At 39.8% G+C, this 72,089-nt stretch overlaps 1 pseudogene; it reads left to right on the top strand.

Moving 5' to 3' along the window:
- Positions 1–59,446: 59,446 nt before the first annotated feature.
- Positions 59,447–60,441, top strand: LOC142851252 (protein-L-isoaspartate O-methyltransferase domain-containing protein 1 pseudogene; annotated as a pseudogene).
- Positions 60,442–72,089: the final 11,648 nt, after the last annotated feature.

Genomic DNA, 72,089 nt, shown 5'->3' with positions numbered 1-72,089 from the left:
TGACAATGACAGCAATGACCAGGATTTTTATGTTGTTTGACTCCACTGGGAAAGACCTAAGACGTAGACTCTATTCAAATTCTCACTGTTAATAGAAACATAGAGCAAACATGCTGAGCGGAGAAGGACAGGTTTACCAGGATGGATATTAAAGGTGTGTATTACAGTTATCTATGGAACAACAGCTAGGCAAAACATTGTTTTACTCCCCTCTCCTGTTTCTCTTTCTTATTATATAGTTATGCACGATCAATTCATCCTGGTCCCAGAGCAATGAGAAAGTTACGAACAAAAAACAAGTGGTTAACACCTCACAGCAGGGTCACCATTATCCTCTTCTTACCTCAGGTGCAGGGCACTAGGATCTCATAGGCATGTGAGGACAAGGGTCAATGGCCCCTAAGGGATGCCTGGTACCATATTAAGTTTTGTTAGGCATCACATGGGGACTTGTGTATAAATCATCACACAGGTCTGAGCTCTCTGGGGGCAGAGTCCGGAACCGAGCAGTCTGTTTCTCATTATACAATCACACAGTGCCATCAGGTTAGGACTGGCAGCCATGTCCCCACGAGATCTCCATCTGCGTTCCTTCCCTGGATGTCTTTCTGACTAATGGACAAATCACACACCTTGAAAGTCCCAACCATTTGTCCTCTGATTTTTCTTCTTATAGAGACTGAGCAAGAACATAGCAGATTTCCTGTCTACCTCACTTTTGAAGGCATTATGATTAATTAGCCAGAATCAAACCCTTATGAAAATTTTTTTTTGCATACACTGTCTATCAAGGTGATTATCCCCCCTTGTCTCTGCGATTTGGTGCTGCCACATGGACCTTTCCACTGTAGGATCCAGTCTACCCTATTGCAGTGAAGATATGCAATTTCAGTCTGTGCGTCCCTATACACTCTGGTAGATATTTGTATGTATTCATGGTCTTCCCATAAATCAGCTCCTTACAGGGTTCGTGAAGAAAGTCTTCTAGTCACGTCCACTGTAGAGAATTGTGCCTTCTGTGATAAACCACTATAATCTTCCCATTTGATCATTCCCTTCATTCTTTCATGTAGAAAGCAGAGGCACGCCAGACATTTCAAACTCCTTCAGAGTAGACTGTCCTATAACATACGTTCAAGCAAATAATCAAATAGACCATAGGCGCCTTTTAAAATTGAGCCGAAATAAGAAATCTAGATTCTTTATGCACTAGGCTTATGTCAATAACTCAGTATGATCTAGTTCTTTCTATTTTATATCCCATACCAATAAAACCATTTTCACACATATATTGCAGACTTCCAATTATAAGAATTAGAAGACTCATCAAGTTCTTTAGCAATGCATCCTCATGTGTCACACTTTATCCCTGCCCTCCAATTGCCTGCTTACCTTGATACTGGCATCCATCTAAAGTACAGACAGGTGATCACCTAAGGACATTACCCTTGTGTTGATTGTTTTTTTTTAATATTTATTTACTTATTATGTATACAATATTCTGTCTGTGTGTCTGCCTGCAGGCCAGAAGAGGGCACCAGACCCCATTACAGATGGTTGTGAGCCACCATGTGGTTGCTGGGAATTGAACTCAGGACCTTTGGAAGAGCAGGCACTCTTAACCTCTGAGCCATCTCTCCAGCCCCCCCTTGTGTTTATTGTTATTTCTTTCACCAAAGGTCTTTGTCAGCTCCACAGACAAGAGAGAATTAATTCCCCAGGGAAAAAAAAAAACAGGTAAGAACTATTTTAGGATGTAAAGGTGAGGAAATATCCACTACTAAGGGATCTGAGTGTTCTACTGCCTCAGTTATATATGATTATTCCACATCATTCCTTCCTAAGATACAGAATCTCTTTTCCAACCAGGAGCTCACTTTGACTGACAGTTGAGAATGGGACATCACTTTGTGATACATCAATATTATGATGATGACTTGGGCTGTGTTTTCAGTTATTTAAGCCCCATGAGAGCTGTAGAATCATTTGTTTCCTTGGGAACATAGAGAAAACTTTAGGCTGTTTATATGCCTATAGAGCTGGGGAATTTGATGTCCAAGGTCATTCCCTCCATTTTTACCATATCCATAAACACCAAATGCAAACAGCTAGCTTCATTAAATTTCTTAATTTTTTGAATATGCAAAATTTCTCATTATCAGTCCCCAAATTCTTTTTTTATTCATTTTTTAAAATTTATTTATTTATTAAGGATTTCTGCCTCCTCCCCACCACCGCCTCCCATTTCCCTCCCCCTCCCCCGATCAAGTCACCCTTTCTCATCTGCTCGAAGAGCAATCAGGGTTCCCTGACCTGTGGGAAGCCCAAGGACCGCCCACCTCTATCCAGGTCTCATAAGGTGAGCATCCAAACTGCCTAGGCTCCCCCAAAGCCAGTACAGTGCAGTAGGATCAAAAACCCACTGCGATTGTTCTTGAGTTCCCCATTCTTCCTCATTGTCTGCTATGTTCAGCTAGTCCAAATTTATCCCATGCTTTTTCAGACCCAGGCCAGCTGGTCTTGGTGAGTTCCTGATAGAACATCCCCATTGTCTCAGTGTGTGGGTGCACCCCTCGTGGTCCTGAGTTCCTAGCTCGTGCTTCGTCTCCTTCTGCTCCTGATTTGGACCTTGAGATTTCTGTCCGGTGCTCCAATGTGGGTCTCTGTTTCTGTCTCCTTTCATTGCCTGATGAAGGTTAATATTCAGGAGGATGCCTATGTGTTTGTCTTTGGATTCACCTTCTTATTTAGCTTCTCTAGGAATTATAAGCTCAATGTCCTTTATTTATGGCTAGAAACATTTTTTTCATAAGAGTTGAATCAACAGTATCCATACATTTATTTTACATAGTTCTTTAGCTAGTTCGCAGTAAGCTTTTCCAGTGCATTCCTTCCTGTAGGCTGAGTCTTTTGTACCTGTAGCTGTAGTCAAATTGGAGAGACAGTTCTAGACACAAGTACTGGAGTAATTCATCCTTACATTTGTTTCTATAGAACTACTCGATACCCAAATTTATACTAAAGGTTTTTAGAGGGCTTGAATCTAATTCATTATTTAATCCTATGTGTTGGGCATGTGTGCATAATTGTGTTAAGACACTGTGTGAGCACCCTACTCTAAAAACTACTACTCTAAATCTTAAGTTCTACATTGAGAAAAACTTTAATATTAATATAAGTACTTTAATATTAATATAAAAGAACTGGATTCCAGAACATCAACCTTTGTGTCATAAACAAAATAACCAGAAATTTGTCATAAAATTCTTTTAAGGATATTTAGATAAGATATCCATGAAACACAAATTGATTTAACCTTAAAGGAAGTGCCCTAGCCTCAGCAAATACACATAGGTATCTGTGTAAAAATCCACCTATTTATATAGTTCAAATAGTCTCTAGCATTACAGGTAAAGAATATCCAGTGTGGGGAAGGCTGCCCAGAGCAGAAGTAATCTCACAGAAACTATACATTGCAATACTGTTTGGTCAATATCGTACGTGTACTTCTGGCTAACTCTCATATCCTAAACTAAACCATCTCCATTAATCTGTGTATGGCCATGTGACTGTGGCTTACTGAGTAGAGTTCTATACCATGGCTCTGTCTCTGGTGGTGCTCCATGGCATCTCCATGGCCCTATCTACTCTCTTTCTGAACATCTCTTCCAGTTGGGCTATATTCTGTTAAGCCACTGCCGGAAGCAAAGACTTGTATTTTGAGATCTGCATTTTGGTTACAGCCATCTTAAGCTCACAAGTTAAGAAAAATATTTACCTCTATCCCCTCTGCAGGGTCTAGGAAATCAACCTGGCATCTTATCTCCTAGCAGAGACCTGCAGGCGCCAGGCTCCGGAATCAGTTAGCATTTTCCTTTGTTAGTCAACAATCACAGACCCTCAGTATTTACTTATCAGCTAGGGATGTCTCCGGACCTGAATTCCAGCAGACCTGACTTTCCTGACACCCTTCCCTTCCCCGCTTTGTCCGTTTGCTATATTACAGCCTCTGAGAGGGAATAAACAAGACGGCTGGATCAGAAATCCTGCCTTGCTGTCATTTCTCGTGTCTCTTGTCTCCTTTCGTTCCTCTCCCCTAGGTTTATCAGGGACCCCAGTTCGAATCCCACCGGCTGGGATAGATGGCGTCAGACCGTAAGGCCTGAGGACACCATGGAGGTTTGAGGAACATTGCTGCACATGGAAGACAGGCCTGTCCACGCACTTGGACCACCGTGGCCAGTGGGCAAAGCACCCTTTCAGCAAGCATCTCCATGGTAAACCCGACCATGAGACAGATTTGAGGGGATTCAACAGTGATGCAAGGTAAAAATTTTTTTACCATGGGGCAAGCATTTTGTAAACAGGATATGTTTACGCACGGACTCAAAAAAGAGTCCCTCAAGATGCGAGAAGTAAGGGTACAATCCACACAGCTACGCCTGCTTGCCTGAGGCCTAGAGAGCCTGTGTCTTAACCCCCTGCCATGTGGAGCAGAAGCTGCCTGGCAGGTTTTCAAAAAGGAAACTAACCTCAGAAAGCTACAGCTTCAGGACGGTAAAAGGAGGTTAAATATGCTTCTTTTCCATTTTACAATTTTGCATCTTGGTCAAAAATCTTTAGTTTGTAGGCATATAAATTTATATCCAAGGTAGATTAATTTCAATACTATGGTTTTATAAGTTTTAGGTTCCTTAAGTATATAGGATTTTAAAATTGTTTAGACTATCTGAGTTTTTTTCTTATAAAGTTGAGGATTGTTCTTTTGAGTTCTATGAGAAATTTTGTTATGATTTTAGTAAACATTTACATGAAATCTGTAGGTGAGTTCTGTGAGGAATGTTACTATAATTTTTAATGGACATTTACACTGAATATGTAGATTGCTTTCAGTGAGATTGCCATTTTTGCTGTGTTTCTTCTACTTTCCCAAGAAAATAGGAGATCTTTCCATTTTCTAATGTCTTAAATTCATACAAGTTTTTCCATTTGTGTGGCCCGCTCTTGGGTGGGAGTAGAGTTGTCTCAGCTTGAGCTCCTTTCCTGCTGCCAGGTGTTGCTTCAGGGTGGACCTGCTAGGACTGGAGCCTCTTATTAAATTTATCAAGGGCCAGAGTTATACTCTAACAAGTGATAATGGTTAAAAATGGAAAACATTTTTCCCTTCACAAGCAGAGATGACAGGCCCATCCTTCAGTCCTGTTGCGTAGAGTTACTCCAAGATATTTTGTGGATTCATGGCTATCTAAAAGGTGATGTCTTATTTGTCCTAGGTGTAAACGAGGTACATTTGGGTTGTTTTCAGGTTCTGGCTATGATAAAGCAATTCTGCTGTAAACATAGCTGAGCACGTGTCCTTATGGTCGAACAACTTTTGTATTTAGGCCCAAAAGGTAAAAGGTTGCCTAATGTTAAAAAATAGCCATTCTGTTGTTCCTTTTGGAGACTACAGCTCCCAGCATCCCCCTGGACTGGAAACCGCACAGGCACAGGGCATTTCTCCCAGACGCCCCTGCGTTCCCTGTTAAAAAATGGGGTCTCCACAAGCTCTCTCTCTCTCTCCCCCTCTCTCCTTTCGTCTCTTCACACCCGTCCCTCACCTGTTGTTACCCCCCCCCCCCCATTAAAGTGCACCCACGTGGGACCGCCGCGTGTCTGTGTCTCCTTCCTAACCACGCACCGCCGTGTGTCTTGCGTAACGTCTCCACTCTCCAACCCCACAGACAAGACAAGAAAGAATAACATTTTTGGTGCCGCTGTCAACTCGGTAACCTTTTTGTCCCTGTGCCCTCATCTAAGGCCTTGGCTCTGGGCTTTTGGTGCCTCCCGGAGCACTGGGCCTCTCCCGGGACAAGGTCAGGACTGACAATCTGCGACCGCCCCCACGTGTTCAACGTGGCCATCTATCACCAACAGCGGCTGATTCGTGAGTTCACCTGGGTTGGCTCGCCTTCCCATTACGCCCAGAGACCTCTCTTTGGCGCGCCCTGGGTATGGATGCCGACTTCTCCCCCCTTCTCCTGGCCTTCCGCCCTCGGCTAAACCTGTTTCTGTCCACGCCTGGAAGTTTGGTGCTTTCAGTTCTTACCCCTCTTTTTCTGATCTTTTTTCTGTCCTCTTTACGGGCTCGCAAGGGGTAAGCGCCTCTTGGCTGCAACGGGCAGCCCCAAAGGCTTAATCGCCCCCTCCTAGCCGGGTCTATTTCCCATTGGTAGCTAGGTTCGGGTCAATTGGGCTGTAGCACGGCCCCCTGATTGCTCGGACGCCTGTAATTAGGGCTGCTGTGTTCGTGGCACTTCCGTGTGCCTTCTGCGGATAGTTTCATGGTTCTAGCCATGGGTGCTAAGCCTTCTAAAACGATTCCCCCGGCCTCCCCTCTCGGGCAGCTGCTGGAAGCTCTGAAACCTCACGCCCTAATTCCTTCTGTAAAACTATCTACATTAATCCGTCTTTGCTCTAAAACTTGGAAATACAATTTACAGGGTTCCTTCAGGTGGCCTTCTCAGGGTTCATTTGACCCCAATATTTTACGGGAATTGGCTAACTTCTGTCACCGTTCAGCTAAGTGGAAAGAAATGATGTACATTATGGCATTTTTTTACATGGCCATTAAGATTGACCCCTCCGCTGCCTCTCACCGTTCACCTGCACACATGTTCTTATCAATGCCATCCCTCCAGGAACCCTCTGCTCCTACCATGGATCCTGCAGACAAACCTCCCCCCCCCCCCTCGGCCTCGAGGGGCCACTCCCTCTCACTCTGCCCAGTCGAGCGACAGCGACAGCTCACCCATTCCTCTTTCCTCCAAGGTCTCTTCTAGGCACAGGAAGGACTCACCTAATGCCTCTAAATGTTCCCCTTCCAGGTCCCCAAGAAACTCCCATTCCAGATCTGCAAGGACTTCGCCTAGCCCCTCCGACAGAGTCCCTCCCAGGTCACCTAACCGTTTTCTTTCTAGATCCCCAAGAAACTCCCGTTCCAGATCTGCAAGGACTTCGCCTAGCCCCTCCGACAGAGTCCCTCCCAGGTCACCTAACCATTTTCTTTCTAGATCCCCAAGAAAGCCCCATTCCAGATCTGCAAGGACTTCGCCTAGCCCCTCCGATAGGGTCCCTCATAAATATTCGTCCAACAGGTCGCGCAAACAGTTGGAAGTTTCCCCCTGCTACAGGTCACACAGGCAGCCGGAAGCATCTTCGGACTCCTTTCCATCTCCTCCCCGCCCTACTCCGCCCTCTCGATCTTCCAAAGCCCCTCTAGGCTCCCGCCATCACTAATCACCATTCTCCCATTGTTAAAACACCCACACCTAAGGAAAAGCCACAGCAGCCCCCTGTCAGATCTGCCAAAAGATAACGGCCCAGGGTTTACTTCCCAGATTTCTCAAAATCTGTCTAGGGCACTTGTAATCCCCTGGAATTTCCACATACCGTACCACCCTCAGTCTTCAGGTAAGGTAGAAGGAACTAACCGCTCTTTAAGGGAAGCTCTCGTTATGATGTCACAGGAACTCCACCTCGACTGGGTAAGACTTCTGCCCCTTGCTCTTCTCAGGCTTTGGGCTCTCCCAAAGGGCCCCCTTTTCATTTCACCCTTCAAACTCATGTATGGGCAGCCGGTTTTAACCCCTGACCTCTCATCGGGAACCTCTCCCCTTCCTGATCACCTGATTACTCCCCTCCTTTTCCACTTATGTTCGCTACTGTGGGACTTCACAGATCACTCATTACCTCAGCCATGTGCTAATACATGTCCACCGCTGGTTAAAACAGGAGATAAGCTACCAAGCTTGAAGGAATTCCTCATTGGATTCACCTGTCACATCTTAAACCGTTCATCTCCACGGCTCAAGATAATTCTTCATACATGGTAACTCAGATAGGACCTTGTTCTCTTAAGTTCCAAAGGACACCAGGTTCAGCCCCCTCTACTCCAGTCTAAGGGAAACAGCGGTCCCATCCATCGCTGTGTTAACACACCCTCCCTTCTTTAAATTCCTAAATAACCATCTGGCTGTTGTTACAGATATCATCAAATACGGAGTCAAGGGCTCAGGCGGTAAGCAGATTCTTAACAAACTTCCTTGACATAACAGGTCAGTCGCTGACTGCAGCAGTGACCCCTGAAATGTCAAGGAATGTACGGTTAAAATCTATTTCTTTTAAGACACTTTCTTTAAGCTCCAGGACGTCAGCCCGACCCACCTAAACAAATCAAACACAAGCGGATCATTAACGGAATAAGTATCATTTAATTCTTTATCATTCTTAACCCCAGACCTCCTAAGACTCCCCCACCCCAAATCTCCCCTTTAATTTTCCAAACCTCCTCCCAAACCTCCTCTCCCCTTTAATTTTTTTCTCTCTACTAATACGACTTTTGTCTTCCAACATCTTAACTATGACCCAGCTACTCAGGAGGAGCCAGACATGCGATTTCTTCAATCAGCCACCTTAAAACGCCAGCAATCAGGACATAACCAACAGGACATCGCCAGAATAATCGGACACTCCCTGGATCCCTTGATGCCCAAAGCCAGCAGGAAGTAGCCATGACAGACCGGGCTACGCCCCCATTCCCTACCCTTTAAGACCCCCCCCCAATTTTTTTTTAATAAAACCAAAAGGGTGAAATGTTGTTCCTTTTGGAGAATACAGCTCCCAGCATCCCCCTGGACTGGAAGCCGCACAGGCGCAGGGCATTTCTCCCAGACGCCCCTGTGTTCCCCGTTAAAATATGGGGTCTCCACGAGCTCTCTCTCTCTCCCCCCTCTCTCCTTTCGTCTCTTCACACCCGTCCCTCACCTGTTGTTACCCCCCCCCCCATTAAAGTGCACCCACATGGGACCGCCGCGTGTCTGTGTCTCCTTCCTAACCACGCACCGCCGTGTGTCTCGCATAACGTCTCCACTCTCCAACCCCGCAGACAAGACAAGAAATAATAACACATACTATGAATGATTCAAAAGTGGCTGTGCCAGTTTGCACTTTCAACAATGAATTTTTTCTTTACCCACATTTTCTTAAGCATAGGTTGTTAGCAATAATTTTTAATCTTGGTCATTTTTACAAGGATAAGATGAAATCTCAGAGTTTTGATTTGCATTTCTCTAATGGCTAAAGGATGTTATGTTTGAGCATTTTTAAGTGTCTCTCAGCCATTTTTAAGTTCGTCTGTTGAGAGTTTTCAGTTTAGGTCTGTAAAATATTTTTATTGGATTATTTTTGATGACTAATTCTCTGAGTTCTTCATATGTTTTTGGAGTGGGTTTATGATAAGATCTTTTCCCACGCTATAGGCTAATATTATGTCTTGTTATACAGAAGCTTCTCATTTCAGGTGATCTCATTTATTGTTTCTCCCAATGTTTGTGCCGCTGAGGCTCTTTTTGAGATGTGGCAAAGTGTACTTCTAATTTTTTCTCTGTGAGGTTCAATGTAATTTTCATATGTTGAGGCCTTTGACTCATTTAAACTTGAGTACATGGAGATGGAGATGGATCTATTTTCATTCTTCTACATCACAGACCCTCAGTATTTACTTACCAGCTGGGGATGTCTCCAGATCTGAGTTCCAGCAGACCTGAGTTTCCTGACACCCTTTCCTCCCCCCTTTGTCCATTTGCTATATAACAGCCTCTGAGAGGGAATAAACAAGACGGCTGGATCAGAAATCCTGCCTTGCTGTCATTTCTCGTGTCTCTTGCTCCTTCATTCCTCTCCCCTAGGTTTATTGGGACCCCCAGTTTGCATCCCGCTGGCTGGGATAAGCCACTGGCTGAAAGCAGTTTCCTAAGTAAAAACTTCCTTTCAGGTTTTCAACATTAAAGGAGTGTGCTGTCTAGCCTGTGTCAACTTGAGAGAACCTAGGGTTAACTGGAAGGAGAGAACCTCCATTGAGAAAACGCTTTCTAAAATTATTTTTTTAAAAGAAAACAAACTACCTTTTTTCACTTTATAGACCAATCCAAGTTCCCACTCCTTCCACTCCTTCCATTCCCACCATCCACTCCACCACCCCACCTCACAGAGAATAAGGCACATTTCTTTGCGGAAGGTCCAAGAACCTCCCTACTATATCTAGGCTGAGCAAGTGGTATCCATCTAAAGAGAACAGGTTCCCAAAAAGCCACTATATGCAGTAGGGATAAATTCTCTTACCACTGCCAGTGGCTCCGCAGTCTGCCCCACCATACAACTGCCACCCACACTCAGAGGGACTAGTTTGGACCTATGTGTTTCCTTTCTTGTCGGGCTGGAGCTAATGAGCTCCCATTAGCTCAGGTAAAGTGTTTCAGTGGGTGAACCCATCATGGTCTTGACCTCTTTGCTCTTATTCTCACTTTTCCCACAATTCAATTGGACTTTGTGAGCTCAGTTCAGTGATACAATGCAGGTCTCTGTATCTGTTTCCATCAATAGCTAGATGAATGTTCTATGGTGATACTTAGGATATTCATCAGTCTGACTACAGGGCAAGGCCAGTTCAGGCACCCTCTCCTCTATTGCGTAGGGTCTTAGCTGGGGTCATCCTTGTGGATCTTAGGAATTTTTCTAGAGTCAGGTTTCTTGCTAACCCCAAAATGGCTCCCTCAGTCAAGATATCTCTTTCCTTGCTCTCATCTCTGTCCTTCCTCCATCTCAACTATCCCATTCCCTCAAGCTCTCCCCAACACTCCCCTTCTCTCTTCCTCTTTCTTGCATATAAATGTTTTGAGAAGGTGTCTTATTATATGTGCTTTATGTAAGGAATTGGCAATACAAATAGGAATATATAAGTAATGGATAGTATAACATTTCGATATGTCCTATATCTATGAATCTGAAAATGGATTACATATGGGTCACAAATGCACTAGTTTTCCTAGATGCAAACACAAGGTCACATACTTTAATATTTTTATGTCAACTGTGAATAGTTAGGTTGTTTGTTTGCTTGTTAATTTTAAATTTCTATCATGACTGAATATTGTAAGAAGGAGATGGGACAAACATAATTAATAAAAATGTAATTTCTTTCAAAAGATGATGTTAAATGTGTGATTTCTATGATTCCCAGATATATCTGGTAATACATTTGTCTAATCTTTTTAAATGGTGGGTTTAGTTTTCTTGATAAGTGAAACCAAATAATTAATTTCCTTATCATACTCCACCTGTTACCATAGCAAGTTAAGCTTGGGGGCTGTCTGTGCTAGGGTTTTTGCTTTTGTGTCTGTGATAATACATCAGGACCAGAAGCATCTTACAGATGAAAAGTGTATTTGAGCTTCCAATTCCAGAGGCATAAGGGTCTCTCATGGTGGGCAGACTCAGCACAAGTGGCAAGACAAGGACGCATAGAGATTCCATCTCTAGCACAGGCTGGAAGCAGTGGGCAGACACTATGACCATTCACGGCCTGCCTCAGGGGACAGATGTCATCTATTACAGCCCCATCTCCAGATGTTCCACATCCTCCCCAGGGAGCTTCACCAACTGGGACCAACTGTTCAAATATCTGAACCTGTGGGAGACATTCTCATTAAAAGCACCACAGAGATCAATTTAAAGGTCTGACATTATATTCTGGAGATATTCAGGAAACAGGAAACGTTTTTAAATAATAGCAGAAATTTCCTCATATTAAGAGAAATTAGTCAACTCATCTGTAGACCACAACAGTTGTGACTGGATAATAATCTCCCTGCATAGTGTTGTAGTTATGTTAAAATTTTAAAAATATTTCACATTTTTATTCTTGGGACACTATGTACCTCTGCCTCACTGTGAACACCAGATTCATCTCAAACTTTAAGAGATTTATATCTCCCTATGCCCTTCCTAGTGCTGGGCTTAAAGGCATTGATACTACTCTATGCCTCACAAAAGGTAAAACATCAAGACTTTGTACTACACTGAAAATCCAAGAACACAGAGCAAAATCTACCAGATAGAAGCTTCAAGAGAGAAGTAGTTTTCTACAAAGGCAAGCCCATTCACGACCACTTAGTAAGGATCGATAGATGGATAGATGATAGATAGATGGATAGATAGATAGATGATAGATAGATGATAGATGGATAGATAGATGGATGATAGATAGATAGGTGATAGATAGATGGATAGATGAACGGATAGATAGATGGATAAATAGATAGATGGATAGATGAACGGATAGATGGATAAATAGATGGATAGATAGATGGATAGATGGATAGATAGATGATAGATGGATAGATGGATGGATAGATGGATAGATGGATGGATGGATAGATGGATGGATGGATAGATGGATGGATAGATAGGTAGATAGATGGATAGATAGATAGATGGATAGATGGATGGATGGATAGATAGATAGATGGATGGATAGATAGATAGATAGATAGATAGTCAGACAGAGAGACAGACGGGGCAGAGAGAGACAGAATTTTAGAATGAAGTATTGCAGCTGCCAAACAAAACAAGCGTCAAGCAAGATTCCTGTACCGAATAACGGAATCCATCAACCTTCAAGAAGCAATGCTGAGACTTTGCAGGATAAACATAAATTAAAACCAAGGTTACTGCCATGTGACACTGCACATGCACAGTGAGCACACTTTCATGAGTTCTGTGTTGCTTAGCAACAGCTGATTTAACCAGCCTCTTCCGTTTGTACTGGTCAAGCTGAGCAAAGGAGGACTCGTTACTTCCGGTCCCTGCAGACACAGGGTGTACATTTTAGAAGGATTTTTGTCTGTGGTTTAAAGTTCATATTGCTTGTAGAAAGGTATCTAGTGTTGAGCTGAGAGTAACCTGACCACAGCGATCTTCTCCATCCTGAGAAAGTTCTGCTTTAAGAAAGCCGAAAACCTCTAACCCTAACTCTTATGACCCAGAAAATGAATTTCATGAAGCAGCGTGCATGGGAAACATCGAAGTGGCGCTTCGTCTAATCCATAGCAGGAAGTTTCTGTAAATAATGAGGACGAAGAGAAACGGTGAGAAACTTGGAGGCTAAGGGTGCGGGGCCTTGAGGAAATCAGGAGATGGGAGAAGCCGACCTCTCCAAGCTCCATTGAGGGCCACAGGGGTGAGGCGAGCCGAGCTGTGCTTTCTGTATTTCAGTCTCCTTGGCGTCTGTGATCACCCAGTTCCAGTGTCCGGATCTTCTTCTGGAGCAGGAGAACTGTAAGACCAAAGCTCCAGTAGGCTTGCTGTCATCCCGTAATTCCCATATGGAGTGTTTTCTTATTGATAATATTAAATATGCAATAGAATAATACAACAAATATAAAGAAATGAGATCTGTGTACTAAATTTTCTAATACAGTAAATTATAAAAACAAATAAATTTAATTTTAGGATGAAATTAATTGGTTTATATGTCAGAGGATCTACGTGTTACATAATACTTACAAACACGTTAGTGACTGCTTATGGTGAGGTAGTGCCCTGCAGTTTCATTAAAAATGCCCCTCATTCCCACAAAACCACACTCCACTTGGCATATTTTTATATTCATCTCTATCTGATTATTTTAATTAGGAATGCAAGACAAATGCCCTTGATGATCAAAAGTCCATGCAATTATTTTTTTCTTTTCCATTTTGACTGTAGTTTTCTCCGTGTCTTTCCTCCCAGAACCTATCCCCTTCCACTCCTCCTCCTCTGTCTCTTTTCAGTAAAGGGTGAGCCTCCCATGGACATCAGCCAGCATGGTATATTAGGTGAGCCTCCCATGGACATCAGCCAGCATGGTATATTAGGTGAGCCTCCCATGGACATCAGCCAGCATGGTATATTAGGTGAGCCTCCCATGGACATCAGCCAGCATGGTATATTAGGTGAGCCTCCCATGGACATCAGCCAGCATGGTATATTAAGTTGCAGTGAGGGTGGGCAACTCCTCCTTTTCAGGCTGGAAAGGCAATCTGGTAGGAGGAAAGGGCCCCCAAAGTAGGCAACAGAGTCGGAGACATCACAGCTTCCACTGCTAGGAATCCCATAAGAAGGCCAATGACATAACTGTGGCTTATATACAGAGGGCTTAGGTCACTCTTGCCTAGCCTTGACGAATGTGAAAGATGCACACCATGGGAAGAGTTAGAATCCTCACACCAAGCAAAGGAATAACTGATTTCTGGAAGATGAACAGGAAGCAGTTGGGCTAAAAAAACAAGACACAGATTATCAACACCAATGAGAGGAGAATTTGGAATTAAATTTGGGGCTATACAGCCAGAATTTTTGCATACTATGTAAAGATTTTTTTTGACATCACAGTGGATTTAGGGACATTTGATATTTCTAAAAAGAACTATGGTAAAATCTTTGTTGTTTTCTGTTTTTTGTTTTGTTTTTCAGATAGGTTTCCTCTGTGTTGGCCTGTCCTGGAACTCATTTGTTGACGTGGGTGACCTCTGCCTATCAAGTGTTGGAATTTATGATCTGAACTGCCATGCCAGTCTAATTCTTTCATTTTTTTTGAAAGCAGTAAAAACAATTGGCAAATCAGGGAAAACTTCAGAAGATTCATATTGAATTCAGACATGGTTAAATGTAGACAAATGACCAAAAATAAAAGCAGGCAATACTTCTGAGAAACTTGCTAAGCTGAGTCATGCTAAAAGGAAAAATTGTGAGTCTACACTTTTCACAAAAAGCCCACGTTATTGAGTTCTTATTCTCCTTAGCTAGAACTGCTGCATTGTCGTGTAAGATACAAGGTGTAACGGACACAAGGAAAGCCAAGACTACTTGCAGGGAGATCCCTTTATTTAACTAATTTGTCAACTTCCTGAGATGGTGGAAGCATAAATGTTCACTAATGATACTTAAATCTACATGCTGAGTTAGGGAACCCAGAGACAGAAAGACAAACACAGTGTACTTACTCATAAGTGGATACTAGGTATAAAGCAAAGGATAGCCAGGTTACACTCCACAGTTCCAGAGAAGCTAGGTAACAAAGATGCCCCTAAGAGAGATGCATGGATTGCCCTAGGAAGGGGAAATATATGTGATCTCCCGGGTAAACTGAGGCAAGGGGGGACAGTACAGTGCGGGGAGGTGGATGAGAACATGAGGGAACAACACAATAAAGCTGGAGAGGGAGAGCAATGAAAGAAATATTTTTTACTGATGGAGGGAGCCATTGTGGGGTTGGGGAGAAACCTGGTGCTACGGAAATTCCCAGGAATCTACAAGGATGACACCAGCTAAGACTCCTAGCAATAGTGGAGAGAGTGACTGAACTGGCCTTCTCCTGTAATCAGATTGGGGACTGCCCAATTATAGAACCTTCTTCCAGGGGTTGAAGGAAGCAGATGCAGAGATCTTCACCAAACACTGGGCCAACTGGAGCTCAAAGAGAGGGAGGAGGGATTGTATGACAAGTGGGGTCAATATCTTGATTGGGAAAACCACAGAGACAGCTGACAGGAACTCCAGGGAGCACATGGACTCTGAACTGACAGATGAGGGGCCGGAATGGGATTGAACTAGGCTTGGCTTGTTTGTGGAACCGCTGAAGTGTAAGCAGGAGCTATCTCTGGTGCATGAACTGGCCTCTTTGGAGTCCCTTGCCTATGGTGGGGAAGGAGGAACAGCTTGTTCATGCCTCAAGCTGATGTGCCAGGCTTTTTGACTCTCAATAGGAAGCCTTGCCCTTTCTGAGGAGTGCATGGGGGTGGGGGGGAGACTAGGGAGAGGATGAAGGAGGAACTGCGGTTGATATATAAAATTAACAGAAAATTTAAAATAAAATAAACAAAAATCAAAATTGATTTCCATTTTATTGACATTCAGAAATCATAATTATGCAATACTTCTTGAGTCTTCTAGACTTGCATTTTAACATAAATGTTAAAAGGGTTCAGGAAGATCTTGTGTTATCTGGTATTTGAACTTGAATTCAGTCCTATCATTCAAGTTTCTGTGACAACTGAATTTGGCAATACTTCTCTGAATCTTTGTCAGCTGTGATCCCAGAGAGCTGTTTTAAACCACATAAAAAGCAGAAATTATTTGCAATATCTTATGTTCTTTACTGTATCAAAATCCTAATGTGTAAAATACAGCGTGCTTCCAATGCTCACATTATGTCATCCAAACTCAGAATGAAAGTGAAGTGAAGGCGAACATAGGGTTTTAACGTGCTGGAAGGGCATAATGGAGAAATAGGCAAAATGGGAAGAAGAAGCTTATAGGAAAGATACACATTGCACTGCATTTGAAGGTGAAAAAAAACTACATTAAGTATGGGCATAAAACTATTTCCAAATAACCCGAGAAAGAGTTTTGTGCATGTGTGCATTTGGTTGTTTTTCAAATATTTTTTCCAAATATGCATGCATTTTAAAATTTCATGTGTACCTATAGCAAAACACTCAAACCAATTTTGAAGTAAGCCACCTTAGTTTTATTTTATTTTATTTTATTTCCATGAGTGTTTTCCTTGCAAGTATGTCTGTGTCTGGTACCTGCAGAGGGAACCAGAGAAGAGGGTGTTGGATCCCCTGAAACTGGAGTTACAGATGACTATGAATGTCCTTGTGGGTCCTAGGAATCAAACCTAGGTCTTCTGGAAAGACAGACAGTATTAATAGCTGAGCCATCTCCAGTCCTCTGGACTGTTTTAATATAACAACAAGTCTGAATTTCAATTCACCAGTGGTTTAATTTCTTTATCAGTTATCTTTTTAATGTGAATTTGGGCCATAATGCATTAGTGGCATTTCAATACATGACTTGAGAGCTCTGGACAAAAGGACAGAGACAATAAGGTTGAGTCAGATGGAAAATTAGTGTTGGTTTTACATTCGCTTCCTCAAGAGCAGAGTGGGAAGGGTTTGATCTTTTGTCAGCTTTTGTGAAGCTCAGTAGACACCATGGCAATTCACCCACGCTCAGACTTTCCCTCAGCAATTTCAGGCTATGAAAATGGGAACCTGCCATTCAAAGTAGAGTGGAGTTTGTCCCAGTGCTCAAGATCCTGGAGGTATGTACAGAACTCTGGATTCCATCCACAACATGATGGGGATGTAAAAAGAGAAATGATTAGCCAGGATTCAACATTTGGTGTCACGGATATTCCAAGGATGGAGAGAGCTTGAGTAAGAAGGCAGAAGGATATAAGATGAAAAGCTAAGTTTAGACTGTTTATATTAACAGAACAGATGTTAGCCCTAGGAATTACACCAAGATCAATTGGCCAGTGGGTAGTTTAATTGACAAGGGTAGAGCTCATGTGTCAAAATTGATTTATAACTCCCCTGTGTTTATGCGGTCTGTGTGTCACAGACATGAAGAATTCTGCTAAGAAGAGAGAAGAAGATACCATATATGGATTATTCAAGAACAAAATATGAAATGCTGCTTACTGCTGGTTGCATGTGGCTGAATAAATATTCAAGAAATAATAGGAGATATATAAGGGGTCCTGGAGAAAATTAAAGAATGTCCCAGTAGGAAGGACAGTATTCATTGAACCAAATGACATGGAGAACATTGGTTCCACTTCAGGACGGTGACGAGAGTGAGTCTGTGGGGGTCAAAATGGGAAGACACAAAGAGAACTTGGGAGATCTGCTTGTGAATGAAAGAGACCAATGTGGCTGAAGCAGATACAGACATGCTGTGCAGGCTCTTCTGTTTTACTGTGGAGACTGGGACAGTTTCCCCAGCATGAATAGCTTATTTTACATTTAGGGCATCAGTAGAATTGATTTTGTGCCATAGTGAGTTGATATGCTAGCATTATCTGAGATACAAGGGTCAGTTAGAACCAGACTGCCAGGTAAAGGCTACTCAGTGGTTTGTTGCTGCAATCCAAATTGCTGCAATTCTGTCTTGTTTCCAGAGTCTTGGGGGCATAGGTCTCTCATGTATAAAAATCCTTTAGAGATGACTTCTTCATTGTCTCTTCGTGTCTGCAGCTGTGGGTTTCTAATGAGGGTTAACAAGTGTACTTAGGTATGCATAAAATATACTTAAGGAGGCAATTTATTTAGCCTATTATTATTAGTAGTTTCTGCTTGGTTTTGGCCATCATGGGGTGGGTGCCAAGATAACAGTGTCAAGTTTAAGTTGTGTCCTGAAGAGAAAGCCTTTACTACATCCAAAATGTAGTTGATCCCATAACATTTATGCCACTAGAGCACAAGAGAGTTTATCTTGCAACCTTGGTCATTATTGTAGCATACAGAGCTTATGATGGTGAAGGGTTTACCTTTCTTCCATTCAACATAAAATGAATCCTCTACCATCATTAAAACTAACCAGTATGTACAAAGGTTTCACAATGTTACCAATCAGTATCATCTATGTTTGAGTGAGTAGAAGAAGACAAGAAAGCATACGGCATTTAGACCTTTTGAAGATTGAGTAGATGGTCTTTGACCCTACATTTACAACATCAGAATATCACAGTTAGGAGTTACTAGTGAAACTTGTTGAAAGACTGAGGATCTAACACTCTAACTCAGTGTGAGAGTACTTGCCTGATAATTTGTATACAGAAGAAACTTGTGACTTTTGCTTGAATTTTTGCTTTGCGCGGGGTTTGCTGTTATCCTACAAACACATGCCCACTATACTTCCCAGCTGGAAGCATAATGTAGCAACCTTGGGTTCTTGTGTTTGTGCGCAGATGTTTGTTCATTTAGTCTAGTCGGTAATGTAGGAATGACAGACAGCAAAAAAGCCATCAGACTAAACTGAAGGAGGCTGAAATTTGTAAAGAGTATTATAAACAGAACTCATCTGTAGTGTGTAATGTGGGTACCAAGCAAACTTTAAAAGAACTGAAAGATAGTGTGTTTAAAGATGTTGATTAAATTTATTATTAGTTTTTAAGAACAGTTTGTAACATGAGGGCCGCCTTGTTGGGGTTTCAAAACACCAACAAAAGCAGATGGAGCTGTTCCATTCCTAGGTATGCATCTAAAGGATTCTACTGTACCACAGGGTCATTTTTAAAATTTCCAAAATTAATTTGTAATTATATTTTTTCTCTCCAACCTCTACTTCCTCTAACTCTATGTTGCCACTCCCAACTCAACAGCCTCTTTTTCTTCAAGTATTATGGCAGATATATAAATACATGCCTATATAGTACCATGTACTGTAGCGGCGTAAACGAATGCAGACAGTTTGTAAAAATATATATAGTTTTAATGTAGAAATAGACTTACAGAACCACCGTTCCCGCAGAGACCAGGAAAGTAGAACAAGCAGCTCGGAGCATGCTCGCCAAATTTATAGGCAGACATTAGCCCGAGGCGAACACACCCCCTAAGGGGCGGGACTTATCCCTACATCTCCCCTTTTTGTCTAAATAAGACAGAACTAAACCAAATACAACTACATACAATAACAACAAATAATAAATATAACAAACAATATTGAGAACAAAAGCTTTGCTAAACATTCTATCTCAAGGAGTCCAAATAATGTAAAGAGTAACTACAATTATATAATCTTCAACTCAGTCAAAGATCTGAGAAGGGAATAAACACTACTCAACAAACGAGATATATCCAAAATGTGCAACAATTGACAGAGAAAACTGACTACCTGGGCAATCACCCAAAGTCTCGTTTGCAATACTGAGTCAACCAATTTTGGCTAAGGCCTAACATAACTGACATACCATTATTAAAGGCAAGGAACTTTTCAAAACTATCTTACCCTGTCTTGGCAGGATATGACAGTCCTGTTTTATCCATTGATGCACGCTCTGTATCTGTGTCAGTGGTTGAGGTATAGGCATTTCTTTGCCCAAAGGCCAGTTCTGCCAAATAGAAAGGCTCCAGGTGGAGTGTCTTTGGTGCTCAACATTCTCTCGGGAATGGAGTGGTATTGCCAGGAGCAATTGTGTCTCACTACCACAAAACTCTGAGTTAGATTAAAGGCCATTTTCTACAGCTCTTTGAAGAGGTTGAAGATTATCTATCTATACTGAGTATAATCTCTATATATCTAAAGAACCTGATTAGTCTGATTATAAATGACAAACTTAGATGACTATTTATCTATATAATTCTCAATATCTATCTAACTTAAAGACTAAGACAATAAACAACTGTGTAACAAATGAGGATAATGACCTCCAAATATAAACACTGTACAAATATACATTGCAATATGGTAAATATATATCAATGGACAAACATTATATAAGTATCTTAATCAGAGGTAGAAATGTACATTGCAATATGGTAAATGTAAACAATATATATATCAATACAATATATGTCAATACATAAAAATGTTTTAAACAGACATAGAAACATGCATGCATACAATAGTCAATATAATTTAACTTTGTTTCAATATACAAGAATTGATACCAATATATTTGTCTAAAAGCAGTAACTCACAATTATAAATCTATAATCCCATCATTCCCTCTTTTTTTTTTCAAAATGATCCCTGAGCTTATAAAATTCCTCCCCCAACCTCCCAACCCCTAAATGATGTCCCTAAACCCAGGGGTAAACTTTACTGGGAGAGGGGACGTCGTCCTCTAGAATTACTTCCAGCTGTCATGGGGGTGACGTTCTTTCTGGGGGATCCTGTGAAAGTAAAATAATGGTTAAATTTCAAGATCAATGTCTTTTAAAATTGCAAATAGTCTCTGAGAATTTTGTGGAGGTCTGGCCAGAATGTTGTACAAGATGTGCACCATTTCAGCTAACCAAGTTGGGATCGTCTTGTGCAGCTGGTATCCAAAACAGGTCTTGTAGTAGCGCTATCAGTATCATGACGTCATATCAACCAGGTGGAGTTGTTGTTGTGGGGCCCCATCTTCTTCCTGGAAACTTCAAATGTCACTTCGGGAAAAACTCATTGTTCATTGTGAAAAACTTAAACATTAATCATATAGACATATATATACATACATATATATTCAATAAAAGGCATGATATATATTCAATGAAAAGTATGATAGATATGAAGAAAAGCAAGGATGTTTTCTAAACTCATATTTCTTTCTGTCCCATATCATGGCTCTTGACATGAGACAGAAACTCCAGAAACTCTGGGTTTTTCTCTTACTAACAGGCTTGGAATTGGAGAGGGACTGAGCCAGAGTCCAACTTCAAAACCAGCTCTATATATTTATAAAGAAATGTTTAATAAGATATATAAATAAAAATTAATACTTACAAAATGTGTCCATCCATCAGTAATTAAATATTCAGGGTCCCTCAATTTCTTTGAAGATGAGTATTTTCCTGTGGAGATAAGAAAAGAACCCTGCCTCCAACCTATCTGTATTTCTTACCATCAGTATGTTCGCCATCCTTATGAAAGAATTGTTATTTATCTTTTCCAAGTGGCTTCTCTTCTTCAAACCGAACCTTTATTAATTTTGATGGTATCCACAATTTTTCCTTACCTGTGGAGATAAGAGCAAAACCCCTTCCCCAACGTAGCACATATCCTGGCTTCCATTGTGAGGTCAGCACATCCTTGAAATAAACTGGTTGATTTAGTTCAGTAGACTTTTCCATTATCCAATGTCTTTCTGCAGCCGTTGTTCCCTTCTCATTAGCGTTGAGAAAATTCAAGGTTAACAAAGCATTATGTAGCCTATTTCTGGGGGTGTTTTCCACCCCTTTCTGTTTGTTCAACATATCTTTTATAGTTCGATTTGATCTTTCTATGACTGCTTGACCTGTAGGATTGTATGGTATACCTGTAACATGCTTGATATTGTAATAATCAAAAAACCGTTTCATTTTCCTAGAGACATAAGCAGGACCATTATCTGTCTTTATTTGTGTAGGTATACCCATGATAGCCATGACTTCTAATAAATGAGTGATTACTGAATCAGCTTTTTCTGAACTTAAAGCAGTTGCCCACTGAAAGCCTGAATAAGTGTCAATGGTGTGATGAACATATTTTAATTTGCCAAATTCTGCAAAGTGGAACACATCCATCTGCCAGATTTCATTCCTTTGGGTGCCCTTTGGATTAGCCCCTGCAGGCAGTGGCGTTTGGTTATAGAAAGAGCAAGTAGGGCATTTCTTTACAATCTCCTTAGCTTGTTGCCATGTAATTGAAAACTCTTTCTTCAAACCTTTGCTATTAACATGATGTTTTTTTATGAAATTCAGAGGCTTGTAGCACACTACCAATCAGTAATTGATCAATTTCTGCATTACCTTGTGCTAGAGGACCTGGCAGACCCGTATGGGATCGGATGTGTGTTATGTACATAGGGCAAAGCCTGTTCCTGATCAAATCTTGAACCTGGAGAAACAATGAGGTTAGTTCAGTATCATCAGGTATAAATTCAGCAGTTTCAATATGTAAAATAACTCTTTCTGCGTATTGTGAATCTGTAACTGTATTAATAGGTTCTTTAAAATCCCTTAGCACCATAAGAATGGCATATAATTCTGCCTTCTGGACAGAATTATACGGACTTTGTTCCACCTTATCCAAGTCTTCTGATTTGTAACCTGCCTTCCCTGATTTATTGGCATCAGTATAGAATGTACGGGCTCCAGTTATTGGAGCATCACGGACGATTCGAGGAAGAATCCAAGAAGTTCTCTTTACGAAGTTAAGCCGCTTGCTTTTTGGATAGTTGTTATTAATGTCTCCCAAAAAATTAGCACAAGCTCTTTGCCATGGTTCATTATCTTCCCATAATTTCTTTAGTTCATCAGCAGTGAAGGGCACTATAATTTCTGCTGGGTCTATGCCTGCTAGTTGACGAAGTCTCAGCTTGCCTTTTATAATTAACTCAGAGACTTTTTCCACATAAGTTTTCAGTTTCTTACTTGGTTTATGTGGTAAAAAGATCCATTCCAAAATAATATCATCTCTCTGCATTAAAATTCCTGTAGGAGAAATTTTTGATGGTAGTATGACAAGAATACAATCGAGCTCTGGATTCACCCTGTCCACGTGTGCCTGTTGTAATTTTTCCTCAATCATTGTCAGTTCCTTTTCTGCTTCAGCTGTTAATTCTCTGGGACTGTTTAAATCTTTATCACCATCCAAGGTTTTGTTCAAATGAATTATTAGATCAGGTGTTATTCCAATAGCTGGTCGTAGACTGGAAATGTCTCCTAACAGTCTTTGAAAGTCATTAAGAGTCCGTAGGCGATCTCTCCTAATTTGTGCTTTTTGTGTCTTAATTTTTTGCAAACCTATTTTATAACCTAAATAATTAACAGAATCTCCCTTCTGAATCTTTTCAGGAGCGATTTGCAATCCCCATTTAGGTAAAAGTATCTTTATTTCTAACATCTGTTCAAGGTATCCATGTTTGAATCGGATAACAAGATGTCATCCATGTAATGGTATACTATAGATTTGGGAAATTTCTTGCGTATTATTTGCAATGGTTGGTTCACAAAATATTGGCACAGGGAGGGGCTATTTAACATACCCTGGGGGAGAACGGTCCAGTGGTACCTCCTCGAAGATTGAGAATTGTTATAAGTAGGCACTGTGAAGGCAAATTTTTCTCTATCTTCTTTTTGCAAAGGTATAGTGAAAAAACAATCCTTTAAATCAATAACTATGAGAGGCCATCCTTTTGGTAATAAAGAGGGCAAAGGAATTCCAGATTGCAGAGGGCCCATAAGTTGAATAACCTTGTTGATGGCCCTGAGATCTGTCACCATTCTCCATTTACCTGATTTTTTTCTTAACCACAAATACAGGAGAATTCCAAGGGCTGGTAGATTCTTCTATATGTCCAGCATCTAATTGTTCTTGTACCAGCTGTTCTAAAGCCTGTAACTTTTCCTCAGCTAAAGGCCATTGCTTTGTCCATATTGGTTTCTCAGTCAACCATTTTAGAGGCAAGGCTGTTGGTATCTCTGAAGGGACATCAATTGCTTGTTCTTGTACAGCCCGAATGGCCAGTTTTCTCTGTTTGTAATATCTTTGAATATTATTCTCAGAACTATAGGCTCTAGAAGTAGCAGGAATGTTAATTTCGGTATTCCATTGTTGTAATAAGTCACGACCCCATAAATTCATTGCAATATTGGCTACATATGGCTTTAATTTTCCTATTTGTCCCTCTGGCCCTATACATTCAACCCATCTCGTGCTCTGCCTTACTCGAGATAGGGTTCCAATTCCCAGGAGCTGAACATTTACATTCTGAAGAGGCCAATACGGATGCCAAGATTCTGGGGTAATGATACTTACATCAGCACCTGTGTCCAGCAGGCCAGTAATAAAAATGCCATTTACACACACTCTCAGTTTAGGTCTTTGATCATTTATAGAAGTTTGCCAAAACACACGTAACTTATCTTTCTTATCATTATTGCTTGTAACAGTAGGCATGGGGCTTCCTAATTGTCCTGATGAGGCATGTTCTCTGCAGAAACTGGATATGACTGAACCATGTTTGCCATGGGGGCCTGTGAGGCCCCCCCTCTCACGTTTCCCGACTGTATCAGGTTGCCTTGTCTATCTCTTGTAGACCTGCATTCATTCGTCCAATGTCTGCCTTTTCCACATCTTCTACATAAACCTGAAGGCTGAGTCCTCCTATTTCTGTTATTTCTAGAAGATGTATTATTATTATTATTTCTGAAAGATGCATTATTATTATTATTATTATTTCTGAAAATCCGTTGTCTACAATTCCTTTTCATATGACCCATTTTGCCACAATTAAAACATTTGGTATTCTGGTGTCTCCTTTTACCATTGGAAATTGCTTCTTCTACCCATGCTTCAGTGCCATAATCAAATGTATCAACATTGAGTGTATGCAAGACCCATTCTTCCAAAGGCGCTGATCTGAGCTTTAAAGGCCCCCAAATCCTTTTGCATCCCACATTTGCATTTTCATAAGCCAAAGACTCAATCATTATACGTCTTGCTTCTGGGTCTGATATCCCTATTTGTACAGCCTTAGTTAATCTTTGTAAAAAGTCACTAAAGGGTTCTCTCTGACCCTGTTTAACTCTGACAAATGATTCTATTCTCTGTCCTGGGTCTTGTACCCTGTCCCAAGCCCTTAAGGCTGCTGTAGTACACATGGAGAGTGTGTTTTCATCCAAATTAGCTTGTTCCTGAGGGTCGGAAAAGAGCCCTTCACTTAGAATTTTATCTAGGGAAATGTCAATTCCCTTTGCTTTTTCCTGCTGTTCTAAGAGTTTAGCCTCTTGCCTGAATAAGCATTGCCATTTCAATTGTGGTCCACTCTCGAGTACTGCAGAGCTCAGCTGGAGCCAGTCCAAGGGGGTTGCTCTGTTTGTCGTGGCCCAAGATCTTAGCATCTCTTTAACAAAAGAGGCTTGCATCCCAAAAGTCATGACAGCCTGTTTAATTTCCTTGAGGTCATTCATACGGACAGGCTCCCATGTATCCTCCTTGATGACCCTAGGGTTTCTGGAACCAACCACCTTCTCTGTTGTTATTACTGGAAAGGCAGGTAGAGCTGTCGGTAGAGCTTTGTGGAAATTGTCCCGGAGAGATTTACCCACAGATGTAGTTAAAATTTGCCCTTCTACCCTTTGCTCTTCTTCATCAGAATTTAGAAATTCCTCAATCTTTTCAATTCTATTCACTATTGCCTTCTGCAATGTCTGAATCTCCTGTCCAGAATTATGTTCCAAAGCCTTCATTGAGGATTCTAAAGTATGAAGTTTGTCCGTTAGAGATAACATCTCATCTTTGGACATAATTTTTATGGCATAAACCGTGCCTTCTTGTATTGACAATCTTTCCATCAATTTGTCATAAGCTTTAGACAAAATCCGATTGTCACATTCAGCAGTTTTGATTCTCTCAGTTAATGTTTCATTTCCTACAGAAAGGGACTGAATCTTATTGTCCAAATCAGCTGTTCCCTCTTCCATAGTAATGAATTTCTCCTTAATATCAGCCACTAATGTTTCAGTTCCTACAGAGAGGGACTGAACCTTACGATCCAGATCAGCTGTTCCCTCTTCCATAGTAATGAATTTCTCCTTAACATCAGCCTGGAGAACCTCAAACTGATTCTTGAGAAGATTGTTATCAGTCTGGAGAACTCCAAACTGATTCTTGAGAAGATTGTTATCAGTCTGGAGAACTTCAAACTGATTCTTGAGAAGATTGTTATCAGTCTGGAGAACTTCAAACTGATTCTTGAGAAGATTGTTATCATTCTCAATTGTTTTTAAGCGTTCTATCTCTGCCTTAAGAATCCTGGATTCGTCTCGTAAAGACTTTATCATATTTCTATTATCAAACCATTTGGTGCCAATGAAAACTATGAATCCCAGAAGGATCCATAGAGGTGGCGTGATAGACACCTCTTGTAAAATCTCCCACATGGTACAATTAAAAAAACTGTTAAATTCTTGAACAGTAATGTGTTCAGACATTTTATTTATAAAAGAAATTTTTTTTTACCTGCAATGATCGGTTCCTGCCAGTTGTTGGTCTCTGTGTTTTTGGAGCCTGTCCTAGAACTAGCTCTTGTAGACCAGGCTGGCCTCGAACTCACAGAGATCCGCCTGTCTCTGCCTCCCAAGTGCTGGGATTAAAGGCGTGCACTACCACGGCCTGGCAGGCCTCAAACTCACAGAGATCCGTCTGCCTCTGCTTCCCAAGTGCTGGGATTAAAGGCGTGTGCTACCACTGCCTGGCCGGCCTCAAACTCACAGAGATCCGCCTGCCCTTGCCTCCCAAGTGCTGGTATCAAAAGCGTGCGCCACCACTGCCCTGCCAAGTCACTTTGTGTCAGACCAAATCTGCCGCTGTGGCAGCTTTTGTCGCAAAACCGCAGGTACTTGAGCTTCTGCTAATTCAGGCAGTGGGGTTCCGCTGTAAAACTTAGCCAAGGCAGGCAGAATGGGCCTGTGTGGCCGAGTATGTCTTGGACTCGGCACTGGGGCCGGAGTCATGAACTGAAAAACAGCACCCAGGAGGGTGCTGTGTTAGCTAGCGGGCTACCCGCTTGAGTCAGGGGCAAAATAGCCCGACGTTGGAGGCCAAAATGTAGCGGCGTAAACGAATGCAGACAGTTTGTAAAAATATATATAGTTTTAATGTAGAAATAGACTTACAGAACCACCGTTCCCGCGGAGACCAGGAAAGTAGAACAAGCAGCTCGGAGCATGCTCGCCAAATTTATAGGCAGACATTAGCCCGAGGCGAACATGCCCCCTAAGGGGCGGGACTTATCCCTACAATGTACTGCCTATTTGGCCTTGCTTGTATATATGTTCTCTGGGCTTGGTACTGGACAACAAATTAGGTGACTCAACCCTGGGAAAAATTAATTTTCCCTCTCTTGGCAAAATACTTATTCTAGGTGTGGGTCCTGTGAATTTTTAGCATTTCTATTGGTATTGGTATTGTTCAGGTCTCCCTAGGCAACCATATTGTTGAGGCATTGGTGTAGTCTCCCTGTCAATTCTAGAAAACAGTCTCATGGCAGACTTCCTGGTTCTCTGGCTTCTACTATCTTTTCTGCCCCTCTTTATAAGTATTCTCTGAATCTATGTATGTGAATCATATTACAGAGTCAACCCAATTGAGACTGGTGACTCAGGATCAGTTGCTGTGTGCATTTTGACCAGTTGAGACTTTCCGAAATGTCCCCCACCCCTACAGAGAATGAAATTCTTGCCCATCCGTGTTATTTCTGTTCTATTTAGAGTAGCACAGCAATGGAATCACTCACATGTGTTTTAACTGGCGAATGGAGAATAATCGCTACCTGTGCATAGTGGAATTTTATTCTTTCATAGATAAAAACGAAATTTATGAAAAAATGCAGAAATATTAAGCAAAGGACACAGACCCAGAAAGTGAAATATTGCATTTTTAGACATTCCAGTTTTTTTTGTGTGTTTTCTTAGTTTGTTCATTTGTTTTCCTTTGGAGACTATGCTGTAATTATTAGCCTGTCCTGCCTTGTCTCCTGGGTACCCTGTCCCTTTAAGAGATAAGAGCCGCCCACTTTTAATCTCCTCCTTCCCAAGGAGCAAGCTGATCTGGCAGTCTCTGCCCCTTCCTTCCCCCTTTCTCTTTCCTCTTTCTCCTTTTTCCTCTTTCCCTCTCTTTTTCTCCCCCCCATAACCCTTTACATTTATACCCTCACAATACCCACTAAATAAACCTTATACCCAAGCTCCCTCTGCATGGCATAGCTGTCTCCCACCTGCCATGGTGAACGACAGGGCCTCTGATTCTTGTGCCTTGTTTTGAACTCTTTTCCTTTTGCTAGTTAGCCTTGTCCAACTCTGTGTCTTCATTTCTATTGTATGTTATTACATTACATTTTCTTCTGTTTATTATTTTCTAATAAAAGACTGAAAGAGAATAAATCTGGATGGGAGGGGAGGAACTTAATGAGGATAATTGCATGAGACAATAGTTTATGCTCAATAAAATAAAAACACCAAAGTGAAAATGCTAGACTACTGTATTGGTTCAGTGGGTAAAGGCACCTTAAATAGATTTATGATATATTCTTTTATGTTTATCTTTGTTTTCTACACAGTGAGACACACACAGACACACTCACTCCCTCACACACACACCTTGTCTCACTAACTTCAGATGACTTAGAGGTGAGGTCAGTGTTCTCCCTGAAAAGACTCACTTGTTCTTTCCTCACAGGCCTCTGACTGCTTGAAGTTCTGTGCCTAGGATTAAACAATCTTAAAGTGCTAACTTTCCAGGTTTAATAGAATATAAATGTAGTATGAATATTCAACCATAATTTCATTATGGATTTTTAGAAATGGATATTTCAAACACCTAGAGTGGGTGTAAGTTGTAAGTTTCTGTAGCTGCTGAGTGAGAAAAATACTGAGGTTTGGTGAAATTTAACTATCTTGCTATTTTTCTTCATTATTTTGCTTAGTCAGCCTCAAACTGCTGCATATCTGAGGTTGACCTTCCTTTCTTGATCCATGTGCCTTTACCTCTTCAGTTCATGAATTATTAGGGTGAACATCTTCAAAATAGGAAGAAAATTATACTCAATTTGTAGGAACTGATTTGAAGTGTTAAGTTAGAGAATTACTACAAAACATTTTATTTGGAGACAGAAATTATTGTTTTTAATCCTGTGTTGAGTTTTGTCTCAGGTAATTAACTGACATTGGCCAACAAATGAAGATAAGACAGGGTTTTCCTCTTGTGGTAATAACACAGCAGATGCAAGTGGTGGACAGGGAGAAAGGAGGAGTGACACATGGCCATGAGAATAAGAAGGAAAATGTAGTGTGCCTGGGATGCAGAGTCTGGAATTAGACATCACTGACTTGAGCCAGCTCATTGTACCTAGGCTTAGTTTAACAGTTCCCAAGGGGAAAGCTTACTGCTGTGATGTTTCTGTAGTAATCACCTATTTAAGTCACTCTTCTCAGAGAGCAGAGTCTACAATTCAAAGCAAGAGATCTAATTCTGAAAATGTGCTGGGAAGATATTTGTGTGTGTTGTTATATGTCAGCATCTTTCAAAGATGAATTGTTCATGATTTCAAACTAAGGCCTGTTTATAATTTTAAAAATTGGGCCATAGTGTTTTTATGTACCCCCTTAAACACTGCACTGGGGGAACAGGCAGGTGGATCTCTATGAATTGTAGCTCTACCTAGTTGCAAGGCATGATCCAGGACAGACAGGACTACATAGTGACCAGGCTCTCTCATTAAAAACTGAAGAGTTAGAAGGGTAAGTTTTTAATTTTCATAGCAAGAAATATTTTAAGATAAATGCTTTTCTTACTATATATGTGTGCATAGAAAAAAGACATGTTTGCATCAACACCAAAAATGAGATTATTTAATAGTTTAACCCATTTTGTTTGTTGTTTAATTGTATTTCAGGGATCCACTCCTATGTCAATTTATGATTCTCTGTTTATTAAATTATTGTCTGCACCATTCTTCTTTAATATACCATTCATAAGTAGTTGGTTGTCTGAACATTGGGTGGGTTCCTGTCATTTCACACTCTATAATTCATAACTGCCCTTTAATTGAAACTAAATTCCTATGTGTATAGATACTGAATCAATAGGCCTGTGGCTGAAGCTCTGGAGGTATATACTTTGTGTTTTCTTATTTTTAAAGTTTTAATAATGGTTTAAAAAAGAAGTTTAGCGATATTGGATTTTTCCCATTTAATTTTTTTACTTATTTATTTATGTTGTGTTAATAATGAAACCAGTTTCCTATTTAATCATTTGGCATTAACTAAAATCTGTTGAAAGTTTATTGACATTTGGCTAGAATAATGCTCGGAGTGTGTGTGTGTGTGTGTGTGTGTGTGTGTATTACTTTTACAAATAAAATGAGTGGACAGATTCTTACACATAAACATAGTGCAAATGTTTTCACAATCACCTAGAATTATATGGATTAAAATTTTATTTTGTTATTAACTGCCTCTGGATTATATTTTTCTGCATTTAATAGTGTGATTCCTCTAAGTTTAGAGAACCCTCAACTGGGATTTCTCATAGCACTAGAGACATTGGATCAGGCAGCTCCATCCTCCCCAGCTCCTACAATCTGCTGTCTTTCTAACTTAACAGGCATTTGAAGTACCATTTTAAATTTTGACCTGAACATTTTGACCTATAGATGTTTTTCTTTTAGCCAAATAAATCTAAAGTGGAATTTTCTTGGTTAATGACAGTTTTAGGCAATTAAGTGTTACGGCAAAGCATCACATTATTCCTGATGGTTCTTGGTCTTTGAAGGTTTCTGTTACAGTTGTTTCAGATTCCAATAGCTTTATGTTCATACAACATTATAATTTACTGATGTGTCTGCACAGGATTTTGTGAAACACTGCCGTAGTACAGTTATTTATGTTATTGGTGCATTGTGCAACATATTGAATCTAAATATTAGGTAATTGGAGAAATTTTGATGCAAGTGAGGGCTTTTGATGGCAAGCCGCTATTTTGAAGTTACTGTGATCATGTTTAGTGACAACTTTAAAACTGACTTATAGATGAGAGTTTGTTTTTTGTAGCTTCTTGATCTTAAAGGTAGAAGAGCTGTGGATTAGGAAAAAATTCTGTGCTGTACAACCATTGGAAAACTGCCACTCCAACTCATCCTTAAGGTGTTTTGTTTTGTGGATGTTACTTATGAATATTAGAGTTTTTAATTTTTGATTAAAATTAGTCAACACATGTTTTAAAAATCCCTCCTTTTGTTTTAATTTGTTGAAGTACAGCACAAGAATTTGAATTATTGGTAGAATTTGAATAATGACTTGCAATTATTTTCTGAGATAAATGTATGATATAATTACTGGGGACAAGTACATTTTTCTGATAATTCTTATTTATGTTGAACTTCTCTTTTTAGAAAAGCATATGAAACATGATTGTTTTACTCAGGTCAATATTATTTAAAATATTCCTTTGGTTTGTGTATTTTATGCACATTCCATTATAAGTTAAATCATCTTATTTTATTGAAAGTCCTAGAATAAACCACTTCAGAGCCAACAGTAGCTAGCTATTACAAAAATACTCTGAGACTAATGAATCCAAAACTTCTTTGCAATTGAAGCACTGTGGATAATTCTGTTCATTATTTGAATGTCTGATACATGTTCTTTTGGAAACATTGTTCTTTTGAGTAAAATGTTATAACTATTTAAAAAATATTTGTTTTTACAATATAATTGGAGTTCAATGACATTTTAAAAATAGTTGAATCTGAGTACAGACTTATATTTATACTCATTAAAACTCAAATTTAAACTGATTGCACTTAACGTTTTTTATTACCATATTCACAAGTGTCTATTCAACAATTATTTGATGGGCTTCCTAAACCAATCTATCATTTTTAATGAAGATGTTTAGTATTCTTAAAGATATTTTAAAACAAGAAACAGGAGCTGATGTTGATCCACATTTGCCATTTACAGTCCTTTTTATGTCAGCCACAAAGGACATTGCTGCCTAAATCATAGTAAGTCTAGGTAGGGTTCATTCATATTTTGGTCTGAAGACACCAAAAGATAGAATAAAGGAATTTTAGACTAAGTAACTGATTAACACAACATATTAATAAATGACTTTCTTCTTCATTTCTGGAACCAGATTGTTAGCTATGTGACTCAGATTAACTAAGAGAGCTTGCATCAGATCAACAAACAGATCTGTTTCCACAGCTGTTTTGTGTTGGCAAAATAACAAGTCATTCCTTTACGTCATGAAAGGAAAAACTTTCTAGCTTGAGTTCACTGAACTCTTTAACATGTGCTTACTTGACCAGAGTAAAGTAAAGGATTCATGTCTATTGCTTTCGTGTGTGTGTGTGATTTCACAACTCTAGAAAGGGCTCTACAACTAGAAGGGGCATTACAACAGTTAAGAAAGGTCATCAGTATCTACATGATTAAAAAAACACTTTTGTATTTCTGGGGTATTTAGCATTTCTTTTTATTTGTCCGGTAAGATAAGCTAACCAGCAAAAGATGAATGCAATCTAAACAGGCACAGACCAAACAATAGAAAACAAATAAAAAAGAACACTGAGTTAACCCTGTTTCACACCAACACCAGCATTATCTCCTGCAAAAGTGACAGGGTTCATATTTCCCAAACTCCTTTCCCTCCAGCAAACAGAAAATCCTTTTCTCAAATGACAATGGAATATTAGAAGAAGAAGAAGAAGCTATTGTGAGATCCTTTAATTAGATTCATAATCCTACACTTTTCTTTTATGACAATTACACTTTAAAACACTAGCCATTATTTTAGGTGTCCCTCTCCCACCTTGTGCAGAAAACCATCTTACTGTTGGTCCAGGTCCAGGGACAGAGTATCACAGAGGAACAGAAAACCAAAGATCAACAAAGACGCATCATTTAATAGAGCATAAAATCCACAGACCAACACTTGAGTCCAATAGGAATCAGGAATTACAAGTACAGAAGTAATCAGGGGTGTTTGCAGATGCCCATCTGCTTCTGAGATGAAAACTGTATTCTGAGCTGCAAACTTTAATTATACATGCCTCATTCAAGGCCACTTTTCATGCTGTGTCTGTTGTCTACAGCGAGCAGCTGTTGATACAACTTTAACATTTTGAGCATTCTAGGGTTATCAAAATAAGCTTTCTGAAGGCAATTTGGGCTGCAATGTTTCTTTCTAGATTCCAGATCTGAGATCTAAAAGTGAGGTCTGATTCATGTTATTTCCTGGTTCATGCCTTCTTCCTGTTTTCTACTATAAAAGCTGAGGCCAGTAACTGCCAGCTGTAGAAAGTCACATTTGAAAATGTGTGTAAGAAAGAATGGCAATTATCTGCCTCTAGCTATCAAGATAATATCCATGAAACCTGAAAAATATTTATATGTAAACAGGAATACACTGTGCCATCTGAAAGACCTGTTATTAAAACCACTGCAAAAACAAAATTGAGTCCTGAGAATAAATTAAAAGAAAAACTAATTTTAGAGACAAGTCTACCTAATAGCACTCTAAAAGACTGAAGAGTAATTTACAATTAAGAGTCTTATTTAAGCCAAGAGAAAGAATACTTTACAAACTACAGCTCAATATGCAGCATCTGGTAGTGATCTCATACCTTGACTCTCTGTCTTCTGTGCAGGAATAGAAGCTGTGCTGCATGCAGAGTTCATAGAATAAATATTCCATTAGCATCAAATGATTTCCTTTTTTAAGATTTATTTATTTATTATGTATACAGTATTCTGCCTCCAAGTGTGCCTGCAGGCCAGAAGAGGGTACCAGATATCAGATGGTTGTAGTCACCATGTGGTTGCTGGGAATTGAACTCACGACCTCTGGAGGAGCAACCAGTGCTCTTAACCTCTGAGCCATCTCTCCAGCCCCTCATCAAATGATTTCTTTGGCTTGTTATTGAACTGGATATAAAAGGTTAAAGGAAAGGTGCTTCAGTGATGTTTGAAAGAGCCACTGTTTTGAGGGGTGCTGTACTGGCTTAGGGCTACTATAAGTCTCTGCCCAAGGCAATCTATAGTCTTTGTCATTGTGTCTGCTTCTTTGAGACAAAATATTCTGTAGGTTTAAACTTTTGGCTTCACTGGAATTATTGTCTTCCACTGTAGTTCAAATTTCACAAAAGAGATTTTGGAAAACAGAGGTGGGAAAAAAAAAACGCTGTTAAAACCCCGTGTCCTGAACATCAGGTAACTGAGCTATTTTAATACTGGCACAGATATAGTAATACTCCAAGAGTTTTAATGAGTATAAATAGAAGTTTGTACTCAGATTCAATAAGACAACTATTTTTAAAATGTCACTGAACTCCAATTATATTGTAAAAACAAATATTTTTAAAATAGTTATAACATGATGTAAGTGGGTCTTCTTTCTATGTGTTGATTTCATTGGTTAATTAATAAAGAAACTGCTTGGCCTGATAGGTCAGAATATAGGTGGGTGGAGTAGACAGAACAGAATGCTGGGAAGAAGGGAAGTGAGGCAGATGCCATGATTCTTTGACCCGTGATGAATGTAGGCTAGACTCTTTCCCAGTAAGCCACCACTTCATGGGGCTACACACATTATTAGAAATGGGTTAATCAAGATGTAAGAGTTAGCCAGAAAGAGGCTAGAACTAACGGGCCAGGCAGTGTTTAAAAGAATACAATTTGTATGTTGTCATTTCGGGTGTAAAGCTAGCCGTGTGGGAGCTGGGCGGGACAAAAAGCAGGCCTGTTCGTCTCATCACTACAATAACATTTTACTGAAAAGAACAATGTTTCCAAAAGAACATGTACCAGGAATTTAAATACTTAACAGAATTATCCACAGTGCTTTAATTACAAAGGGGTTTTGGATTCATAAGTCTCAGGGTATTTTTATAATAGCTAGCTACTGTTGGCTCTGAAGTGGTTTATTCTGGAACAAATATATAGATGCAATTTGCTGAGTACATTTTGTATTGCTTATATGTTTATGGTTTTAGGTATAAATATATAGGATTGGATAAACCGCCAGGGTGCACTTCTCCAGGAAATAGTACTTTCTCTTTCAGTGATCATTGATTTATTATAGGTCTTCATCTAGTTATAAGTTCTTATGGCATTTTCCCGCCCCTGCCAGCATGTGTATGTTTTTCTTGCTCAGGTCTTGTGTAACCTATCACATTGTTGCATTTTCATGGATGTAGCTTACCTGCCATAGTTAGAAGACATAATCTTTTTGCTGATTTTCTATTATAATCTTTCTACCTCCTTTCCAGCAATGTGCCCTGAATTGTAGGTGTAGGAACTGTGTTGTAGATGTTTAAGATGGGATTTTGCAAATATGTAAATATAGCTGCAATTTCTGAATACTCTAACTAGTTCCTGATACCATAGTGTATACAAAATCATGAAGAACTATCAATTATATGTGTATTTAAGGTGAACTTCTCTTTTTCTAGGTGAAAATAAATCATAAAATTTCTCCCATGAAATGGAATGTAAAGTTCTCTCATTTCTTTCATATCTTTTATTTCTTTTTAAGAAATGTATTCTTCCAACTAACCCAAGTATATGAGCTGTAGAGGATGTGGGCTATAAAGAAGGAGCTACAGAGAACGTGAACTCAAAGGGGAATACATTTCTCCTATGATATTGATACAACATACAAAATTTGTCTAATGGAATGGGATAAAATATACTTTCTTATCTTCTTTTGTAAGAACTTCACATTAGAATTTATCTAGTAAGGTATTTACAGCAGAATGCATGCAGACCTATATTGAGAAATAGGAACTATATGATTGTAAAACAGAATCGTTGTGAGGTATTCATCATATAATTTCTCTCACAGACTGAAAGAATGCCATAGCCTTACAACATCCATTTGGTTAGTCCTCTCTAAGCCCTCTTGTAACCATGTATTTGTCTGATAAACATGTATGGTGAGTAGATGCTTTTATTCTACACAAGGATCTTCAAATAAAATTTTCTCAAATTAAATGTACAGTTTTTCCTTCCTTCCTTCCTTCCTTCCTTCCTTCCTTCCTTCCTTCCTTCCTTCCTTCCTTCCTTCCTTCCATATAATAGAATTATAGAAATGTGCCAAAGATTTTTGTCTATAACACTTACACACATATACTGAGCTAGAAGGAATATATGGGCTTGTAAAATAGAACTTGCTTAATGTAGAAGAAATATTGATGATACAAACTTTCATTGTAGATAGAGGGGGTTAGCCACGTTCTTTCCAGTCCCATGATTTAGATAATCTGATATGCATTTTTCAAAATTTTGCAGATAGGTTAATATTGTATAGTAGTGAAGATGTGCTTACAGAATAGAATCCACTCCTTCTGTATGAACCATGCCTCACACTCCACACTTCAATCATCAACTGTTGGATGGAAGTTTCTTCCAACTTTCTATGTGTCCCATTTCAATAAATTTCAAACATGCTTCTTGTCCATGATACTGTAAGATCTACTAGGCATCAGCAAGTGTGTGCTTTTGTTACAGTCTCTTCATTATAGGTGCAGAGAGCATGGCATGGAAACTGCCTTGGCCTTTTAATAGGGCAGAAAATTAGGTGGATAGAGTAGACAGAACAGAATGCTGGGAAGAAGGGAAGTGAGACAGATGCTATAGCTCTCCTCTCTGAGAGGGACGCAGGTTAGAATCTTCCTGGTAAGCACCACCTCGTGGTGCTACACACATTAATAGAAATGGGTTAATCAAGATGTGAGAGTTAGCTAGTAAGAGGCTAGAGCTAATGGGCCAAGCAGTGTTTAAAAGAATACAATTTGTGTGTTGTTATTTGGGTGTAAAGCTAGCCATGTGGGAGCTGGGTGGGACAAAAAGCAGGCCTGCTTGCCCCATCACTACATATGACCAATGTGGTAACTACTTATCCACAAAATGAAAATCTCCCCTAGATCATGCTTCTTACTCATGTGTTATAAATCCTTTCATGAAAATAGAGAATCTTAGCATGCAAAAGGCAGTATATTCATTAATGACAAAATTTTAACATGAAAAAATTCTGTCACCAAATGAAAGAAACCTGAAAACAGTGTCTCCTAAGCACATTTGGACAAACCCACAAATGAATTCACAAAGACTGTGGCAGTACACATGAAGTTTCACAGGTTCAAGCTACCTGCAATACCAAAAGTCAGGGGAGCAAGCAGTCATGGGTTCCCATCTCTAATAAAGAAAATATCCATAATTTCTATAACCCAGAAATGGAAAAATTCCTATTTCTCTAATGGAATGTTATTGGGTATATGACGGTTTCATGTCCAAATATAGTTGTCCAACAGAAAATGAATTGCTTGGGAATTTCATGTATGTTTCAGGGGGAACTTTGTTTTTTGTCATATTTGTTTCATTTTTTAAAAATATTTGATTTGTGATATGTTTTAAAGACAAAACAAAAATGTAAAATAGACTTTGGTGTGTCAGGTAGAAGGGAAGCTCTGGAATGAGGAAAAACATAAAAAAGTTATCTTCAGATTTTGAAATTTTGAAAATCAATACAGTTATAAGTGTTACCAAACTAATATGATACAAAAGAATCAATATTGTGAAAGATTAAAATATAATTTTTAAAAAGAATAATAGACTGCTAACAACCGCTGAAAGAGGGAGAATTAGTCCCCTCCCTGGTCATACCACCCAATGCGCTCTGCACAGCCAGATCTCCCACTTTTCATAGGTTCTGGCCAATGAGTTTCCCATGACCTTCTCATCCATGCCATCTCTATCGGGTTCATTCTTGCTGTTTTCACAATAGCTTAGGAAGTGGAAAAGACCTTAATGTACTTCAGAGTGATGAATGGATAAGCAAAATATGGTATATACACACAAAAACATTATAAAATGGTCTCTGTTGTCAGACTTTCTTTTGTGGGACCACCAGACCACAAATAATGGCATGGGGATTATTATTAATCATGAATAATTGACTTTAGTGTAGGCTTTTCCACAACTAGCTCTTATAACTTAAATTAATCTGTTTTTATTAATCTACCTTCTGCCATGTGGCTCAGTTACCTTTCCTCTATACCTCATGATTGATTTCTTCACTGTCTTGCTATGTGTCTCAGGTGCTTAGACTCAGTCTTTTTTTTCTCTTATTCTCTTCTGTCTACTCATTGGCCATTCAGCTCTTCATTAAACCAATCACAGTGACACATCTTCACATAATATACGTAGGTAGGAGCAGGTTACATTGATATCTTTGTGTATGTGTGTGTTATCGCATCAATAATTTTCAAAAGATTGTATCATTTTGAGACATAATTAAAGGGACAGACCTGGGTCCTTTGCATACATAGTATTTCTGTAGGTCGCCTAGCAGTGAGCATACTTTTAAAAATCTTTCCCTCCTACTGGATTGCCTTGTTCAACCTTAATTTGAGGTATGTGCCTACTGTTCTTATAACAAGATATGCCATGTTTTATTGATATATCCGAGAAGCCTGGCCATTTCTGAAGAGAAAGGAGGAGGAGTTGATCTGGTTGAGAGAGAATGGGAGGAGAGAGTGGAGAAAAACTGCAGTTGGTATATAATATATGAGAAAATGAAAAAAGAAAAATAACTAAATTTAAAAATAATTAGAAATGAAATATCCATTACTCCAATGAGGATAAATATAAACAGCTGATTATAAAAAAACTTTCAATTGGAATGTAAAATTCAGGAGAAAGAGTGTGAAAACTATTGCAATCTTTACATGGAAATCTCGATACACTACGTACAGAAATTCTGCAGAAGCATCATGAGGAGAGAGCATTACACAGATCGTCAGGGCTAGAAATCAAGGTGGCTGTATTATTACGTTCAGACACTAATACAAGTAATGACCACGTCTTTCAAGACTCTGGGATGCTGCTATTCAGAGACTGGATTGGTTAATTTTTGGGTCTGTGATAATACATCAGGACCAGAAGCATCTTACAGATGAAGAGTGTATTTGGGCTTCCAATTCCAGAGGCATAAGGGTCTCTCATGGTGGGCAGACTCAGCACAAGTGGCAAGACAAGGACGCATAGAGATTCCATCTCTAGCACAGGCTGGAAGCAGTGGGCAGACACTATGACCATTCACGGCCTGCCTCGGGACAGATGTCATCTATTACAGCCCCATCTCCAGATGTTCCACATCCTCCCCAGGGAGCTTCACCAACTGGGACCAACTGTTCAAATATCTGAACCTGTGGGAGACATTCTCATTAAAAGCAGCACAGAGACCAATACAAGGTGTGGCATTTCACATAGTGTGGAGACACTCAGGATACAGCAGAAATAATAGCAGAAATTTCCTCATATCAAGAGAATACATTTAGAATCACAACAGCCATGACTGGATAATAACTTCTCCTCGTAGAGTTGTAGTCATGCTAAAATTTAAAAAATATTTCTATTTTTCTTCTTCAGACAGGTCTCACTATGTACCTTTGCCTCACTGTGTACACCAGACAGAGAAGCTTACAGAGATTTATGTCTTTGTGCCCTTCCTAGTGATGGACGTAAAGGCTGCTACTCCTCCTGTCCTCACAAACAAGAACAGAACAAAATCTCACAGCTAGAAGCTGCAAAAGAAGTTCAGTTTCCTACAAAGACAAGTCCATTCGTGGCCTTTTAGTGAAGAAAAATAGATGATAGAAAGATAGATAAATTTAGAATGAAAAATTGCAGCTGCCAGACAGAACAAATTTCAAGCAAGAATAATGCTCTCCATCAGCCTTGAAGAAGAGATGAAAACATTGCAGGATAAACATAATCTAAAGCCAAGGAAGAACAGCAGGTAACACTGCCTATGCGCACCAAGTACTCTTTCATGAGCATAGAGATGAGCATGTAATAGCTTATCAACAGCTATTCCATAACCAGCTGCTTCAGTTTGTACTGGTCAAAGTGAGCGAAACAGGGCTCATAACTTCTGAAACATGCTACTATAGGGATATCCTTTTTAGAAGAATTTTGTCAGTAGTTTAAAGTTTATATTGTTCTGAGAAAGGTATCTAGTGTTGAACTGACAGAAAGCTGGCCACAGCAATCTTCTCCATCCTGAGGAAGTGCTTTTTTTTGTTTTAAGAAAGCTGAAAACCTCTAACCCTAACTCTTATGACCCATAAAATGAATTTCATGAAGCAGTGTGCATGGGAAACATCGAAGTGGCGCTTCGTCTAATCCATAGCAAGAAGTTTCTGTAAATAATGAGGACGAAGAGAAACGGTGAGAAACTTGGAGGCTAAGGGTGCGGGGCCTTGAGGAAATCAGGAGATGGGAGAAGCCGACCTCTCCAAGCTCCATTGAGGGCCACAGGGGTGAGGCGAGCCGAGCTGTGCTTTCTGTATTTCAGTCTCCTTGGCGTCTGTGATCACCCAGTTCCAGTGTCCGGATCTTCTTCTGGAGCAGGAGAACTGTAAGACCAAAGCTCCAGTAGGCTTGCTGTCATCCCGTAATTCCCATATGGAGTGTTTTCTTATTGATAATATTAAATATGCAATAGAATAATACAACAAATATAAAGAAACAAAGTTTAATTTCAATGTATGTAATAAACACAGGATATGAAAACTAGAAAAAGCAGAATTCAAGGGCTGTTTCTCATAATGTATCCTTTTCTCACTTAAAACTATACAAACATGATTCAATATGAATTTTACATTGTATACTAACATTTATATACCTTACCGAAGAATAATAGAAAAATACCTAATTTGAAAAGGTGTCTGTGTGCTCATCATCCTCGTCCTCTTTCTTTTTCTTGTTATTTCTCAGTAGTGTCCTAGGGACATCATTCTCTCATCTCAGCAGATTTCCCTTAAGCGTCTTCATATATTCACGCCACCTTGTTCAGTCACCATTTTCATACACAATTTGCTGACAAACTCCAGATTTTCTGCAAGTTGCTTTTGACATCTTTGTTTCTGACAGAGCAAATGGAGCTTTCTGGGTATTTCATGATTTGCAAATCAACAAAGTCATTTTGCTTTTCTGTTTTTGGCTTAACTAGAGATTTCTATATATTATACAAATTTAACTGTTGTCAAAGGGATCCATACTTTCTATTTTCAACTCCAAGTTTTCTTTGACTTAAAATTCCTTAAAAATCAATGCAAAGTTTTGTGTGTATTTAGATTTTGCTGTTGATAGTGCTTCCTGCATTACTAGAATTTTTCAAAGCCCAGTATAAAGACTAAGAATGCCATGTATATGTGTCACATTTCAATTAGTGCAAGGCACCATGAGTTACAGGATGGCATTCTTCCTTGTGTATTGATTGATTTTAAGTGTTGACAATAATTTAATACATTATGAGTTGTAAATGGCATTCCAAGTAACATCTTTACATTCATCTAATGTGACAAAAGAGAACCTCAGGCTGGGTACTATGTTGTACCCACAACTCCAACTACCTGGAGGCTGAGTAAGGAGGAACAAAAATTTAAAGCAGACGGTGTCTCCAAAATTAAAATGATTCTCGTAGAATTTGTGAAATATGTATCCCTTAATATATTGCTGAATTTTTGCCTGGCAATCTTGTTTCCTTCCAGTATCCAGGAGGATAATTATATGTTTTTCTTTGGGTTCACCTTCTTATTTAGCTTCTCTGGGATCACGAACTATAGGCTCAATGTCCTTTATTTATGGCTAGAATCCACTTATGAGTGAGTACATCCCATGTTCATCTTTTTGGGTCTGGGTTACCTCACTCAGGATGGTGTTTTCTATTTCTATCCATTTGCATGCAAAATTCAAGATGTCATTGTTTTTTTTTTAACCACTGAGTAGTACTCTAGTGCATATATATTCCACAACTTTCTTTATCCATTCTTCCATTGAGGGGCATCTAGGTTGTTTCCATGTTCTGGCTATAACAAATAATGCTGCTATGAACATAGTTGAACAAATACTTCTGTAGTATGATAGAGCATCTCTTGGGAAACTTGGGGGTGGGGGTGGGATGGGGGAAAGGGGAGATGGGGAGAAAAAAGTGAGAAGGGGAGGATGGGGAGAGCTTGGGGGAATGGGATGGTTGGGATGAAGGAAGGGTGGGTATGGGAGCAGGGAAGTAGATATCTTAATTAAGGGAGCCATTTTAGGGTTGGCAAGAGACTTGATTCTAGAGGGGTTCCCAGGGGTCCAGAGAGATGTTCCCAGCTAGATCCTTGGGCAGCTGAGGAGAGGGAGCCTGAAATGCCTGATCCTATAGCCACACTGATGAATATCTTGCATATCACCATAGAAGCTTCATCTGGTGATGGATGGAGATAGAGACAGAGACCCACATTGGAACACTGTACTGAGCTCCCAAGGTCCAAATGAGGAGCAGAAGGAGGGAGAACATGGGCAAGGAAGTCAGGACTGCGAGGGGTGCACCCACCCACTGAGACGGTGGGGCTGATCTATTGGGAGCTCACCAAGGCCAGCTGGACTGGGACTGAATAAGCGTGGGATAAAACCGGACTCTCTGAACATGGCAGACAATGAAGGCTGATGAGAAGCCAAGGACAATGGCACTGGGTTTCGATCCTACTGCATGAACTGACTTTGTGAGAGCCTAGCCTGTTTGGATGCTCACCTTCCTGGACCTGGATGGAGGGGGGAGGACCTTGGACTTCCTGCAGGGCAGGGAATCCGGACTGCTCTTCAGAATCTAGAGGGAGAGGGAATGGAGTGGGTGGAGGGGGAGAGGAGTGAGGAGAGGGGAAGATGAGGAGGGGAGAGGGAAGAGGGACTGGGAAATGGGAGGCGGGGAAGAGGCGAAAATTTTTTCAATAAAAATAAATAAATTAATTAAAAAAATACCAAAAATAAAAAGAAGACTTCTGACAATATCTGGCCTGTTTCCATATACTTTGAGATGTATTGCAGTTTGTCCATTGCAGTCTCTAATATTGGGATCTTCTCCTTTATCAAGCAGGACAGAAACAATCTCTGTCTCCGAGCTTTGCACAGCCTGTGGATGTTGTAACAAGAAAAATATTGTTGATTCAAAAAAATCTACGTAAACTTACCGCAGCTATCACCATGATTTATATTTCAGTGATATTCATATTAGTTTCAATCTATTCAGTTAGATCAACTTAATTATTGAGATTGAATCTCTCATCTACCTTTATTAGTGGTGTGAACTTTTGATTATGTAGGACATTTACCTTGCATTCATTAAATAGCAGGAACTAACCAGATCCAGATGACGATGACAGCATGTGGAATGCAGTTCTGTGTGAAGGAGGCATGTTTAATGAAAATTCTAGGGGACTATGCCAACACACAAAATCACTCATGGAGTTATAGATAGTATGGAACATTAAGTCCACTGACCCATAAAATATTTAATTCATTCTTTATATTTATTTGTTCTTATAACTTGCAATATTAGAAAAAATTTACTATACAGAGCTTTTGTTGCAGTTTGAAGAAAACCCACAGCTGTTGCGTTCTAGATTAGCGCTCTATCATTGAGCTATGTTATCAAGAGCACACTATTTGAACAGAAAAATATGACTGTTGGATTGAACACCTTTTGAATTTGCATCCTGCTCTAGACTCTTTATCAACCAACTACTCCTCAGCATTACTGTGTTGTGATTTCTTATCCATAAAATGGGTGTTAAGAAGAATAATTTTGTCAAATTAAGATACATCAATTATACCACTTTGCAACAGAAAATATTCTTGAACAACAGCTAAACCTCATTTAGATATTTAAGTTATCAATGTTAACACTATAATAATAAACATATTTCAAGTCAATGTTGTTGCCATTATATCTATTTTGTAATTATATTATTGAGTATATATTTAACAGAGTCTAAGATAATCTCTTCAAAACTTGAGACATATCCTGCTTTAAATTTAAGCTCCTGCTGCCTCAGTGTCCAGGTAGCCATGACACAGCACTGAGCTTGAGAATGTGTTACTTACATATTAGTTCACCTAAAATTGATGTAATTTACAGTTCATAATGTACAAAACGGATTGCTAACACTAAAAAAATTCTTTGTACATAAGGTAGCATGTCATCATGCCATCCATGGTGTCAGTACAAAGTGAAATATGAATATATATATATATATATATATATATATATATATATATATATATGTATATATCTCAACAGCAAAATTTAAAAAATGGTGACTGATCAGAGCAAAGCTGAATAAGCCTTCAGGAATACATGAAGTGAAGAGGGAGGAAACTTAAGAGAAATCTGGAAAATCTAGTGAGAGGGGGGGCCTGATATTCCTAGGAAATGAAAGAGGAGCAGAGAGGGGTAAGCACATAGGCCTCTTTCAAATGTAGAGTACTTCTGCTATACTTCAAGGAATTCTTCAAGTATTTCTATATTCTTTAAGAAATACAAATGTTAGTACACACTGATAAAAAAAATTCATATTGAATGCTTTTTGGATAATTTTAGGTGGGAGAAACACACATTAAGAGGAATATTATTTGAATTCTGACCTTTCTACAGTTTATAAAACATTTTTTATTATGTACATAGAAATTAAATCCATTTCTTAATATTTAGTCATATTATTCTATTCCATATTCAATGTGCCTAAGAAAATGCCCCATAGGGTGATTGTGGGTTGACAGTAAACGCGCTGAAGCTTTGGCCTTACATTCCTCCTGCTCCAGAAGAAGGTCCGGACACTGGACATCCGTGAACACAGGGGCCAAGGAGCCTGGAGCGCAGGAAGCATAGCTGGGCTCGCCCCACCCGTGTTGGCCACAGAGCTAGGAAAGCTAGGGTTCGCCCATCACCCGATTTCCTCCTTAGCCCATAGGTTCTCACTGTTTCCTTTTGTCCTCATCATTTACATGAAAACCCTCCTTCGCAAGGAGACGCTGTGCCACTTTGAGTTTTCCTGTGCACACTGCTTCATAAAATTCATTCTCTGCCTCATATAGCTGTTGGCATCCATTAGTTCTACAGTTACAGCAGAATAAGGTCTCTCTTTCACCACTTGGGCCATCACAAAACCCCAAGGGGGTTTTCGGCTTCTTCTTAAAGCAGAAGAGCTTCCTCAGGGTGGAGAACATTGCTGTGACCTCCCTTCCGTCAGCTCAACACAAAATAATTTTACAAAATAAACTTTTAACCACTGACCGCCTAACAACCAGAGCCAAACTCTCCCACTCTCACAAGTGCGAGGCTCCTGTATCAGCGTGAATGAAAGCAGGCAAATATTAAAGAATATATACAAATTTAATGATTAAATAAAACTTACAGAACCGAGGTTCCCACGTAGCACAGGAGGTAGGAAAGAAAGGGAGGAGCCGCCTCCTGCGCGCCCGCCCGTTTATCTGTATGCATTCGCCCAAGGCAAACCCGCCCCCTACAGGGGCTGGCTTAACCCTACATCTCCCCCTTTTGTCTAAATAAGACAGAACTAAACCAAATATAACTATAAACAATAATAACAAATGATAAATATAACAAACAATATTGAGAACAAAAGTTTTGCTAGGCATTCTATCTCAAGGAGTCTAAATAATGTAGAATGAATACAATTAAATAATTTTCAACTCCATCAAAGATCTGAGAAGGGAATAAATATTACTTAACAAATGAGAGATAGCCAAAATGTGCAACAAATGACAGAGACAACTGACTGCCTGGGCAATCACCCAAAGTCTCGTTTGCACTGTTGAGTCAACCAACTTTGGCTAAGGCCTAACATAACTGACATAACATTATCAAATGCAAGGAACTTTCTTAGAATTATCCTACCCTGTCTTGGCAAGATAAGACAATCCTGTTTCATATCTTAGTCAGTAATTGAGGTATGGGCTTTTCTTAACCCAAAGGCCAGTTCTGCCAAGAAGACAAGCTCCCAGTGGAGCATCTTTGGTGCTCAACGTTCTCTCGGGAGTAGAGTGGTGTTGCCAGGAGTAATTGTGTCTCGTTGGCACAGAATTCTAGGTTAGATTAAAGGCCATTTTCTACAGCTCTTCAAAGAGGCTGAAGATTATACTATCTATACTAAAAATAATCTCTATGTATCTAAAAGACCTGATTAACTTAAAAATAAATATGACAAACATATAATTCTCAATACCTATCTAATTTGAAAACTAAGAGAATAAACAACTGTGCAAAATATGAAGACAATGATCTTCAACTGTAAACAATGCCATTACATATCAAATGTAAACAATGTTATTACATAAATAGTATCAGAGGTAGAAATTTACATTGTGATATGATAGATGTATCCATACAATATAAGCATACTCTTATACAAAAATAGAGGTAGGAACACTCACATTAATATTCAATATATCAATATACAAGAAACAGTACCAATATAATTTTCTAAGAACAGTAAGTCACAAATACCAATCATCCCATCAAACCAGTTAATCCCCCCCTTTTTTTAATATACCCCTAATTCCATACAATATCTCCCCATCCCCTCAACCCTAAACCAACCAGTAAAAGATGTCCCTAACCCTGTGGGCAAACTCTGTTGGGAGAGGGGACATTGTCCTCTTAGATTGCTTCTAGCTGACATGGGGGCGACGTTCTTCTTAGGGGCCCCTGTGAAAGCAAATGACGGTAAAATTCCCAAATTAACCTTTGACCTAAGAAAATTATAACTAGTCTCTGAGCATTTTGAGAAGGTCCGGCCAGAGTGTTGTCAAAAATGTACATCATTCGAAATTGTCGCCTGCAGTTGGTACCAAAAAACAGGTCTAATATTAGCACTTAAAAAAAATTCATGACGTCTTAAAAACCAGATTGAGTTGATGTTGTGGGGCCCCATCTTCATCCTGGAAACTTCAAAGATTACTGTAGGAAAATATGTTGCTTGTTATGGGAAATTTAAACATTAACAACAAGGACATATACTGACATATAAAGAAAGACACAGATATGAGGAAAGGCAAAGAAAGTTTATCAAGTATAAAATTATTCTTATTCTGTCCCATTTCATGGCTCCTGACCTGAGACAGAAACTCTGAAATATCTCTTATCAACAGGCTTGGAAATGAAGAGGGACTGAGCCATAGTCCAACTTCAAAACCAGCTTTACACATTTATAAAGAAGTGTTCAATGAAACATATAAATATACATAAAAAATCAATACTTACAGTATGTATAGAATTTTATTGTTGATACTTAGTGGGTCGTAACTATTTTCCATCCATCAGTAATTAAATATTCAAGGTCCCTTAAATTCTTTGAAGATGAGTATTTTCCTGTGGAGATAAGAAAAGAACCCTGGCCCCAACCGATCTGTAAACCTTACCCTCAGTATCCTCGCCATCCTTGTGAATGAATTGTTATTTATCTTTTCCAAGTGACTTCTCTTCTTCAAACCGAACCTCTATTAATTTTGACAGTATCCATAATTTTTCTTCACCTGTGGAGATAAGAGCAAAACCCCTTCCCCAACACAGCACATCTCCTGGCTTCCATTGTGAGGTCAGCACATCCTTGAAATAAACTGGTTGATTTAGTTCAGCAGACTTTTCCATTATCCAATGTCTTTCTGCAGCCATTGTTCCCTTCTCATTAGCGTTGAGAAAATTCAAGGTTAACAAAGCATTATGTAACCTATTTCAGGGGGTGTTTTCCACCCCTTTCTGTTTGTTCAACATATCCTTTATAGTTAGATTTGATCTTTCTATGACTGCTTGACCTGTAGGATTGTATGGTATACCTGTAACATGCTTGATATTGTAATAATCAAAAAACCGTTTCATTTTCCTAGAGACATAAGCAGGACCATTATCTGTCTTTATTTGTGTAGGTATACTCATGATAGCCATGACTTCTAATAAATGAGTGATTACTGAATCAGCTTTTTCTGAACTTAAAGCAGTTGCCCACTGAAAGCCTGAATAAGTGTCAATAGTGTGGTGAACATACTTCAATTTGCCAAATTCTGCAAAGTGGAACACATCCATCTGCCAGATTTCATTCCTATGGGTGCCCTTCGGATTAGCCCCTGCTGGCAGTGGCATTTGGTTATAGAAAGAGCAGGTAGGGCATTTCTTCACAATCTCCTTAGCTTGTTGCCATGTAACAGAAAACTCTTTCTTCAAACCTTTGCTATTAACATGATGTTTTTTATGAAATTCAGAGGCTTGTAGCACACTACCAATCAGTAATTGATCAATTTCTGCATTACCTTGTGCTAGAGGACCTGGCAGACCCATATGGGATCGGATGTGTGTTATGTACATAGGGCAAAGCCTGTTCCTGATCAAATCTTGAACCTGGATAAACAATGAGGTTAGTTCTGTATCATCAGGTATAAATTCAGCAGTTTCAATATGTAAAATAACTCTTTCTGCATATTGTGAATCAGTAACTATATTAATAGGTTCTTTAAAATCTCTTAGTACCATAAGAACGGTATATAATTCTGCCTTCTGGACAGAATCATAAGGACTTTGTTCCACCTTACCCAAGTCTTCTGATTTGTAACCTGCCTTCCCTGATTTATTGGCATCAGTATAGAATGTACGGGCTCCAGTTACTGGAGCATCACGGACGATTTGAGGAAGGATCCAAGAAGTTCTCTTTATGAAGTTAAGCCGCTTGCTTTTTGGGTAGTTGTTATTAATGTCTCCCAAAAAATTAGCACAAGCTCTTTGCCATGGTTCTTTATCTTCCCATAATTTCTTTAGTTCATCAGCAGTGAAAGGCACTATAATTTCTGCTGGGTCTATGCCTGCTAGTTGACAAAGTCTCAGCTTGCCTTTTATAATTAACTCAGAGACTTTTTCCACATAAGTTTTCAGTTTCTTACTTGGTTTATGTGGTAAAAAGATCCATTCCAAGATAATATCATCTCTCTGCATTAAAATTCCTGTAGGAGAAATTTTTGATGGTAGTATGACGAGAATACAATCGAGCTCTGGATTCACTCTGTCCACATGTGCCTGTTGTAATTTCTCCTCAATCATTGTCAGTTCCTTTTCTACTTCAGCTGTTAATTCTCTGGGGCTGTTCAAATCTTTATCACCATCCAAAGTTTTGTTCAAATGAATTATTAGATCAGGTGTTATCCCAATAGCTGGTCGTAGACTAGAAATGTCTCCTAACAGTCTTTGAAAGTCATTAAGAGTCCGTAGGCGATCTCTCCGAATTTGTGCCTTTTGTGTCTTAACTTTTTGCAAACCTATTCTATAACCTAAATAATTAACAGAATCTCTCTTCTGAATCTTTTCAGGAGCAATTTGCAATCCCCATTTGGGTAAAAGTATCTGTATTTCTTCAAACAGTCTGTTCAAGTTTTCTCCCTTTGAATCTGATTTTAAAAGACTGTCTTGGTGTTTACTGAGGGCTCTCTGCCCTTCTCTCGGAACGTTCACATTGTCCCCCTGAGGCTGCAGCCGGACTGATGGCAGTGCAACCAGAAACTGCAGGCTAGGACAAACACCACAAATGCCAAGAACATGAGACCAAACACCCTAGAATCAACTCCCGCAAACAGCATACTTGGGGAGACTGAAATCAGCATACTGGGAGAAACTTACCGGCTCCGCCACTCCGCGTGTTGAGTTCTGAATCCTCTTCGGCCCTTTGCCTGGCAACCAAAGATCCCAGGGTTTCGACACCAGCTGTGGCGAACCTCTCAACCGGCGAGAAAGAACAACCACCACATCAGGATTCTACTCAGAACATGCTTTACTGGAGGACCCTTGATTGATGGGGAGAGCATGAAACGAAGGAGCAGGAAACGAGGGGCAGGAAGCAAAGGGCAGGAAGGGAAGGGCAGGGAGCGAAGGGGTGAAGGGCACTGAGGCAGCTGCTTAAATAGGGAATTGGCACACGGGTCGCCCTGTGATTGGCTGCCACCAACAGCTGCCACCAGACCGCATCGGGATAGGCTCAAGGATCCTCATCCACCGCGCATGCGGGAAGCGGGGGGGGGGGGCAAAGGGGGGGGGACACACACAGCTCTCAAAGGCATAGCCAAATATGGAGTTGTTTATTTCCAACAAGACAGGATGTCGGCGCCATCTTGTAATGGCGATCCTGTCCGGCTCACTACAATAGATATTATTCAGCAGGTTAAAAGTTCAAATAACAAAATTCACAGGTGAATGGATGGAGGCAGAAAAAAATCACACCCAGTATGGTAAAGCAGACCTCCAAGGCAAATATGATATGTTTTCTCTTCTATGTGAAAGTTAGATATTAAGTCTTCCATAAGGATGCCACTGAGGTTGTGTGTAGAATAAGGGACAGATTTGTGGGCAGGGACACCTAAGGTAGAGAATAGAATGTGAAGTTGTGGAAAAACAGGGAGGGAAACTAATAAATTGAACAATCAAAAGAAGTGAGATGAGAAGAGGGGTGTAATTTTGGGAATACTGAGAGAAACGGCTGACACTACTACCATTTAATAGGTCATATGGAAAACTACTACAGTAGAAGCTTCTTAAATATATATGTATGTATGAAAGAAATCCAAATAGAATCACAAAATAATGGGTGGTGGAGAAAGCCCCAACAAGACTTTTCTTGCTACTAAATGAAACCTCCAGTTCCAGGAATGGGTTACATCTAACTGAGTTGTTTGCTAATATTGCCCAATGGAATGTCCCAAACAGCTGAGGCTGTTACCAAAGCTATTGTTTGTTCTCCACAAACTTAGCTAAAGTCCTATTGCTAGAGACAACATCTACACCTCTTATTGAACACTGAGATGTTGAGCTGGTACTTAACTAGAGCATTCACCCCTACTGAGTAGTATTTATGGTGCTTTGCACACTATCATATGAGAAAGCTAAACACCAATGCAGCTACAAACTCTTTGGAATAAAATGGTGAACTTCCTTTTAGATGTACTGGTGAAACATCAGGACCAAAGTTTTTGGAGTTAGAAAAAACACGCTCTGGTTAGATTTGAGGCCGTTTTAAGGGATGGAATCAATGCCTGACACAGTTCAGGTGGCCAAGAATCTGAGACTACATAAACCATGGTTCTAGGAGAAAATCTTCTGCTAAAGGAATGTAGTGATAAAATGATCCTAATGACATTCTGCTATACACTTAGAGCACTGCTTCACTCAGACATACTCAGAGAGACTTCCTCACCTTGTACACGAAAACAAATACAAAGTTACACACCAGGACAGTGTGCAGAAAATGAGAGAATTTAGAACACTGGACCATAAATGCAAAGTGTTCTTCACACCCCTTCCTTGGCAGTCAGGGAGGTGTGCAAAAGAAGACACAGAAGGATTTTATTCACCAGATGAGGATGGGAGATACCAAGAATCGTGTCACACATGCAAGACACATTTGCGTACGATCCCACAGAGTGTGAGGTGTAAACTAGATGGGTCCCATTGCTGAAAGTAGAACTTCATAGGAGCCATTTTCTCTAACCCAGAAGCTTTCTAGAATTAATACTTCTTGCAAAAGAAAAAATCAGTTTTCTCCAATGGAGCTTCCCAGGGTACATGTTACTTCAAAGGGCAGGTTCCATGCTCAGCACCATATGGCCAACACAAAAATGAACTCAGTTGTGTTTTTGGAGATGTTTCATTTCATGATGCTTTTTTATAATTTTTACCTTATGTATATTTTGATTAAATATTATGGTTTCCATTCATGTCTTGGGGGGTTGGTGTGTGTGTGTGCATGTGTGTGTGTCTCTGAGTGTGTATGTTTTTCTCATGTATTTTCTTTGTTTGTACACTTTTATATTCTGGTTTGATTGACTTTTTAATATGTTTTTACTGCTTGTTTTATAAAAAGAAAGAAAACACATGTTGGATGGGTATGAAGGTGGGGAGAATCTTGGTGGAGAATAGGGAGAGGAACCAATGATCAGAATATATATATGTATATATATGTATGTATGTATGTGAGAAACTTATTTTAAAAGATTGCATGTTGAAAGTATGAAAATAAAGTGAGATATTGGAAAACTAAATTTAAGATCACATCAAAAAGTTTACTTATCATGACCAAGTCTGCTTCATTTCAGAAGGCTGGGAGAAATCAATGTATATAAATAGATAAATATTTTCCATCACATTACTAGAATGAAATAAATCACATGATCATCTGACTTTATGCAGCAAAGACCACTAACAAATTTCAACATCCAGCTCTTTATTATGAGACTCATGCAGAGCCTAAGGGAGACATACCTCGATATTACAAAAGCTTTATTCAACAGCTTATGTTTAGCATCTTAGAAAATTAAGAAAAAAATTCAAAATATTCCAGTAAGATGAGAAACAGGATGAGGGCATTTACTTTCTCCATGTCTATCAGTAAAGAGTTGAAGTCCAAACTAGAATGTAAGAGAAGTAAATTAATACTACAAATAGTAAAATATATCATATATAGATTTTATATATTCTATATAGATATAGATATGATTTCACAATATCTAAACATTTTATCCAAGACCTCAAAATGAAAAATGCTTTATCAAATAATCAGAATACAAAATTGACACACAAAAACCAAAAACTGCCTAACATGCCATTGATAACATATTGAAAATCAAATCAAGGAAGCAATATTATTCACAAACATCTGGAAATAAACTCACTTATATATGCCTCAAGAAATAAATTGATACAGTAAGTGTATTATGCTTACAAGACAGAATATTACTCAACTGTGACAAAAAATAGAATAATGGAAATGACAAGTACACATATGTCACTGGAAAAAAAATGGTACTTGCTGAGGATGCCAGGCTCAGAAAAACAATTGACATGTGTTGTTCTTATGTGTAGATTCTTACTTTGAGTCTTTTGTGTGTTAAACATGGGCTATCTGTAGAAACCATGTCATTAGAAGATAGTTAATTTGACACACCCATTAAGGGAGTTAGATAGCAAAATATAGACAAAATCCAGGCAAAGAAGGGAACATAAGGTGTTGAAAGGTTCAAATACGGGGTGGTTGTGGGATGAGAAATTTCTTAAGAAAATCAAAGGGCCATGACAGCGTCAAATAGAATACTATGACCTTGCAACTCATGTATACATTGTTGTTTCTCTTCTCAGAGTGGTTAAACATTACAAAAGAAGTAGCTCAGTTATTCTTTTTGATTGACTTAGACATATTCAAAACCTTACAAGTACTTAAAAATCTTTGTATATACTTGGCTGATGGCTGAAACTTCTGGAAAAGCAGATCCCCTGTACTTTTGTCTCTGTTTCCCTCTATATTCTTTAAATATCTTCCTTCTATAGGATACAACTCAGAGATATTGAAACACACTTATATTAATCAAAGTATCAACAAATTAAGACAATATTACCATACTTAACATAATTGCACCAAACTGTGGTGCACCCAACTTTTTTTTTATTGATAAAAGGAGAATAAAAAAAAATTTCCACCTCCTCCGAGCCTCCCATTTCCCTCCCCCTCCTCCCACTCTTCTCCCCCTCCTCCCACCCTTCTCCCCCTCCCCCCACTCCTCTCCCCCTCCCTCTCCAGTCCAAAGAGCAGTCAGTGTTCCCTGCCCAGTGGTAAGTCCTAGGTCTTCTCCCTTCCGTCCATATCAAGGAAGGTGAACATCCAAACTGGCTAGGCTCCCACCAAGCCAGCACATTAAGTAGGATCAAAACCCCATGCCATTGTCCTTGGCGTCTCATCAGCCCTGTTCAGAGAGTCCAGTTTTATCCCATGCTTTTTCAGTCACAGTCCAGCTGGCCTTGGTGAGCTCTCAGTAGATCAGCTCCACTGTCTCAGTGGGTGTGCACCCAACTTCTTAAGAATCAACGTAGTGGAATTAAGTGCACAGATCAGTAGAAACTCAATAATAGTAGATGACTTCAAAACTCAACTTTCTCTAATAAGCAGGACATCTGTTAAAAAAAAAAGGAATCTCAGAATTAAATGAAACCATCAAATGGGCCTAACAGATAATTAACAAAATATTCCACCTAAACACCAAAGGGTATACATTCTACAGGGCAGGACATAGAAACTCTAAAACAGAACATATGCTGGAGCACAATGAAATCTGTAAGAGACATCAAAAATTGAAATAATGTTATGTATCCTATCTGATCATTGTGGATGAAAACTTAAAAATGACAACAAACAAAACTGTAGAATGAATATAAACTCATAGAGAGTAAACAAATCATTATTGGAGGGCCAAAAAGGAAATTAAGAAAGAAAAACAATTCTGAAATTAAATAAAAATGGAAACACAATAAAACCTCTGTGATAATTCTAAGAGGGCAATTCAAAACTTTATGTGCCAACTTAAAAAAATCACAAAAAGACTGGAGGCCAGAGGAACTGATCCTAAGGACCCCAGGTAAGAAACTGCCAGTTGTCATCCTTCAGGCTGTGGCACAACAACAAACTGAACCCCCATCACTGGCTCCACACTGGGCCCCAGAACCCTAGTAGGTTTGTGGGAGGCTAGGCTGGACCTAAGGACTCCAGGAAAGATACTGCCCATCACCCCTAAACCAAATTAAGCCTCCCTAACAATCCCAGAAGGCACTCCCACATACCCTACTACCTACCCCAGCCCTATCTTTGGCTAAAATTCAGAAGACTTCTGCTTTACCAGAGGCCAGGCTGAAGCTACAATTACAATGGAGTACCTGGTTCAGAGAAGAGGCTAAGATTATTGAACAATGGACTAAAACTAGAGGTAGGGAAATCTTTCAAGATCAAATTCTTGGAGAAAAGGACTATGTCATTATAGAAAGGCAGGCTGTATATCATGACCACACCCTGTACTTACACCATGCAGCAGCTTTGAATGCTTGGGACAGAATTAGAGAAATAGAGGGAAAAAAAGGAGCCATTTACTAGTTATGCAGGGGCCAAAGGGAGCTTTTATGAATTTCTTACAAAGATTGACTTCAGCAGTAAATATAATGACACCGAATTCAGAAGCTAGACAAATTATAATTTAATCTCTGGTATTTGAGAATGTCAATTCTCTATGCAAAAGGATAATTAGGCTGTTAAAGGCAAGATCAGCACCTTTGGGGGAATGGATCTGAGATACACTTAATACAGAATCTAATGAACATAATTCTACTGAACATAAACTCTTTAACTCTTTCTAACCCCCTCTAGAATTCCATAATGACTTAATTCCTTTATTAACTAACTTTCTCCATTGAGGAGTTCATTGGATGGGTACTTTGAGCTGACAGCCACAGATGTGTGTGTGTGTGTGTGTGTGTGTGTGTGTGTGTGAGAGAGAGAGAGAGAGAGAGAGAGAGAGAGAGAGAGAGAGAGAGAACTCTTTATGGGGCAAAATAATTTCATCACTGGAACCTGTTAGGGCTGGGAAATGCTGGTTATAAGGGTATATATTATAAGGGTATATATTACTCAGAATGTTTGTAAAAGGAGGAGTACAGAATAAGACATAAGAGGAAGATAAGAAGAATGAAGAGAGATGGATTGATGGATTCTTTGGTGAGTAGATTTCTTAACCTTCAGACTTTAGGTTTTTTTTTCTTTTTTTTTTACTTATTGTGGTGTCTTTGATTCCTGGGAGGGGATTCTTAAGAGCTGGACTTTTAAGGACCCTGATATGCAGGGAGCAGGGGTGGGCATCATATCAGAAAGACAGGGCAGATAGAGATTATCAATATTCAATGATAATCCTGTGGAAAATAATAATCTTCTTATTTCTTGGGACAGATCCCATAAATGAACCAAAACTACAACAGAAATGCAAGATCAGAGGAGAGAACATATTGACTGTGTGTTCTCTGAAGGCCCGGGGCCACTCCACCCAACACTGTAGGAATGAGAGAACTAAGGAACGGAGAACTATAAATGAAAATCAAGTACAGACATGGATGCTTGTGGAAGACCAAAGGTAAGGGGTTTGCTAGAGGTCTTGGCAGCCTTAGAGTCACTACAGTGAAGGGACCACAAACTATCATAAAGACAGGGTATAAGCACAGAAAACTACAAAGCAAGACCGAGATATAAAGGTCTAAAAATGCTTGATTGGATTTCCGTGGACTAGAAGACTATGTGTGTTAATTTGTGGACTAGAAGACAATGTGTGTGTATTTGTGGACTAAAAGACTATGTGTGTGTGTATTTGTGGACTAGAAGACTATATGTGTGTATTTGTGGACTAGAAGACTATGAGTGTGTGTATTTGTGGAATAGAAGACTATGTGTGTGTGTATTTGTGGACTAGAAGACAATGTGTGTGTATTTGTGGACTAAAAGACTATGTGTGTGTATTTGTGGACTAGAAGACTATATGTGTGTATTTGTAGACTAGAAGACTATGTGTGTGTGTATCCGTGGACTAGAAGACTATATGTGTGTGTTTGTGGACTAGAAGACTATGTGTGTGTGTTTGTGGACTAGAAGACTATATGTGTGTATCTGTGGACTAGAAGACTATGTGTGTGTACTTGTGGATTAGAAGACTATGTGTGTGTGTTTGTGGACTAGAAGACTGTGTGTGTGTTTGTGGACTAGAAGACCATGTGTGTGTATCTGTGTACTAGAAGACTCTGTGTGTGTATTTGTGGACTAGAAGACCATGTGTGTGTATCTGTGGACTAGAAGACTATGTGTGTGTATTTGTGGACTAGAAGACCATGTGTGTGCATCTGTGTACTAGAAGACTCTGTGTGTGTACTTGTGGACTTGAAGACTATGTGTGTGTGTTTGTGGACTAGAAGACTGTGTGTGTGTATTTGTGGGCTTGAAGTCTATGTGTGTGTATTTGTGGACTTGAAGACTATGTGTGTGTGTTTGTGGACTAGAAGACTGTGTGTGTGTATTTGTGGGCTTGAAGTCTATGTGTGTGTATTTGTGGACTAGTAGACTATGTGTGTGTATTTGTGGACTAGTAGACTATGTGTGTGTATCTGTGGACTAGAAGCCTATGTGTGTATTTGTGGACTAGAAGACTATGTGTGTGTATTTGTGGACTAGAAGACTGTGTGTGTGTATCTGTGGACTAGAAGACTATATGTGTGTATCTGTGGACTAGAAGACTATGTGTGTGTATCTGTGTACTAGAAGACTCTGTGTGTGTATTTGTGGACTAGAAGACCATGTGTGTGTATCTGTGGACTAGAAGACTATGTGTGTGTATTTGTGGACTAGAAGACCATGTGTGTGCATCTGTGTACTAGAAGACTCTGTGTGTGTATTTGTGGACTTGAAGACTATGTGTGTGTGTTTGTGGACTAGAAGACTACGTGTGTGTGTTTGTGGACTAGAAGACTGTGTGTGTGTATTTGTGGGCTTGAAGTCTATGTGTGTGTATTTGTGGACTAGTAGACTATGTGTGTGTATTTGTGGACTAGAAGCCTATGTGTGTATTTGTGGACTAGAAGACTATGTGTGTGTGTTTGTGGACTAGAAGACTGTGTGTGTGTATCTGTGGACTAGAAGACTATATGTGTGTATCTGTGGACTAGAAGACTATGCGTGTATTTGTGGAATAGAAGACTACGTGTGTGTGTTTGTGGACTAGAAGACTATATGTGTGTATCTGTGGACTAGAAGACTATGTGTGTGTATCTGTGGACTAGAAGACTATATGTGTGTATCTGTGGACTAGAAGACTATGCGTGTATTTGTGGAATAGAAGACTACGTGTGTGTGTTTGTGGACTAGAAGACTATATGTGTGTATCTGTGGACTAGAAGACTATGTGTGTGTGTATCTGTGGAATAGAAGACTATGTGTGTGTGTATCTGTGGACTAGAAGACTATGTGTGTGTGTTTGTGGACTAGAAGACTATATGTGTGTATCTGTGGACTAGAAGACTATATGTGTGTATTTGTCGACTAGAATACTATGTGTGTGTGTTTGTGGACAGAAGACTGTGTGTGTGTGTGTTTGTGGACTAGAAGACTATGTCTGTGTATCTGTGGACTAGAAGACTATGTGTGTGTGTGTTTGTGGACTAGAAGACTATGTGTGTGTGTATTTGTGGACTAGAAGACTATATGTATGTGTATCTGTGGACTACAAGACTATGTGTGTGTGTATCTGTGGACTAGAAGACTATGTGTGTGTATCTGTGGACTAGAAGACTATGTGTGTGTGTTTGTGGACTAGAAGACTATGTGTGTGTGTATTTGTGGACTAGAAGACTATATGTATGTGTATCTGTGGACTACAAGACTATGTGTGTGTGTATCTGTGGACTAGAAGACTATGTGTGTGTATCTGTGGACTAGAAGACTATGTGTGTGTGTTTGTGGACTAGAAGACTATGTGTGTGTATTTGTGGACTAGAAAACTGTGTGTGTGTATTTGTGGACTAGAAGACTATATATGTATGTGTATTTGTTTTAATTTATTCCTTTAAGTGTAAAGGGGCACTCCATGCGTGCACAGCTCTGGTGGCTGTGGAGACCAGGACAGTACTGCTGCTTTAGGCTGCATCACTGGTCAGTCCTCTGTGTAGGTACTGGCAGAGATTGTGCCTGAACGAACTATTGGCTATCTCTGCAGTGTTCCACCCGCTGCCAGCCTGCAGCTGCTCTGGCCTAGAGGACTCCTGACAACTCATGTCCTGATGCTGGAAGAGTGCTCAGTAGATGAAGCTGGCACTGCTGCTGTCTGAGTGTCTTCTACATCTTCGGTTTATCTTATTTTTGGAAATCAACTTCAATATTTAAAAGTGTTGTAATATGAGCAGCGGGGCTGCGTCCCCAAACACCCCAGCCGCCTGCCCGGCTAGCTTATGCCCCGAAATAATTACACAGACACTGTATTCTTTTAGTCACTGCTTGGCCCTTAGCTCTAGCCCTTACTGGCTAATTCTGATATCCCAATCAACCCAGTTAGCTCATTTCTACCTAGCCTCTTCTAGGCTAACTCTTGCACCTGGACTAGCCCATTTCTTATCATCTGTATAGCACCAGTCTTACTGGGAAGATTCTAGCCTAAGTCCATCCTGGGTCGGAGCTTCATAGAGTGCTTCTGCCTGGGAGTTGGGACATGGCGTCTCTCCCTGAGGCGTCTGCTCCTGAGAGGAGAGCTGTCGAGTCTGACCTCACTTCCTCTTCCTCCCGGCATTCTGTTCTGTTTACTCCACCTACCTATGTCCTAACCAATAACATGGGCCAAGGCAGTTCCTTTATTAGCCAATGACCTTCCTCCATCATAAAAGAAAAGGCATACATTTTGGAAGCTATTTCTACTAATTTTGATAAATTTTACCTGATGATTTGACTTGAATACTGTTGTGGGGTGCTGTGGGACAATGGCCTGTACCCTGTCACTTGTATTATTTTTAATAAAATGCAGATTGGCCAGTAGCCAGGTAGGAAGTATAGACAGGGTGATGGCAACCAGGAAGGAAGTAGAGGTGTGGCAATGAGAATTCTGGGAAGAGGAAAGTTGTAGTCTACAGTTGTCACTCAGACAGGGAGGAAGCCAGACATAGATCAAGGAAGATGTGACTGCCTCACCAAAAAAGGTACCAAACCACATGGCTAACACAGACAAGGCTAACATAAGATGTAGAAAAGTGTTAATAAGAAGCCTGAGCTAATAGGCCGATCAGTTTATTAATAGTGTAGACCTCTGTGTGATTTCCTTGGGACTTAATGATGTGGGAACCAGGCAGGACAGTAACTTCAGACAACACGGGGGAAGATAATCACAACATCATAGATAAACTTAAAGAAGAGCACTACATCCATACTGTAAGACTAGAGCAAGCCTTCAGAGACATTGGCCATGGAGATTTCTATCTGAAGGCTACAGAGACAATTCTTGTAAAGATATAGCCTCAAGGCCTGGAAGCTTACACTTGTCAGAACTTTGCATTTATTCCAAAGTTATGGAAGCTTTGAAACTTCAACCAGGATTATCTTTTCTTAACCTGGGAAGTGAAGCAGGATATTTAAGTACAATGTTGTGCTTAATTTTAGGTCCTCTTGGAATAAATCATAGGAATGAACTTCATTCAGATGTGGTGGAGTATGTCAAGCATAAGCTGCAGAGTTTCCTTTGAATTTTGTCAACTTGCATTGTCAGATAGCTTCTGACAGTCATCAGTATGATCAGATTTACTGTGGAGCTTGATTGCAAAAAGATCATGAAAACTACATGAAGATCTTGTTCAAAGTTGGGGGAAAACTGGTCATGTCCATAGAAGACCGGTTAACACAGATTATACTGGTCATGTCTATAGAGGACCAGTTAACACAGATTATGCAGACTAAACAAAACACTTGGGAGAGTTAAAATATTCTTGCTGTTTCTTTTGCATCACTGGTACAACCCAGTAAGAAGTATAAAGGCACATCAGATTCTGTGGGGTCCCCCCATGTGCTGTCAGGAATCTCCAAGACTTGGCTCATATTTACATTTGACACATCAAAGTATGAGATGCGGGCTAAGGGAATTCTACAAAGGGCTCTACCAAAGAGGAAAAGAGAGTTAAATAGAGAATTAATACTTATGTATTTCTGGGTAATCAGCTTATTCCTCAGCCTCTAGGCATCGAAGAGGATAAAAAAAAATGGAAGAAGTCAGCAAAGATGAGGAAGAAAAAGATCCCAGTGAAGCTGTGAAGCATAAGGAGCCACCTCAGAAGTGAAGGAAAAGATCCTGGAACACGCTTTTAAACTGCAAAGTGCTCTGGTATTCAGTCAGTAAATAAGCTTATATAACCATGAGAATTCAGTCTAAAGAAGGATGCATTAGAGACAGATAAGTTTTTTTTTCCATGGTTGCTCTTGACTCCAGGTTTGGGTCTCTAATTTATAGGCCTTTCTTCTTTAACTGAGGGTGCATTCAGTTTTGGAATCTGTGGCTTTGTCAAGTACACCATAGGTCAGGTTCTAAAGAATCGGGGAAAAATAAGTGGCAAACATTGTGATAGGTTTGTGACATATTGAGCAATGTTACTTGAAATTCCTCTCTGGCTAGGGAATCACCTGTTGTTCAGGGGATGCCTTTAATATGTTAACCCCTGGGTGGTATAGCACCTCCCAGCTGAGCCTGCTCGGGCGCTGGGACTGAACCCGAATCGGGAGGGCAAAGGGGAGGGCGGTAGTTCCTTTGTCTCCATAGCCTGCCTGCCGCAAGCAGGGTGGGCCCTTTGTTTGCGAGCTACCCAAGAGCACAGAGATCCGATCTGGACACCAGGAGAAACATCACTGGGGAGTGACATCACTGGGAAGGTACATCAGTGGGCAAGAAGAACTGATCCTGTAAGAGAAGATCCATAAGGGAGCATTTGGAGGAAAAGATGGGCAGGCGCCAAGGCAAGAATTCACCCAACAATCTGAAGAACAACATGAAACCACCAGAACCCAGCGACCTCACAACAGGAGGACATGAACACCTTAATCAAGAAGAAGTAGAAAAAACTGACTTTATAAAAGTGATAGAGGCCCTTAAACAGCATATAAAAAACGCCCTTATAGAAATGGATGAAAAGTATAACAGAAAGTTTGAGGAATTGAGTAAATCAGTGAATGATACCCTAGGAAACCAAGGAAAAACAATCAAGCAGATAATGGAAACAGTTCATGACTTGAAAACTGAAATGGAGGCAAAGAAGAAAACACAAATAGAGGGCCGGCTGGACATGGAAAATCTAGGTAAACGAATAGAGACTACAGAAACAAGCATAACCAGCAGAATACAAGAGATAGAAGAATCTCAGATTCTGAAGATAACATAGAGAAAATAACAGCACTGATCAAAGAAAACAGCAAGTCCAACAAACTCTCGTCACAAAACATTAAGGAAATATGGGACACAATAAAAAGACCAAACCTAAGAATAATAGGAGTAGAAGAAGGAGAAGAAGTGCAGCTCAATGGTACAGAAAATATACTTAATAAAATTATAAAAGAAAACTTTCCCAACCTGAAGAAATATGTACCTATGAAGGTTCAAGAAGCATACAGAACACTGAATAGGCTGGATCAAAAAAAAACATCCCCTCGCCATATAATAATCAAAACACAAAGCATACAGAATAAAGAAAGAATATTAAGAGCCGCAAAGGAAAAAGGCCAAGTTACTTATAAAGGTAAACCTATCAGACTTACACCTGACTTCTCTATGGAAACCATGAAAGCCAGAAGGTCCTGGATAGATGTACTGCAAAAACTAAGAGACCATGGATGCAAGCCCAGACTACTGTACCCAGCCAAGCTGTTGTTCACTATAAATGGAGAAAACAAAATTTTCCAGGATAAAAACAAATTTAAACAATACATAGCCACAAATCCAGCCTTACAAAAAATAATAGAAGGAAAATCACTAACCAAGGAGTCCAACAATGACCACAATAACTCAGACATCTAGAGACCCTTCACCAGCGCAACTCAAAGAAAGGAAACACACAAACCCTATGACTAAAAAAGTGACTGGAGTTAACAACCACTGGTCATTAATATCACTTAATGTCAATGGGCTCAACTCACCTATAAAAAGGCACAGGCTAAGAGATTGGATACGAAAACAGGATCCAACATTCTGCTGTTTACAAGAAACACATCTCAACCACAAAGACAGGCACCTACTCAGGGTAAAGGGATGGGAAAAGTTTTATCAAGCAAATGGACCTAAGAAACAAGCAGGTGTGGCCATGCTAATTTCTAACAAAGTTGACTTCAAACTTAAATCAATCAGAAGAGATGGAGATGGACATTTTATACTCATAACAGGAACAATTCATCAGGATGACGTCTCAATCCTGAATATCTACGCCCCTATTATAAAAGCACCCACTTACGTAAAAGAAATATTACTAAAACTCAAGGCAGCCATCAAACAGCACACACTAATAGTAGGAGAGTTCTCTACCAATGGACAGGTCAATCAAACAGAAACCTAACAGAGAAATTAGAGAATTAATGGAGGTAATGAAACAAATGGACTTAACAGACATCTATAGATTATTCCACCCAAATAGGAAAGAATATACCGTCTTCTCTGCAGCTCATGGAACCTTCTCGAAAATTGACCACATACTCGGTAGCAAAGCTAACTTACACAGTTACAAAAAAATATTAGTAACCACCTGTGTCTTATCAGATCACCATGGATTAAAGTTAGAATTCAACAACAATGCTACCCCCAGAAAGCCTACAAACTCATGGAAACTGAACAGTCAACTACTGAAACATACCTGGATTAAGGAAGAAATAAAGAAAGAAATTAAAGTCTTCCTTGAATTCAATGAAAATAAAGACACAACCTACTTGAACTTATGGGACACTATGAAATCAGTCCTAAGAGGAAAGTTTTTAGCACTAAGTGCCCACTTAAAGAAAACAGAGAAAGCACATATTGGAGACTTAACAGCCCACCTGAAAGCTCTTGAAAAAAAAGAAGCAGACTCACCTAGGAGGAGTAGGAGACTGGAAATAATCAAACTGATGGCTGAAATCAACAAAATAGAAACACAGAAAACAATCCAAAGAATCAATGAAACAAAAAGCTGGTTCCTGGAGAAAATCAACAAGATCGACAAACCCCTATCCAAACTAATCAAACGGCAGAGAGAGAATACGCAAATTAATAAGATCAGAAATGAAAAGGGGGACATAACCACAGACACAGAAGAAATTCAGAGAATCATCAGATCTTACGACAAAAGCCAGTATAACACAAAACTGGAAAATGTAAAAGAAATGCACACTTTTTTAGATAAATACCATATACCAAAGGTAAACCAGGACCAGGTGAACAATCTAAAAAGACCTGTGCATTGCGAAGAATTAGAAGCTGTTATCAAAAACCTCCCTACCAAAAAAAGCCCAGGACCAGATGGTTTCAATGCAGAATTCTACCAGAACTCCCAAGAAGACCTAATACCTATACTCCTTAATGTATTCCACAATATAGAAACAGAAGGGTCATTACCAAATTCCTTTTATGAAGCTACAGTTACTCTGATACCAAAACCACACAAAGACTCAACCAGGAAAGAGAATTACAGGCCAATCTCACTCATGAACATGGACGCAAAAATCCTCAAAAAAATACTGGCAAACCAAATCCAAGAACACATCCGAAAAATTATCCATTATGATCAAGTAGGCTTCATTCCTGAGATGCAGGGCTGGTTCCACATACAAAAATCTATCAATGTAATCCACCATATAAATAAACTGAAAGAAAAAAACCATATGATCATTTCATTAGATGCTGAAAAAGCATTTGACAAAAATCAACATCCATTTATGATAAAAGTATTGGAGAGATTAGGGATACAAGGGTCATACCTAAATATAATAAAAGCTATATACAGCAAGCCGACAGCCAACATCAAATTAAACAGAGAGAAACTCAAAGCCATCCCGCTTAACTCAGGAACACGACAAGCCTGTCCACTCTCGCCATACCTCTTCAATATAGTGCTTGAAGTTCTAGCAATAAGAAAACATAATGGGATGAAGGGGATTCGAATTGGAAAGGAAGAAGTTAAACTTTCATTATTTGCAGATGATATGATAGTGTACATAAGCGACCCCCAAAACTCCACCAAAGAACTTTTACAGCTGATAAACACCTTTAGTAATGTGGCAGGATACAAGATCAACTCCAAAAAATCAGTCGCCCTCTTATACACAAAGGATATGGAAGCAGAGAGGGAAATCAGAGAAGCTTCTCCATTCACGATAGCCACAAACAGCATAAAATATCTTGGGGTAACTCTAACCAAGGAAGTGAAAGATCTATTTGACAAGAACCTTAAGGCATTGAAGAAAGAAATGGAAGAGGATACCAGAAAATGGATGGACCTCTCTTGCTCTTGGATTGGGAGGATCAACATAGAAAAATGGCAATTCTACCAAAGGCAATTTATAGATTCAATGCAATCCTCATCAAGGTCCCATCAAAATTCTTCACAGATCTTGAGAGGACAATAATCAAGTTTATATGGAAAAACAAAAAACCCAGGATAGCCAAAACAATCCTATACAATAAAGGATCTTCTGGAGGCATTACCATCCCTGACTTCAAACTCTATTACAGAGCTACAGTAATGAAAACAGGGTGGTACTGCCATAAAAACAGAGAAGTCGACCAATGGAATCGTATAGAAGACCCGGATTTTATCCCACAAACCTATGAACACCTCATTTTCGATAAAGGAGCTAAAAGTATACAATGGAAGAAAGAAAGCATCTTCAACAAATGGTGCTGGCACAACTGGATGTCAACCTGTAGAAGAATGAAAATAGACCCATATCTATCACCATGCACAAAACTCAAGTCCAAATGGATTAAAGACGTCAATATCAGCCCGAACACACTGAACCTGATAGAAGAGAAAGTGGGAAGTACCCTACAACAGATGGGCACAGGAGATCGCTTCCTATGTATAACCCCAGCAGCACAGACATTAAGGGCAACATTGAATAAATGGGACCTACTAAAACTGAGAAGCTTCTGTAAAGCAAAGGACACTGTCACTAAAACAAAAAAGGCAACCTACTGACTGGGAGAAGATCTTCACCAACCCCGCAACAGACAAAGGTCTGATCTCCAAACTATATAGAGAACTCAAGAAACTAGACTTTAAAATGCTAATTAACCCAATTAAAAAATGGGGCACTGAACTGAACAGAGAATTCTCAACAGAAGAAGTTCAAATGGCCAAAAGACACTTAAGGTCATGCTCAACTTCCTTATCTATCAGGGAAATGCAAATCAAAACAACTTTGAGATATCATCTTACACCTGTCAGAATGGTTAAAGTCAATAACACCAATGATAGCCTGTGCTGGAGAGGCTGTGGAGGAAGGGGTACCCTCATCCATTGCTGGTGGGAATGCAATCTTGTGCAATCACTGTGGAAATCAGTGTTTCAGTTTCTCAGGAAATTTGGGATCAACCTACCCGTGGACCCAGCAATACCACTCTTGGGAATATACCCAAGAGATGCCCTATCATATGACAAAAGCATTTGTTCAACTATGTTCATAGCAGTATTATTTGTAATAGCCAGAACCTGGAAACAACCTAGATGCCCTTCAATGGAAGAATGGATGAAGAAAGTATGGAATATATACATATTAGAGTACTACGCTGCGGTAAAAAACAATGACTTCGTGAATTTTGCATGCAAATGGATGGAAATAGAAAACACTATCCTGAGTGAGGTATCCCAGACCCAAAAAGATGAACATGGGATGTACTCACTCATCATTGGTTTCTAGCCATAAATAAGGGTCCCGGAGTCTACAATAGGTGAAACTAAAGAAACTAAATAGGAAGGTGAACCCAAGGAAAAACATATAGTTATCCTCTTGGCTATGGGAAGTAGACAAAATTGCCGGGGAGAAAATTGGGATCTTGGGGATGGGGTGGGATGGGGGTAAGGGGAGATGGGGAGAGAAAAGTTAGAAGGGAAGGAGGGGGGGGGGAACTTGGGGAAACAGGAGGATTGGGATAAAGGAAGGTTGGACAGGGGAGCATGGAACCACAATTCTTAGTTAAGGGAGCCACCTTAGGTTTGGCAAGAGACTTGAACCTAGAGTGGCTCCCAGGAGCTCATGGTGATGTCTCCAGTTAGTTCCTTGGGTAGCTGAGGATAGGGAACCTGAAATGACCCTATCCTGTAGCAATACTGACGAATATCTTGCATACCACCACAGAACCTTCATCTGGTGATGGATGGAGATAGAGACAGAGACCCACACTGGAGCACTGGACTGAGCTCCCAAGGTCCCAATGAGGAGCAGAAGGAGGGAGAAGATGAGCAAGGAAGTCGGGACCACGAGGGGTGCACCCACCCACTGAGACAGTGGGGTTGATCTAGTGGGAGCTCACCAAGGCCAGCTGGACTGTGACTGAAAAAGCATGGGATAAAACTGGACTCTCTGAACATGGCAAACAATGAGGGCTGATGAGAAGCCAAGGACAATGGCACAGGGTTTTGACCCTACTTCACGTTCTGGCTTTGTGGTAGCCTAGGCAGTTTGGTTGTTCATCTTCCTAGACATGGACGGAGGGGGGAGGACCTAGGACTTACCACTGGGCAGGGAACCCTGACTGCTCTATGAACTGGAGAGGGAGGGGGAGAAGGGTTGCAGGAGGGGGAGGGAAAGGGGAGGCTGGGAGGAGCCGGATACTTTTTTTTCCTTTTCTCAATAAAAAATAAAATAAAATAAAAAAAATATGTTAACCCCTTTCTTTCCCAGGTTCAACTTATAATAACCCACTCCCTGAGTTTTAAGTGTCAGCGATTATTTATTGCTAGAAGACACACTTGTTTTTAAAAGCTCCTTAGTCATTTTGTTGAGTTTCTTAAGTACTATGCATATATTCAAATTTTATTCACCATTTAATTTTCTTTAAATTTACTGAAGATACACATTCCATTGTTTGATAAAAAAAAAAGATCCTGAAGCTGCCACTCCCCAAGTCTTTAACAGCTTTCTTGACATACTTTAGAAACAACTTAAAACAAGAAGGAATGCCTACTGACAATTTTCTTACTCTTGTAAATGTAGTGTTTATTCAGAGCTAGAGAATTACTTCATTAGAAAGAATTATTGCATCAGAAAATAGCTTAAAGCTATTTCTCTTAATGACAGAAATGATGTATTCAGTGATTTCAAAGAATCTCTTTCTTAACATCTTTTTTTTTTGTTAAATCTTGAGCAAATGTTGTTTTAGCTCAGTGATCTCAAAGTGAAATGATTCAATAATTGGGACTTTGTGTACAGTAATCCATCTGGTTCTTCACAGATTTGTAGAGTTAGGGTTCAGATTTCATTCTGAAAGAGGTTGATATATTGTCACACACATATAGGCTTATTCAAATTGCAGTTTGCATTTCTTTTGTGAGAGCTTGTTTATCAAATAAGGAAACTAAATGCTTGTAGACCTGCTTACCTTATTTTTGCTGTAGACATATTCTGGGCAACATATAAGTGCAATAATAATTCAAGATATTAAATAATTTGGCTTTAAAACTACAGACTTCACAAAAATTTAAAGGCCTAAACCTTTTTCTTTCGATTCATTTGCCAAAAGATACAGGGGAAATTCCTGCTTCTTGCATAGAGATTTTAAGAGCACAGCAAGTGACTATTAATGTAGGAAATGACTACTTAACACAACTAGTTTGTGTAGGCCCCTTTTGTTTTCAGTATTTGAAGATAATGAGGCTCGCTGTTTTGTAACTATGAAGTATTAGATTTGAAAAGACACCCAGTGTCCCACTTGTTTCTGATGCAGGTAGTGAGTTGGTCATGTTGGTCACCTCACTTACTAGGTTCCTCCAGTAGCAGGGGGATGATGTAGTCCCCTGAGGCGCTGTACATAACCATGCTCGCCTCATCTGTTTTGAATCTTTCTAGTATAAACAGTCATGGAAGTTGTATGTAGATGCCTTTGTGTTAAAAAAAAATTGGTTCAGAACCAGTGGGATCTCTGGGACCCACACCAAGCCTATTTCTTCTGTTCTGTGTTTTGTTCCTTTGGTAAAATGATAATGGTTTTCATTTTTTGCCTAATGTTGCATTCTTAACCTATGTAGAGTGTCAGAGCTAAAACAGGCAGTGTGTTCTGTTACTAGTTCTTTCCTCATAAAGCTTGCACAGAGTTTTTCCTTGTTTTTTTCTTATTATTTATTTATTTTGTTGAAAAAAAAATTCTGCCTCCTCCCCACCTCCCATTTCCCTCCCCCTCCCCCAGTCCTCTTCCCCTTCCCCCATTTCTCTCCCCTCCCCCTACTCCATTCCCCCTCCCTCTGGAGTCTGAAGAGCAGTCAGGGTTTTTTGCCCTGTGGGAAGTCCAAGGTCCTCCCTGCTCCATCCAGGTCCAGGAAGGTGAGCATCCAAACATGCTAGGTCCCCACAAAGCCAGTTCATGCAGTAGGATCAAAACCCAGTGCCATTTTTTCTTGTTAAGAAGATGTAAGATGTGACCTACTTATTACTTAGTATCACACAGATTATGTGTTTTTAAAGGGAAGATTTCAAGTGTCTCACTTATTCTCACCACATCACTGTCAGAGAAGCCACTCAGATTTGTCTAAAGAAACACAATCATGATGAGTCAAATAGTTTTAAATAATTCAGCTCTAAAAATTCTACATACACTAATCTGCTGAAATAGTTTAAACATGAAATTGACCCAAATAATTGTTACTATTTTAGTAATGTGAGCAACAAAGTTATGGAAAGTTCATTTGGCACTTGGTGGAATGGGCATGTCCATTTTTAACATAATTAGCAAACTATTATTTTTTAAAAAAAAACCTATCCTGTTTTTATCCAAAAAAGGAAAAAGACATCCTCATCCTTGAAGTGGTACTGGGTATTAAGCCCAGCAGTTTGTGACTGTGATTTATCTCCAGAGTCAACAAACTGTTACATTTAAAATTCTGTTTGAGAAGTTTAATCTTGAATTTCTGCTACCCATGTACTTTTATCTGGGAAGATAAAACTTAGCTTATCTTCTCATCCTGTCCCACACATCTATTTTTCCTTGAAGCTGATATACTTGTCTCTGAAAATCCATGGTTTTCAATGATAGTAATTAGGAGAGTGTTGTTAATGATACATTTTAAGAAAAAGGTTTCCATACTGTCTTGTTGACTTTGATAAATTGTACAGTAGATTGTCTTGATCATTGCATTTTTGTCTTTGAAATGTATATTATGTCCTTGTTGATTATTTTTCAGGTGTGACTTTATGGTTGGCTTTCAAAGGTCAGAATAAGCAGTCTTATCTATTCACCCAAATATTTGAGTTTATGGTTATTTTTAAATGATGTTGTGCTTATTTGAGTGTTGAAAGTTATGTTTTATAGGTAACAACGTAGCAAATACAGATGAAATAATGCAGAGGAAAGAAAATAAATTAAAAATAAAGCAAAATGAAAGTGAAAGTAGTCATTTGTGATGGTTCACACCTGGAATAGCACCTGAGACTGAGGCAAGAGAAATACCTGTGGCTTCAGGCTACCAAGGATTCCAGAGGAAGAAGAGGTTTCGTTCTTCAAAGAACAGAAAGAAAGGAGAGTATGTGAAAATGATGGGGAATAGTCTCATGGATTTACATACACACAAAATTACATTTACATTTATCCTTTGAAAAAAACAAAGAGATCTTGAGTGGAAGACTGTGCTGCTTAAGTTTTATAGCAGGTTGGAGACGGGGCCTCAAGGAGCAGTCATCATTACCAAAATACCAAGAATCAAGCAATGACATCATAGCTACCATTGAAATCTGTACTACTCACAGGTCAACATCTTGGACTCTGGTATTAATAAAATGTCAAAGTGACAGACATGGTTAAATAAAATATAAAGTGTGTTGATTGAGGTAAAAGTAAAATAAACTGCTAAATCACTGGGCAAATTGGGAAATCATCTTAAATAAACAGATCACATCATTACACAGCGTTTTCTCTTATTTTTGAGTTCACACAATTATTTTGCATATAGATATTTAGCCACAGTTTTTAGGACAGAAGCCCTGACAATTTGGTGACACTGTGTAAACACCCCAATTAAAGACGTGGATATTGAGGAAGTCAGAAAGGGAGTCATCATTTATTCTTGTCATGATCTAGTGACCCCACACCTGTCTTGTCTTAATGTATCGACATGATCTTTGGGTGGAGAAGAAGTGAGACAAAGAGCATGGGTAGGCATAACTGAAAAGTTCTGGATAAAGTGTGGTCCTGGAAGGTGATACAAAGAAGTCATTAAAAGGCAATCATGGCCTGTCCTCACCAGTAGTTGCTCCCCTCTGGGGTTGCAGTGTTGTTTGTTGATGTTATTCTTAAAAAATATATGGGGGGTTCCCAGTGGCAGCGGGAAGCCACGCGGCGGAACCCCCAATGCAGCGGGCGCATGTGAGCAGACCCATGAAGCCATAAAAGCAGCTGCTAGCCCCGAAGAGACGGTTGTCGGCCCCGGGGCGGGCTGGCGGAGTTGCCTTGAGAAAAGCCGCTACAGCTTCCCACCAGCGGGAGCCGAGGCGGCGGTAACAGACATATAAACACAGGAATAGCCATAAACATTTATGAAGAAAGAGGGAAAGAGAAAAAGGGAGAGAAAGAGAGAGAGAAAAGAAAGAGAAGGAGAGAAGGAGGGAGAGAGAGAGGAGGAGAGAGTCAAAGCTCCGTGTGTACACCGGGAAAGAACACAGGGAGAGGGAGCAATGGCGGTGAGGTCAGAGGTTAAAAAGGAGTGGGCGTGGCTAGGGCAGGGACCAAAAGAATAACAGTTGATATCTCTCTTAAACTTTTCCATTGTTCTGTTATTTCAAGGGGTCTTGTGGGGCCAAGTACAGAGGCAAGGCTTTTCAGCAAAAGTAGGCATTGTGTGTGTATGTGTGTGTGTTTATAATATACGTGTATGAGTTGTCCTGCTAATGTTACAACATTTGTGGAAGTCAAAAGCATTTTAGGGAGTTGGTTCTTTTCTCCTGCCGCGGGATCTCAGCTTGAACTCAGGTTGTCAGGCTTCTTCAGCAAGTGCCTAATCCCTGAGCCATGCAATCTGTTGCAGAGTAACTTCTAAGTGACTATTGGAGATGTATTGAAAAGTATGTAGGTGGGTATGTAGGGATAAGCCCAGCCCATTAGGGGGCATGTTCGCCTGGGGCTAATGTTTACTATAAATCTGGGGAGCGTGAGCCCACCACCTCTTCTGTTTTCCTGTTCTCAGCGGGAACCTGTGGTTCTGTAAATCTATTTCCTCATTCAAGCTGTATATATTATTACAATCTGTCTGCAGTCATTTACGCCGGTACACTTGGCGCCCCCGTGAGGCTTTGTGGATACCCGCCCTGAATCAGAGCCTCCTGGGGGCGACCGCTGGGACTCTCCCTCAGCGCCCATTATACCCTCTCAGCACAGCTCCTTGACGGTTTGCTCTGCCCGACTGAGATTCTGAGTCACTGAACATCTGCAGCGACTCGATTTTTCCTGGCGCTTGCTAGAAAGTCGGCAAACGGGACTTCTGACGGGCGACTTGGTCCCGCACCACGAGTCTGTGCGCCCCGCCCTGCCCGACAGTGGTACAAGCCCCTCGGTAACAGTGTGATCAGTACACAACGCCACTCTGCGCACGCGACTGCTCTGCGTCCCCTCCCCGCGTGGCTTAGTCCGGTCTTGGCTCTGCCGGGCTTCCTGGCCCTCCCCTCAATTGCTATTTATCAGCCCGGTGTCTGCTCTAATTCACAGAGGACACAGTCTACTTAGTTTTCGGTTTTGAGTTGATTGTTTCAGACCGGCCACGTGGACTCAGATGCA

This window comes from Microtus pennsylvanicus, chromosome 5 (genome assembly GCF_037038515.1).
Source record: "Microtus pennsylvanicus isolate mMicPen1 chromosome 5, mMicPen1.hap1, whole genome shotgun sequence".
Classification (NCBI taxonomy): Eukaryota; Metazoa; Chordata; class Mammalia; order Rodentia; family Cricetidae; genus Microtus; species Microtus pennsylvanicus.
This window is presented reverse-complemented; position numbering and strand designations above follow the sequence as displayed.